Here is a 67,938-nt window from a genome sequence, read left to right on the forward strand (position 1 = left end):
ATAATTAACTGTGTCAACCTTAATAGGCCTAAAGCACTAAAGTAACTTTTTGGTCGCAGGTCTGCTTCCTACTTATCTCCATGGAAATGTTAAGGCTTTTGCATGGTCCACAGTATGGCATAAAATCTTTCTAGTTTGAATTTATTCAATTACAGGTGTTTATATTGCTCAAGTAGGCCTAGTATATTGCATAGTGTATAACATTCATTCTTACAACTCTCTACCTAAAATGTTACATAGTGCACATTAAATTTCACCTCTTCGTTAACAGAAATTGGAATTAAGGCTTTTAAGGGTCTATTTATGCCATTGTCCTAGTTTAGTTACTGTAGTTTACTGTAGTACTCTAGTCAGTCTTGGAGTGGCACTAAATCCACAGATTCCACCTCACCTCTGTAGAAGAGCGTGCGGTTTGTGGGCGGAGCCTGGCCTCAGGTGGGCGGCAGGAAGAGCCGTCCGCACGCCCGTACCGCAGGTAAACGGAGTGACGGAAGACTTCTGTCCAACAATATCACTGTCAAAAACAACTAGAAATGACATTCACAAGGGCAACCATAGTATAACACAAAGGGACATTCTTGCCACCATGCCCTATCTAGGTAAGTTCATTTTTTATTCTGTTTTCGTCTCGACAAGCTTCTAAAACAATGGCTAATGTTGACTTTCAAAGTTTTAGGCGTGGTCTAGACTGTTGTAAACGGATAGCAGAGGAGATAGTCATGTCATTGTAGTAGATGCTTTGTTATACTTTTTAGTAGGCGGTGTCTTGTGCCCGTCTACATGATCTGTAGGACTATTGTGTTATTTTTGTTAAAGGTGTGTAAAGATAGGAATTTTAAACGACAAAAGTTGATTATTTTCACCAATAACTTTTCAATGAGAAAAAGCGGGTGAGGGGAATCCGTCTGAACCTGCCCCTCAAGCTACTGAGCCAAAGTAGTAATGTTTGTACATTCCAATCAAAGCATTGTCCTTTTCATTTAGGTGGGGATCACGTGGCCCACGTATGACAGCAACTCAGTCTCCAGATATCAGCTCACTTGTAGAGAGTGCTATTTATAAGATTTCTTTACCACTATTTGCTTCTCTGCAGGGGCCTCAGGCAATGGTGGTAACTGCCTTATCTCCCAGTTGTTATGGCACTGAGACTGCTTGCCATTTAAATCAGTGCTTTTGTAGGCTTAGACACAGTTGTCAATCATTCTGTTTTTGTTTGTTTTAGGAGTATGCTGTGCCAACCTCAAGGACAACAAAGCCCTGATGAAAATGGGCTTGGGGCTTGTTCTTGTGGGTCACGTAAACTTCCTTCTTGGTGCATTGGTCCATGGTGCAGTGTTGAGGCACATCAATGTCCACGAACAGGCACGAACGATGGTGTACGCTATCGCCAATGTGATTGCAATAGTGGCTGGATTGTTTGTAAGTAGCCTCCATGTAATAAGTGGACTAATTATGCATATGTTTAAAGTGTACTTGTATGACTTATGATCCACAGGGAATCATTGATGGAATAATAACCATTGTATTGTCCAAAAACAAGAAAAACAAGATCCTGGTAATTGCCTTTTTCCCTCTCTTTGGCACAGTGCCTTATCATTTGCAGCTCATGCTTGAACGTGTTATGTTTCTGTGCCGTAGATATAAAATTAAAATACATATAGACATTAGGTTGTCCTTGTGTTTTTGTTTTCTCAGAGGTGGGTCCTCTTATTCTTCAGCTTTTTAGTTGGACTTTTGGCCATCGCCTCTGCTATTGGTTTGAGTATCTCCACAGTACAGGCAATTATTCATAAAGGGAAAAGCCTACTAACCCATTGCAATTTTTCTGATGAGATTGACTCCGCACGCATCACATTTGAGTGCCCCTTTGACCCCACCCGCATATATGTAAGTGCATATTTACTTTTGTTTAAACCCTCTAGCTTCTAATGTATGCTTTTCTTCTGATACATTTAGGCAACCACACTCATTCTATGGGTACCTCTGATAGTCATGTCAGTGGTGGAAACAGTTTTTGCCTTCCGCTGCTTTGCTGTTTGCACATCGTCCCTATACCTTTGTGCATGCAGGAAAAAACCACTGCAAGCTAGACGGGTAAGAATTTCTTCTTTTACATTTCTTTTTTATCACATTGTGTTTTAATGGAGTTTGTTTTCAACTTGTCTATATTAACTGCAGGTTCGAATCCAACACAAAGCAGAAAGTGTTCCAGCTCCTCCAGAGACTGAAGAGGAGCCTGCAGAAGAAGATGAGCTGCTGGATGGAGATACTGCAGTGGCTCAGAGTGACTGGCTCTGAGCTAATGCCGGGCTAAAATGAAATGAGGTAGAACTGCCATATCCAGGTCTAAAGACACAAACAGCCTGTTACATGTGATGCCTGCACTTGAGTACTCATCTTTGTGATTTTACTGTTACGCTGTGATATTTTACATGCATTGTGTTGAGTGTATGATTTCACTTTTTATGTATTATAAGATGTTGATAACAGCCCTCTTGAGACCCTCATTCCAATGGCCCAAATTATTTTTTTAATAATGGTTTTAATTGGTGTTGAAACACTTATCAGATCTAAAACACATGTAACACATTTTATAGGTAATGAGTAGAAATATACAATTTACACACTCTTGTCTTGCTTTCTATAAGACTCCTCAGCACAATCCAATTTAAGGATTGCCAATAGCATTTATTAACTGACAGTACAGACTTAGTAAAGACGCAAGTAAAAAAAAAAAAAAAACACCATAAAAGAACACTTTACCCTAAAATAATGCATATATTTTTATACAACAAGAGAACCATGTATACACTTGTCATTGTGTCCAGACATGTGAAATGGATTTATTAGGTCTCATGTACAAGCATGCTTCCAACTTTACTATATATTGACAAGGCACGTGACAAAAGGAGAAAAAAAAACATCTATGATTTAAATAACTTAAATCCTTAAGATACACAAAAGTACATAAACACTAACCATTTTTACAGAGTCGTTCCACAAGAAAAAGGATATAAAAAGTACAGAAAGTATACAAAAACACAATTTTATCAGCATCCAAAATGTTCTAAAGAAGTCCTACAAAAATTGTACTGGGATTGAATCCCTGTCAAGTAAACATAAAGATTCAGTCCAATATATTCTCCAGTGCAATTGCACAGAAAATAAAAGGAGACAAAAAAACATTTTTAAAAAGTCCAAAGACATTGCAATATTGCAACTGGACATTATTCCAGACTTCAAGGTGTTTTTGACTCCTCTTTGGGCCTGAGATATGAAAGAATTACAATTATAAATAGCTGGTTGTTCACAAAAGATTTCAAAAATATTTACTCACTTTGAAGTGTCCATTTTCTCGTCCTCTGGCTCCTTCTCTTCTTCTTTGACTTCTTAGGTACAAAAGATTTACAATAGAGATCAATCACCTGTGATAATAATGGGCCATTTTGATGTGTTGAAATCAATAGTGTTGATACCTTCTGTTTCTTCCTGCCCTTTTTTCTCCTTTTCTTCCCCCTCTTTCTCGCCTTCAGTTTTTGGTCGCTTGGGTTTCTTGTAGCTTGCAACATTTCTGCGTCCTCCTTCACCCTCATCTTCAGAGTCAGAGAATTCCTCTTCACATGCTATCCTCTTATCATGGGCACGGACTACAAAAGCATAGCACAGTAAATACAGGCCTACCTACTTGCATAATATATCAGACGAAAAGATCAGCCAAATAGTAAATAGAGGTGATAAAATCGTATTACTTGATATGCGTTTGTTGGGATCCTCTTCTTCCTCATCTCCACTGTCTTCCTGTACAGCATCTTCTGGAATGGCCTGCATCTGTACTCCAGGGGCGTGTGGGAGCATGCGTAAGTTCTCGAATAAACGCTGCCTAGAATTAAATATATTGTTTTAATGGATTGATGATCCAAAAAATATCCAAATATTACATGCATTTAGTACTAACTTTATCTTCTCCAAGTAATCATTTGTATTTTGGTTTGTCATGTTGGAGGGGCTAATGTGCAGCTTGAAGTCAGGCCCAAAGTATTCAAAGTAATCATTGTACGGGAGCTCTGCAAAAGATGCCAGCTTAATTAAACATACTTAGTTGTTTGTTGAATTCATGTAAGTACCCTGCTGTGTGAGGTCCTTGTAAAAATTTGAAATGACTTACCATTAGGGATAGAAGCATCAAGTGCCACTGCGGTCTCATACGTCCAACAGCGTGCCACATTTCGAATAGTGTAACCTCCTCCACCCAGCATTAGCAATGGGAGGTTAAAGCTTTTCATGTACTCCACACACTTGGCATGACCTGAGAACATAAAAGACGAAGTAAAACAAATTTAAATATACAAAATGAATACCAGACACAATAATTTTGTTGTATGTAGACATTAACCAACCTTTAATTGTAAGGTTGAAGCAGCCAAGTCTGTCTCCTGACAAAGAGTCTGCTCCACATTGCAGGACCACTGCACTGGGCTGGTACATCTCCATCACCTTGGCCATGATCTGCAAGACGAAACGTCTCAGTCAAAAATGTTTATAAATCAAACACTGTTATTTATTTACTTACTGGTTTGAAAATGGCTTCATAGGACTCATCATCAATGCCATCCCTCAGTGGGTAATTCACAGCATAATATTTTCCCTTACCAGCACCAATGTCCTACAGATAAAGCATGAGTTACATATTGTTCAAAGTGGTTGACATCAAGTGCAAATGTTGTGAGCTTACCCTGAGGTCACCTGTGCCAGGAAAATACTCTCCATATTTGTGAAAGGACACAGTCATGACACGGTCTGTTGTGTAGAAGGCTTCCTCCACGCCATCACCATGGTGAATATCAATATCAATGTACAGAACTCTCTGATGATATCTTAAGACATAAGAAGCATTTTCACATTAGAATACGCCTAAGAGTGTGTAATTTGCAGCACAGATGTACCCTAGCTTTTTTCTTACTTCAGTAACTCTAAGATGGCAAGGACAATGTCATTGACGTAGCAGAACCCAGAGGCTTCAGACTTCTTTGCATGATGTAGACCTCCAGCCCAGTTGATGGCGATGTCTGTTTGCTGCTTATTCAGTTTTACAGCACCAGCTATATTTAAATAAATACTGTATTATAGCCCTGAATTTATAAATTATTTAAAGATTATAAAGACAAGCTTACAAACAACTTACCAACGGAGCCTCCTCCTGAGAGCTGACAGAACTCAAACAATCCATCAAAGACTGGACAATCTTCACCCACATTAACTACAAAAAATACAAACAATCCTCAAAACAATTCTGCTGTTCAAATCATATGATTAAGAGTGTTCAGGTCAACTTACATCTCTGCATTTGCTTGCTGTACTCTGACATGTTGTCTGGACGAATAGAACGCAGAAATTTTATGTAGTCATCGCTGTGATACTTTGTCATCTCTTCTCCACTGGCTTTGTGCGGACGCTTTGAGAAGAAAAATGTTTACACGTTAAATCAAAAATATCATATCATGATTGTCAAACTCACCATAGACAAACAAAACAGTCAAAGCACAAACAGAGGGTCTGAACCAGAAACAATACAAGTACAAGCATTATACTTACATAGATTTCCATCTTCCTGTACAGGCCATAGTTGAGTAACAGGTTGTGGGTCATACGGATTCGGTGAGGTTTCATGGGATGTCCCTGTCCATAGTAGTAATTTCCTACGTCTCCTACAATTATACGGATATAAAAAAAGAATACGTTAATACAATAAAAACAAACTAATAAATAAATAAACAAGCGTTTACATCATGAAACACAACAGGCCAAGTAATCATTACTTGCTCAAATTAAAGTCTTTGTTACATGATTGTTAATGCCTCAGAAACAGGAAGTTCAACAAATTTTTCCAAAAAAAATCACAAAAGACGTCAGCGAGGGACGTTAATCAGGGCGATTAGCCAAAGTATCTCTAATTACTCATTACTACATCAGCAGAATAGTCTTAGCTCCCCAAGTCGCGATATTTTGGTCTTAACCCCACAACGGTGAATAAAACCTGCAGTTTGCTATTGATGATATGATACCGGGGAATGATAAATGAAACAAGCTAGCTAAGCTAGCTACCGTGCAGGTTAGCAAAATGCAAAATAAACTCAAGTTTCTTTCATGCACAACTTGCTATCGTCAGCCGCACTGTGATATTATTGCAAACAATTTAACACACGTAAGTACGTACCATCATAATAGTAGCAAACTTTTTTCTTTGTTCCTTGCGAAGTAAGCGCCATTTTAGTCCCTTTAGAAGGCTTTCAGCGCACCGCGGTGTGAGACAACAGCGACCAGCGGCGGAGAGGAACAGGCATGGACCCATAATGGACCAGGTCTGTGTGCTGCACGCCCTGCCCAGCAGAGGGCGCCAGAGTCTGCTCCGCACACACGCAACAACAGGTGAGCGTGTATTTATACACATGTTCTAAGTAATACAGTACAATACACTAAACTACTCACCACAGAGTCAGACTGTACACTAAACCAGTGACCACAGAGTCAAGTAAGCATACTGTGAAGTGTTAACTGAATAGATGGGTGGCCTAACAGTAGGTGTACTGATTGAAAGCCCCACTGATTAACCTCCGAAATATACTAAAGTAAAAGTTATTTATTTTTCATTTTGAATATTTTTATTGCACTGAAAACCATAACATGTGCTCTTCCATTAAATGTCCTTACTTTAGGCACCTGCGCTGACAGTGCATACATTTGTAATTGAGTTTGCAATGTTTCCTTTTGCACCCCCGTAGTCTCAGGCCTGGTGGGTTTGCATTTACACAAAACTGCTTATTTGGCATGGAGCAGGACCTCTACCGCTTGTCCTCATGGGAATGTTGTTCGTTTGGCTATAATATTCCACAGTATGGTATAAATCTAATCCATCTCTGCGGAGAATGTTCCAATGTATGGTTCTAGCTTTCTATTTCCATGGAAGCAGGAGACGTGCCACTTCCAGAAAGTTAGACAGTATTGCTTTAAAGCAAACCAATACAACATTGTCTCAAAGTGGAAAGCTTTTTAAAAGAGTTTCAAAAATAGTGAATCAGAATGCTGTGCTATGTCATTGTAAAAAAAAAAAAATGTATAAACTCTTTTATTTAAAAAAGGAAACCTAAAAAGATAATCACAAATTAAAGTTCTGTTAACCCTCGATTTTCTTTGGCATTATGTGCTTGTCATCATCAGTATTTGCAAAACATAGAAAAAAAAAAACAATTCCATTGTTCCATTTTGTACAAACCAAACTACATTACAGCAACATTTAGTTTTATAAAAATATACAAGTCTTTGTGTCTTGGAGGCTAGTCCTGATATTGCCTCTCTGTAGAAGTAAAAAAATCCTCCAAAACACTTCTCAGATATTCAAATGTGGGCCTATCATCTGGCATTTCTTTCCAGCACATGCACATGATCTCATAGAGGCTATCGGGGCATTCATCTGGCTTTGGCATCCTGTATCCTCGCTCCAAGTGCTGGATGACTTCTGGGTTGGACATGCCTATAAAACAACCAATACAAAAGAACTTCAACTCTGTGGCTAGATGAAAACAGTACATTTCAAAACTTTAAAAAAGCAAGTACATAGAGGCTAGATTTATTCACATTGGAATTATGTAAAATAATGTATGTTACTACCTGGGTAGGGAATGCGTCCATAGGTCACAATTTCTGTTAGCAGGATCCCAAATGACCACACATCTGATTTAATGGTAAAAGTGCCATAATTTATAGCTTCTGGAGCAGTCCACTTGATGGGAAACTTTGCACCTACATTAATAAGATAAGACAATATGTTATTCACACATGTTAGAAGAAGTCAGATATGAGTGTGTTTGGGATGTTTTTCTTACCCTCTCTAGCTGTGTACTCGTTGTCTTCTATAAGTCTTGCAAGTCCAAAGTCAGCCACTTTACAGATGAGTTCATGTGAAACTAGGATATTTGCAGCTCGTAGATCTCGATGGATATAATTTTTATGTTCAATGAAGGACATTCCATCTGCCACCTGTAGAGGACAGCACAGACTTGCTCTTAGTGGATATTGTGTTTGGAGATGTACTGATTTTGAAATAAATGCGTGGATAGATGAGTGCCCAAAGCTGGGTGTTAGCCACTTCCTCAGGTCAGATACCCTGACTCTACCCTTTACACATGTACTCCACCCAGGTTTACAGCTGTCTTCAACATGTACTAGTTTAGTTTGCTATCTTGAATACTTGCAAGTATTATTTCAGTCTTATTTTTTCCCTAAATGTCTCACATGGAATTTAAAGTTTAAATAGTCTTTTGTGTGTGCCTGCGTATCTAGCGTCTCAAGTTTATAGGTCAGTGGTTCACATTTCAAACTAAAGAATCTTGCACTGAGGTGTCACTGGCCTAAGGTCTTGTCAAAAGCTTGAGCTGTATAAAAAGTTTGTATTTCCATTTTTGTATGAAAAGTAACACCTCTTTGCTACATAAGTCTTTGAAAGGGAGCTTTGCATTATGCGATCTGGTGTCTGTTTGTTATTGAACTGAGAGCAGAACAACAATATCCTGACAGTAAAAAAAAATGTGTCTGCATTAATATGGTAGGAGAACATTATTTAATATTGTTATCTTTGAAAACAAAATATCTGTGCTTATACTTTAAAGAGGACATATTATACTTGACTTGTTTGTAGATTTTTACTTTTTTGTTTTCACCTTCCCCTTATTCTTCTCATAGTTCTGTGCTGCGTTTACAATTATACTTAAAATTCAGGCTCCACCCATTTCTAGTATTAAGCCGTTTTAGATCAGTATTGTGTTTTGCAGTGCTCAAAATTCAAAATAAGGATTTATGTATGTAACAGTTTCATAGTAAATACCCCCAAAAGCATAATATGTCTTTAAATTCTATCTGTGCCAGAAAGAACCTCAAAGGAGAAGACATTTTGTACATTTTGCCCTTAAGATTCGTAAATATCTGCTGCTCTTGGGCAAGATTAGAGACATGAAAAGATTTACATAACCAGACGTGGAGAATTGTTAGGCTTTTTAGATTGCGGGTGCCTTACAGTCTTTCTTCCTGTGGTTGTATTTTCCATTCACACACTCGTAATGCGTCTTGGTTAAGTGTATGCTAAAGCTTTGGTCTGCCTTGTTGCATAGTTTTGGTGTCTAAATTTTGCAGAATGTTCACAATCCTATGCTGAAAAACTGTATACACTCAAATTTTCAGAGAAACAAAAACAATTGTTCAAATAAAACTATATGCAAATGGATAGCCTTACCTGAGACGCCATATCAATCAAAGTGTGGATTTTTAAGCTATTTCCTTCTGGTGTTTTCAAGAAATCCACAAGACTACCTGCAACAAAATGTACGAGATATTTACTTAAACAAATCTTTAGAAATATATTTTTAGAAATTGCTGTGGCCATAATTTTGACCTTTATTCACAGATAAAAATAAACAGAATTGGACTCAAAGGCTCATATCAGGATCAGTCAAAGTGATGCATCATTTGTGATAGCAACAACCACTTCCTGTAACTTTTTTTGAGTTTGATATGTGGGGAACAATACCATAGCTAGCACACAAAATGAACCTAAGGAAATACCTCAAACAATGTCTTTGCCAGGAAGAGGAGGCATTTCTGTTCACTTTGTGTCAAGGTTAGAAGGTGATGTTGGACACACCTGTTATTTGACATCTCTATAATAAAATCTCTTATAATAAAACAAGAACACATTGTAAAAAATGGGAACTTTATTCTTTATATTTGTTGACAACAGAAGCCGTTATTGTATCCTGGCTACAAGAGGCAGCCTCACAAGACCACTGTCACTGGCCTCTCAGTGAGGACTAGACAAAGGCACTCTATTCACTTCAGTTGCTATTGTCACGGTCTTTGTTTTCATTTTGGTATTGCAATATTGGCACAAAGTCAGATTGGTATTTATGAGGCGTAATAATTTAATCTTCTTGTCTGGACTGAATGGTTGAGTCACAAGTATGGCAGGGATTGGGATACAGGTGATAACTGATCGACTAAAGGTCCTGATGACACTGGCAGCAGCAACCAAAACAGTTGTATGCACACAAAGAAATGATGACATTCAAGAGGCTGTGAATAGACTACCTTGTACGTAATGTGTCATATATATATATACTACTTTTAGTGCTCCATTTGTGTATTTTCGTAGGTGAATGTGCGTAATTAAGCTCCTGGAACTCGGCAAAATTTCATCAGTGTGTTAGTGAAAATGAACAATGAGCCTCTTCGTTTCACAACCCTCCCTCGCTCTGTTCAGAAGGCTTCCCCTCAGTAAACACGTGTGGATGGGGTCAGCGAAGCAAGAGTAAGTTCATGTTTGCTTTGAAACATTTTATAGCACAATGCACTGAATACAGAAGTGACACATGGAAGAACTATAAAGAGCCAATTAAAACTGGCCTGTTTTGCAAAATATTCACTTGATGTATTCATGCAGTTATGAAATGTTTGGACTTGTAACATAAACAGAGTCACAATGGTGACGATATTACATTGTACAATACAACTGTTTTTAGGCTTCATAATAAATATACAGTTACTTTAAGAAAGCAGAATCCCATTTTTAACATATAGTAGTTTCTGTAATACTATCGGTTCTGTTATAGATCCAGAAAATTAAACAATTTAGAGCAAACGTTTTGACTCGTGGGCTACAAAGGGTTCTAAAATTTAACAATAGAGCTGGACCAGGAGCACGGACCATTGAGTTTTTTGGTAATCCATCTCATAAGAGAAAAAAAATAACATGGGATATGTAGAAAACACATCCCATGTTACTGAAGTATCCCATAATTCAAAATCATTACAAAGCACTACAACAAAATATCTGTCTTTCAAGTCCCACAGTATTTACTATTTATTGAAATGACTTTTAAAACACTGAAAATTATGATTATTATTACTATTATTCAAGTTCAGCGGGCCAGATTAAAAAGATTAAAGGGCTGCATAGAGGTTAATTATTTGAGTATTACAGTATTATAGTTCCTCTTTTTTACCAGTTTTTCAATAATTTAGAATCTGGGTATTGACATTTTGATATAGTGTTTTTTTTAAACACTCTCTCCAAATTAGCAGATTACAGTTGTATCTATTATGTCAATATTTTCCACCCCTCAAGAAAAGCCAACCAAAATATATCTCACTGAACAGACTCTATATTATGACATCACATATTTGGTCTCCAAATTTAACGCTATAGCTTTACATAAGTACATTTTCTTCCTTTACTTCAGTTGATAAATTACATACTCCCTCTTCCACTGAGTCCTGGACATACTAATCACAGGTTGAAACAAATACAAAGGCAATATTATGCAGCTGTGATTATTATCAAAGCCTTAATCACCAGGTATTCACAGACATTAGATATACTTGTTTTACAGTACCAGTCAAAAGGAAGGACGCACCCTCTGTCTGATACCCAAATCGACAAGTTTGATCCTGAAACTATGCCACATTGCTGACTAAAGCCCTCTCATTGTGTGGGCTCACCCTTACACAGTCTGATGGTTTTAAGTGAGAGATTATGTAGGTCTGACGCACTTCAGACAGGCTAAGACATATTTGAGTTTACCTTGAATGATAACAAAGCAATGTCCTGATAATATGTTTTTTCTTCTTGGATGTACTTGGGGAACAAATTTTACTTTGACGGTTACTAGTTAATACAGTTGTAATGTTTACATACCATTTTCCATAAACTCCGTGACGATGCAAATTGGCTCCTGGCTAACCACAGCAAAGAGGCGGACCAGGCGTTTGTGCTGCAGATTCTTCATCATATTAGCTTCAGCCAGGAAGGCCTCCACCGACATTGTGCCCATCTTAAGGTTTTTGATAGCAACCTTTCTCTCATTATTGTAGACACCTGGAGATACAGCATCAAAAATCTATAGTAAAATAGTAAAATTGTTTGCACATTAAATATGTTTTGTCTCTCATTTTCTGCTGATTTGCCGATTTTTGATTTTGGGGAAATACATTATCCAGTCTGTAAGCAAATCTATGTTATATACACAGAAATAGGATCTTGAGTGCCCATGTTTGGATCTGGTGTGGTTTGTTTGGCATTTTCAGCTTGTGTTGGCATATGAAAATGGAAAACAGAAGTGGAAAGTACCCCACTAATTGAGTAATAAGAGGGTTATGTTATGGAAGAGTTCACTTTATTCTCTTGTTGTGAGCCCTACTGGACATTTGTGCAAGTGTTGACAATTCCTTCAGTCCGCAGGATTATTAGAAATGTAGACCCAGAGCTTTTTGTCAGTGTTGCATAACTCGGCTAATGCCTTCACATCATTCTCAAGTTAACCAGCTAAAACAAGCCCATAATTAAGTCAGCTTCAAGGAAAGGTTTTGCCTGTGTGCTTTACAGAAAAGTCTTTGGCTTTTTGACTTAAAGGAAGTACAACCACATTATGCAACATGTAAACATAGTTACATATGCACTATGGATGTTAAAAGATTAACAGAAAATAAAATGTATATTAATATATAATTAAATGTTGAGGGCTGATTAGCTCCAAAAATCAGTCTAAAACTCCATATGTGGTCTGTGATTGTTATATTAAAACAATCATCTCTCAAATGTTTAATGTGCACTATACAGCATTTCTGGTGTCTCTATGTCATTGCGTAGCCTGAAATGTTCCAGAGTATGGTATTAAACTTCTCTCCAACTCCATAGAGACAAGCAGGTGACAAAACCAGGTCAAGTTACAGACAGATCAAATTTGTGGAGAGGAGTTAGAGCACATGTTTTTCAAGGTATTTGTTTAGCTGTAAAAACATCTGTAACTGAATTTATGTAAGATAGATAAATGTAATTCCATACTGTGAAACATTTGAACTAAAGCAAAACATCTTCTTGGAAACAATTAGGTAAGGGACTCATTGCCAGAAAAGCTACATAGTGCACCTTTAATGTCCTTGGATGCTTTTTTTTAATATGAACTACCATCTTTTACAGCAATTGTAAAAATATAAACAAATTTAATCAGAATTAGATTATTTGTTCAACCACAGCTCAAATCTTTTTTTTTTTTTTTTGTTACGTTTTTTCTGTGGCTTCTACTGTTGTGACAATATTAAATTAATTACATCAGTGAAGTAAATTCAAGATTCCAGGTACCTGATTAGCTGGTTATGAGTGGTTATATGTTGCGTACTAGAGGTGCAGTTTCTGATACTCACCCATCCAAACTTCTCCAAACTGCCCCGCTCCAAGTTTACGTTGCAGTTTCAGAGACTCCCTCGGAATCTCCCACTCGTCCTGCCACCAGGGCTTCTGTGGTGCCCTCGACTGGCACGCCTTCACCAGCTTTGTGCACAGGCCCTCCGAAAAACCTGATCAAAAACCATGCCATGTTATTTCGAGTTTAACATCAAAACAGACTGTGTTTCAACTATAAACTCGGCAAATGCTTTATACACACGTGAGTGATGTTGCACGAGGTCTTTCAGAGAGCTGAAGGAAATCGTGGCTGAGATGTAATAGCCCCCGTTGTCCATTCTGCGTATCTTGTAGTGCTTGACTTCATCGCCTTTGTTTGGGTCAAAATCCCTGACAGATAACGAGTAGCTGCCTGCAATGAAAAATGTAAAGTAATTATAAAGAGAGCAGGACAAAACAAACACCAAGGCTTTTTAAGGAAGTTTGTAGAGTCATGTAATTATATACAAGGCAAATTTTAGATTGCCTACACAGCTGATGTTGTTCAAATGTATACGTGGGTGAGCTCATTTTATAATAACACATGTTTCACTGTGATGATAGAATAACAGCTCAAGGGATGGGCCGCATTGAAAGCAAGCATCCATTTTAACTCAATACCAAAAGGCTTAATGATGTGTGTTTTGGGCATGACTCATTCAGACTTACTCCTTACCTGGGGTGGTCTCACTGTCCCGAATCAGAAAGGATCCTTGAGTATTTCCAGGGGCTAGCAGGAGCCTCATGGCATCGTTTCTAGAAATATTCCTGAAGAACCACCTGCAACATTGAAACACAGAGAGTTTGAGTCTATGACCTTACCACATCCCTTAGTCTAGAATATATTTTTGGGGTTGTCATGGTGATGTGAGAAGAGTATGTGAGATATATTTCCTGTGTGACTGACGTACGGTTCTGACTCTACTGTGTTCATGGCCACAAAGTTGAATGGGATGAAGCCTTTCTTTCCACTGGTTAGAGATTCGGCATAATACCACTCCGGATCATCCCTAAGAGAAAAAAAAAATAAAAAAAATAAATTATATTGCTGAAAAAGTCTGTTGGTACCACAGATAAATAGTTTGTTCATTATGAATTCAGTATTTATTCATGCTTCCTTAAGGCTATTTGAAGTTTCGTTTTTACCAAGTCTTTCTTTAAGCATGGATTTGCATAATCATTACAACACAATAGAGACTCAGGGACAAAGTTGAAGAAAACAGTTGCTTACTTGTTGATAATTTTGAGTTTGTCCCCCTTCACAAATCCCAAGTCACCGTCATGGGCAGGTTCGTAGCTGTAAATGGCCACTGCCAGATTGTCGACTATGGGATTTATAATTATACAGAGGTACAAGACATTTTAGAATATTTGTTTTTATTTACCACAAACCACAATGGCTTCATGCTGGAACTAAATGTTGTGTAAATGAATGGATAAATGCATTATTTTGTACCTGGCAATGGAGAGGTGGGTGGCGACTGTGGTGAGGAATAGGGAATCCGGTCATCTGTATACTGATGAGAGAGCACAGGAGGGTACATTTTGAGATCATTTTTCTGAAAGACAAAATGCAGTGTATTGCATTAACTTTGAGATAACAAAAGACTTGTTATCATTGCTGTGTAGTCAGATTTTTGTAAGCACACTGAAACAGCACAAATGTATTCACTAATACTGAATTATATTAACTTACTGGGTTACATTCAGAGGGAGGGATGGGACAGTTGCAGTGCTCACAGATTTCATCAAAATTCTCAGTCCATTCAGCATCTGAGTAGTCTGAACTGCAGTTACAGCCCATCTTTTCTTGGGAAAAAAAAAGAAAAAAAAAAAAGCTTTTTGAGATAAAAACATATAGTCTAAAATTTTAATATTGGGATGATGCTATAATTGACTTGGAGATTTGTTTAATTTTAGTCTTAGTGTGTAGGCAATAACCAAGGCAATTTAATTTCTATTTTTAATAATATGTTAAATTTAAACTGAAACTTGTGCACATTAGAGGAAGACTGTTTCTTTTCTAAATTGTACACGTGTTGGTTTATTGGTTTACAGTGATCATCAGAACAAACTGCCTTTCTCAGCCTCACACTCCCTTTGGAGCACTCATGTATCAGGGTCAGTGGGCTAATCGCGGCAGCCGCTGGTTCCAAAGGCTGAGAGCCGTGAGAAAAATCTGAAGTGGACTGACCCGGCAGTAACAACCCTCCACAAATTTCAACCATATTGAACAAATCACAAGGGGATTACTGGGCCACCACGTTTTTGTCATAATTAGCACTCCCATGTCTACTGCTAGCACTCAAAGTCAAGCAAACAAAGTCAGCATTTTCCATTTTCTTTCTTCTTTTTAAGATTGACAGCCAGCACTTTTACAAACAATCTCTTTGTGGGAAAGTATTGTGGGAAAGTACTCTAAAGTCAGTAAAGGAATAATGTGAAGCTTTAAAATGCTAAAAAAACAAAAAAAAACAAAAAAACAGCTGCCACACCTGCCATACCCTGTTTAACACAGATTATATAGGCATAGATTTTTTTAAATATATTTTTACAAATCTTAATACAAATATTTCTTGAGGTTCATAGTATATAAATTCAAATCCATATTATAATATTAACTGTATTATTAAATAGAGTTATGGCAGTGAAATTAACACAATTAAATAAAATCTTCTCTTATAATGTCCTCCATTCCAACTGTATTCTGATCACTTACCTTTTAAATGTGATACTTCCCCTGCCAGAAAACAGCTATTTACTATTTGATTATATTGTCTGGTGAATGTTCATGCAGGGAGCCTGGGTGTGAAGATGTCATACTCCGCTCCTCTTATAACTCACTGTGTATCTTCTCTGACACGAGTTCTGACTGTAGGTGCAAACAGAGCCCCAGTGCTTCCTGTCGTTGAAAGGTTGAGGCTTGTGCTAGACAGGTGCTCAACATGCAGCTGTGTGTTCACATGGGAAACGTTATAGGCTTCACGTTGAGGCGGTCAGGACACTTCATTTCCCCATGTAGGAGTTTGCATGGTAAATTCCAATCCTCTCATGAGGTGTAGGAGACCATGGAAAGTAGGGGTGTGCTAAAATATCAAAATACTGATATATCATGATTTAGTAATACACTGTTGTTATTATGGGCTGCTGTATCAATATGTCACCCTGAGAATTTTTTGGTACATTTTACTAAATTATTTTGCAACAGTGGTACAATTTTGTACTCTGATTCATCAGCCGGTTTCTACGAAGTGAAACCGGCTGATGAATCCCTCGCAGTCTTAGAATTAGTTCACTTGACGGTAGGCGGGTGCTTTTTTATTTAACCAATTGCTGCTATTTGGTCGTGTCGTATGTAATGCGCCACTAATGGGGCCAACTGGTATATTGAGCTTTTCCCAAATTCTGTAGGGAGAAGGACAATAACGTCTTTCCCCTTGATAAAATTCACTAAACATTCGCTTTGTTCCGGCTTTAAATCCTCGATCTTGAGAATCGTTGCCAACACAGAATGTATGGCTCTTCGCTGATTGGCTGGTACCTGGACTTGCACTTCTGGAGTTTTTGCAGACCGTCTAGTGTATTCTGATTCCTGACGTAGTCACTGGAAAGAAATGGAATTGAGTGGAGGCACTAGGTGACGCCAGCCTGGCTAACATTTTTGATGTTTGTTCAGAGAAAGGAAATTTGTTCATGCAATACATTTGACATATTCACTCTTTTAATGGTTACATATTGAGTTTGCACAGATATTGGTTTGTTGTTGAAATGCATTTGGTTCTTAAAAATAGTGATATATTGTCGAATATCATATACAATATATCGATAATCTCATGTATCGCTATATAATGATAATATTGTATCGAATGTATTGAGTATTATATTGACTCGTGGGGGACCCTGCGATTCCCAGCCATAATGGAAAGGCCTGTGAGGCAGTGAAGACAATTAGACCATTTAGCAACAATAATGTGCCTGAATTTTGTGTAAAATATAAGAAATGTTTAGCAAGTTACGTCTATTTTGATCGACATGTGTTGTGGTTTCCCCTTTGCGGCCAGTGGTCATTTGTAAATAAATGCTATTCTTGGTTCAAACCTTCAAAATATGCTTCACAAACTAGTCACGGATGCAACACATGCTTGAGGTTAAATGTGTTTTTATTCAGACCATAATCACCTATCCACTAATTGTTGACACTTTTTCTACCGTTTAGCAGACTCCGCTGTGGACCACATTTGTGGTGAAGTCTTCTGCAACACAATATGCATGCAGGAAGTCAGTCCAAACATTACAGGAAGTGCACTACATATTTACCACTTTGTCACTGAACATGTGTCATAATGTAACTCATTTGTGCAGTGAATGCTGTTAAGTGTGTCTAAGCATTTTAGTTTGAGTGGTAATAAGCTTATGCATTCAAGTGTACTATTTTGAGAAGGAATTCCTCTCTTCCTGTTGACCTCGGTTATGGATACTTCCTTAAGTGGTTGGAAATCATATTCTGTTACGCAATCACAATAAGATCCTATCAGCTGTTTGAAGATGCAGGTGCACTCTGTCCCATTTGCATTTTCTTGTGCCCAAACCTATATGGCTTTGATGTATGAGGATTATGCCATTTAAATGTGTTACCCAAAACACTACATATGTTATACGTATATGTCATGAGAGTAGGTTCAGTAGAAATGGTTGAAGAGCAAATGTGGACACAGAATACAACTCTCTGTTTTCTTGGTAAAATCCTTCACCAGAGTCGACCCTGAAGCTGTGCAGTGTTCCCTCATACATTCTTGTTTCATATTCGTTTATGCTTTCCTTTTACTGCTGAGATCTCAAGTCACATGAGGTCATCCATGTCCCAGAGTATGCTGCTTTATGACTGTTGAATAGTGCTCTCATTTTTCACAGCAGCCACACACTGCCAAGGCACATTCGGGGGCTTGTTTGGCTAATTGTGTTCTGGAGGTGCTCATCCCTTTGGGGCCTCACTCATATGTTCAGTTGCCCCACTGTACAAACTAGAGAAAAAGGAAGACACTGCAGAGAAAGACTTAGCATTTAGGGTGGATAGTAATAACACAGATGGCATGGGAATATAATTGTGTACATAGCTTAGTTTTTAATTGTCACGAAAATACAAATAAAATACAAATAAAATAACATTCATGAAAAATCTGTATATGCAAAATCAGTTACAAAATGTTGTGTTAACTAATGTTTTGAGTTGGCTATTTACAGTGTCATCAAAAATGGCAGCAGTCCCTGTAATAATTTTTCCAATGGCATAATCTGAGCAATATGTTCATTTATTTTTCCTTTCTTTTTCTTTTTCTTTCTTTTTTTTTTTTTTTTTGCAGTTCGGCCAGGGTCCCATTGTGTTTTTCATCAATAATCTAAAGTGGGATTTAAGTGGAGGCATTAGACACAGCCTTCTGTGTCCTGTCACAGCGCTGTAGAGATATTTTTGGTGCATGAAGCAGAGGTGTAATAATGACCTTCCGGTGGCCTGTGACTGTGGATGTCAAGAGTAAAGTCATAAGACCACAGAGGAATGTGCCTGTATGTTTGCTTACTTACTGCACAATGTTGAGAAAAACAATCTCATTGCAATTTTCCTGTCAAGTATTGCGATGAGATTTGCAATACATGTTTAAAAACTAGGATTGTGTTTAGACTCAGTGTGCACATTGTCACTGACTTTATTTATGTCTAATATTTGACACCTAATATGGTCCCACGCATTTCAGAACATGTTTTTAGAGGTCTAAACAACAGGAAGAGCAAGGTTTACCTTTACAAAGACTGGATATTTTGTTATTTGCTGATTATTGTGCAGCCTTATTCCTTAATACCTCACGTTGAATTAGAATACATTAATCTCAGCCATTAAATATTGCACATTGCTCTTTGTGACATTCCAGTCTATATTTGTGTATCTTTACAGTGGAGGGTGTTAGAAGAATTTTTTTTATCTGGTTTGCACACCCAGATCTTACTGGTGCATGAAACAGGCTCTTAAAGTCAAGTCTTTGCGCTCAAGAGTACATCTGTCCATGTGCCAGAGGAGCAGCTCTGGAGGTGGTGGTCTGTCTTGTGATAGGGCCACACACAGTCAGAGGATTAACACAAAGAGAAACGCCTGGAGTTGATGTTCATCTTGGTGAGACCAATGTGCTTGAGGGGGGTGGACAGGGCAAATGCGGCCTTCATGGGGATGTCACAGAGCAGATCGGACTCCTCGCCGCACTCTTCCAGCTCAAAGGTAGCGTCCTCCAGCATCTCCTTGTGCCGGTTACACACCTGCTCCACTTTGAGACTGTGGATCTCACTGCGCAGACGGATGAGCTGTCGAGCCAGGCGGTTGTCCTGGAGCTGCATCTCTCTCTGAGCAGCAAAGCAGAGAGTAAACAGTTAATGTGTGCTCAGTAACCAGGTGTGTGTTCTTATAAATCACTACAGTGTCATTTATGAGGAAGTTGGAACATCTACATCCCAAAACCCTTTTATTGCCTTTGGCATGAACAATGTATGTATTTGGTTAGTAATAAATCTATATTTGATGTCTGAAAGAATATTGTATATTGACGTATTAACTTATTAATTGAACAGGCTGGTTAACTTTAGATACTTTAAAGTTGTATTTATTAGTAGCTTATAGAATAACTCACCAGCTCTTTCCTCAAAAACTCCAAAGCATCATCAATTGTATCAAATCCACAAATGTTACGTACAACTAATTCTGAGTTCTCATTTCTTAAAACTGCGGGCACGGATACAACTTGTTCCTCTGAGCAGTCAGCTGTATAGCTGTTCTTCCAAGGTCTGCTTTGAACGCGCTCCTGCCACTCCAGATAGGATGGTCTGCGGGTCTGTAACTTTAACTTCTGAGTGAGAGCCTTTAAACTGTCCAAATCCTCTGGATCTCCCTCGGAGGAGGACGATTCATCTTCATTTTCTTTACAATCCATTACAACGGTTTCAGCAATTGCATTCAGTCCTTTGCTTGTTTGACAGTTTGGCGAATAACGCGCAACAGGTCCTTCCCTCCTTTATAAGGAAGATAAGGAGCAGCAGCACTGGGCCATCCCACACGGGACTGGAGGAGGCTGGGCAATTTGTAACAATGTTATAATCCATCATTATATTTTAACCAACTTGTCAGCTGGATGATTAGATTGGATTTCTTATTTTATTAGTGAAAAAAAATAAATCCTATAATTTGACGGTCATGTTGCACACGGATGGGATTCATTTATCATTAGGCTTAGTATTGTTTTAATTGCCCTATGCTGATTTAAGGATTGTAGGAAAAAAGGATATGGCAAATAACCTATTCATGATAGTAGACAATCAAGTGCTGTGGAGCAGAACCTGCAGAACATTTGCACGCTCCTAAATGTAAATTATCCTCTGGCATTCATTTGAATTTGCTGCCATCTAGTGGAGAGGTGCAAACCGCCGCATCACAGTCATGAAACCAACTGCGTGAGCTTCTGAGAAATGCTCACAGGAAACGTGTACTTCCGTCTTTTGTTGCTTAAACACATTTAAGTGTCATTTAGTTGTGGATAGAAACATTTGCTCCATAAGACGTTTACATTGGAGGCAAAAATGAAAGTTGTCTATAATCAGGTTTACGGATCTTAACAAAGCAGAGCTTCTCTAGAGCTCTTTCATTTTCATTTTGACTGTGCTAAGTTGGCCTGTGTAAGGGTCCACCTGTTGTAGTATCCGAGTCGTCTATTTTTGTTTTAAACTGTAAACTGATGGAGTTCTCTGAGCATATAAAAACAGCCAATGTGGAGGATGTAGTGCTCCGGCAGCCGCTGCACCCACCGAGCAGAGGCGCACTGTGCATCACGGGACACCACCTCCTCTTCTCGGACAGAGAGGACCAAAGTTGCAGCCAGGTTTTACTACTGCTCCGGAACATCGATGCCATAGAGAAAAGGTGAAAAGCCCCCAAAAGCCTGTTGCTTATTAAAGTATCTCATTGCAGTATTTTGCACGTGTAACTCCACTTGTGCCTTTTCAAATGCATGGTATAAATGTTCCTCCTTTTTCTTTAACCAGTGTGGAAAACCTTTTGGGCTATTCCAGTCTGTTTTCTTTTGCTGACCACGGTGAAAGGTTTGAAATCATCTTGTGTTGTGTCGCAGCTTTTTGCAATGGTAATTTCTGTTGGCTACATGCAAATTCACTGCTCAGGAAATTGGTAAACTCTTTACACAACTTGAATCTAATGCTGTGTCAGTGTGGTTTTAACATGCTATTTGCTCAAGCTTTGCCAAAATTGTTTACTTCACTATAAATGGGGGGGTCAAACTGCTATTTCCTTTGCCTGGAAGGTTTCACAGTATGGAATTAAACTTATCTAACATGCCTGTCTTTTTATAGCTCAAGAATATGTGCATTATACTGTAAGCAGAGTCATCTCCACACCATAGACCTGATGAGTTAAATGCCATACTGTGAAACATTTCTGAAGTTATACAGTGCACTTTAAATGTATCATCTATAGCATACATTTTAAATTAGATTAACAGTGAATAAATATCTCAGACATAGCTCCAGCCCCCTGTTTGAATACATAAATTGAACGTAATAGTCCAATGAGATTCATTTGGTCTTCCAATATTCTATGTTATTAGGTTCTTTTTTTCAGACCTAGAGTGTTATTTCATACCTGACAGTTTCGACTGCTCACTAGCGTCTTCCTCAGAGTGTGAGTATGAAATAACACTCTAGGTCTGAAAAAAAGAACCTAATAACATACATAAATTGAAATATATAAGAATCCTGAAACAACACACTCTTTACACATATGACGTAACATTTACAACATGACAAAGTGGGTTTCTAGTAAAGTGAAAGTAATGGACTATTCTGGGATGGATATGGGAATAAGTTCAGTTTCTTTTCTCGGTGTGTTTAATTGTTTTTGAAGGTCAGGCTCTTCAGGCACAATCACAATCAAATGTAAGGATCTGCGTGTGATCCAGATCGATATCCCCGGCATGGAGCAGTGTCTCAACATAGCACACTCAATCGAGGTACAAATAATGATTTTTTACAAATTTGAATTCTGTAATACTAAAATCACTTTTTTTCTTTTATCTTGTTAGACTCTGTCCAATCTCGACAGTGTGCCGGAGATGTATCCATTCTTTTACAGACCTTCAGATCAGAGCTTGGATGGTCAGTGGGGACTTTCAACTCCCGAACAATTCTTCAGAGAAACAAAAGGGATTGTAAGAAGTCTAACATTTGTTCTATATTTAAAAGTTACATGTACTGCTTGAGGGGCAACTTCTCCCACTGATAATGCCATACCGGCCTCCTGGCAGGAAAACTGCAAGGAAGCGGAAGCTGAACAGGGGTGAAGGGTTGCGCTTTTTAATGTCCCTCTTTAGATACGTGTTTATTTTTCCATGACTTCAGTTTGGTCTGCTTACAGCTTGATTTGCACATACACTTCCTCAGGGAATATAAAGTCTCTAATCGACCTTGGGGTGACTATTGTTACATGTGTTTTAAAGAAACAACTTTCCCAGGCCTATTACTGTCCTGTCATCATTTAAAGAGGCTATAGGCTTTGGTTAGACGGGTGAACATGATACACATATCAAGCCTGCTCTGTAAATGTAACAGAAGTACGCAAAGATCCACTTTTATGTATGAGCTCCTGAATGTTGTGTAACTGGCTATTCAGCAATTGGAGATTAAACATATTTATAGAAGATGATTAAAATTATTCATTGACTTTCTTTATTTTCTGTTTTTTAGACCTCTGTATGGAGATTGAGTATTGTGAACAGGGATTATTCAGTCTGTCCTTCCTACCCTGCATCAGTTATTGTCCCCAAATCTATAGATGATGAAACATTGAAGAAAGTGGCTAAATTCAGACATGGGGGGCGTTTTCCTGTTCTGTGCTACTATCATCATAAAAATGGAATGGTACGTTTTTTTCACTTTAATGGTTTACTTAATTTATTTTAATTTTATTGTTGTTGTTTTTTTCACTGTAGGTTATAGTGCGCAGCAGTCAGCCTTTGATAGGAGCCAATAGGAAACGCTGTGGGGAAGATGAGCGCCTTCTACAGGCTGTGATTGGAAGTTCAGATAAGGGTTTCATCATTGACACTCGCTCCAGTCAGCAGTCCCAGCAGGCACGGATGACAGGGGGAGGATTTGAACCAAAGTCATGTTACAGCAGCTGGAGGAGACTGCATAGACATATGGAGAAGTCAGTGCACCTCCATGTTTGACTTATTGTTAGCAATTCACCTGTTATCATTTATCACATATATTTCTTTTCAGGGGTAAAGCACTGCAAGAAAGTCTTATTAAACTGGTGGAAGCCTGTGGAGATGAATCGCACAATATGGATCGCTGGCTTAGTAAACTTGAGAATTCCAAATGGCTTTCGCATGTGCAGACCGCTCTGTCAACAGCTGGTCTGGTAGCAGAGTGTGTTGAGAGGTAAAGAATACAAGTACAGAAAGTTTACACAAATACAAATATATATTTAAAATGTTTTTGTGGATGTATTTGCTGTTATTTATAGTGTAATAAAAACAACAATATGTCAAATTGTGTTTGTGTAGGTGTGTACTGTATAATGAGTCAGTAAAGCCAAATGTCTTAATTTAACAACAGAGATGGCCATTCGGTTCTTGTTCATGGCTCTGAAGGAACAGACTCGACTTTGCTCATCAGCACATTGGCCCAACTCATTATGGACCCAAGATGTCGCACTTTGGAGGGATTCCTGTGTCTGCTGGAGAGAGAGTGGGTGCAGGTGAGAAATATATTATCATTAATTAGTGAAATTAACATTGTGTTTGTTTTTATAATTTGTTATTTTTCATTTTTCATTTTAGGCAGGACATCCTTTCCAACACCGATGTGCCCACTCGGCCTATTCCCATGCCCGCCTCCAGCAGGAGTCCCCAGTCTTCTTGCTGTTGTTGGACTGTGTGTGGCAGCTGTGGAGACAGTTCCCCCTGGCACTGGGTTTCTCTGAGGCTCTGTTATTGAAACTAGCAACAGAGGCGTATGCCTCTAACTATGGTTCCTTCTTGTGTAACACAGAACAGGAGAGGTTAGTGATTGTAAAAGTGATTGTAAAAAGAAATGAAAATGTTTTAATTTTCTTTTTAAACAAAATTCCTAGGTATGCCCTGGGAGTAAAAGAGAAGACCTACTGTTTATTTCGTGCTGTCTTGAGGCCAATGGAAAGAGAGGTGTACAGTAACCCCCTGTATGACCCCACTGATTTGGCAATTTGGCCCTCAGTTCACCCACAGTCTCTTCAGCTCTGGAGAGGTATGTATGTTTGAAATATGTTAAATTAAATTATATTTATATTTGTATTGTGTTATGTATATTTTCCACAGGGTTTTTCCTAAGATGGACTCCACAGAATCGACATCTTGAAGAGGCTCAGGAGGAGATAAGGAACATGATAACTGAGTGGGGAAAGTTAGCACCCAGCAGGTGCTGAAGCCCCATATGCTTCAAAAATGCCAACTGCTGCAATCAGTATTTTACTGTCCGTCACATTTTATACACAGTTGAATTTTTACTTTTATTAAAATGTTTTACAATGAGCTAATTGTTGTCATTATTTTATAAAGTTATGTCAGTGTTTTTTGTTTTTTTTTGCTCTTTTACAATTTACTAGGTGGTTAAGTGACACACCTCCCAGTCCTGTTAAGCTCAGCTAAACACTCTCCACAATACAAATCCCTGTACGCAGCAAGTCTGTGTTTTCACATAGAGCTGTGAGCAGGAGACTGTGGTACTGCCTAATCTAACTATGAGCCATGAGCCATGGCACCTGGAATTATGTTACACATTGGACTCATGTTTTCATTTAGTAATGCATGAGCATACACAGTGAGGTTTTAGATACATCTAATTTTGACATCCAAAGGAAATCTATTATTCAGGAAAAAGGAATTGTAAGAAAGTAGGAAGTAACTTCTATTCTTGGATTGGATTCAAAGTGTTTGGCATAGAGATAATACAGGTATGTTTCAGTGTTCTAAGTCTTGTGGTAATATGTTTGACCAACATTTATTTTCTTGTTCTTTGGGTTTGTAAATTGAGATGCAGCGCTGTGTGCATGCCTGTGTGTCCAACATCCCGGGCCACTTACTTTGGGGGCGATGTGCGCTCAGCAGGAGCCAGAGTTTGTTGAATTTAAGCCGATTCTCCAGGCAAATGAGCAGTTGGAGACATCTGGAGAACAGCAGTGTGCCCTCTTCTCAGGAAAAGCCCCGAGTTCTGATTACAGGTAACAAATATCAACTTTCTGCATTAATGTTTAAATGCTGTTTGTTTATTAATGTACAAATTGTCTGTATTCTGATAAGTTATTGACAAGAGTACCAAATACCAAATACTACCCTGCTGTTTCAGACCTTCACAGGGTCATTACAATAGGCAGCGTTCAGACAGAACTGGATATAAAAGGCCTAAAGAAAGACAGTGTGGAGAATAATAGGCTGCTCTCACTTTTTTGAGAGGAACAATGCTTTGGAACACAGAAGTCCTTTCAATTTAAGCAAACAGTATACCAACCAACCAACACATACATACACACACCAGATTCATTCTAAGTGAAGTTTTTGAAGTGTCTTGCCTAAGGACACAACAGCAGTTTACAACAGAGAATTTGCTACCCTTCAGTGGTCTCCTATTCAAGCACTAACCAGACCAGACCTTTGTTAGTGTTCAGGATCTGATCTGAAAAATTATGAGTGACACATAGTGGATTGGTAATACATGCCTGTCTTATTTTAACATTGAGACTGGACCCTCGTAACCCATTCAGAAAGTCTAAAGAGAGGATTGCTAAAAAGCTGTATGTGAGAAGATGCTGGGGAGGGTACATGGGAATAAGGAAGCAGCAGCTGAACATCAATATAGTTTTTGTTTGTGTACAGCTTGTATGTTGTTGTTGTTGTTTTAATGAATGTAACTCCTCACTGTTTTTATGTTATGTTATATCTTTGTCTTGTTTTATTTTGTTGGATTTTTTTATGTGAAAACTTTATTAAATGCACACTATCTAGCTTTTCTGGAGAAGGATATGTAACATTTTAGCCACAATGTTACTGTGGCTACAGTATGGCTAATTAGATAGAAATACCTTGAAAAAAATGATCGGTAATGTTGCCAGGTGGCTTTGCCTGCTTGTGTACATGGAGATAGATGAGCTATGTTTAATCTCATAATATGGAACATTCCAATCAAATTTTGATATAGCTTTTTTTGTTTTTTCTTGTAGGTGGTCTGGGGCAGCTGGGTGTGGGGCTTGCGGAGATGCTAAGGTAACAGATGTAAACATTTAAACAATTGTAAACAACTGTTTGCTTTTCCTTTAAATATATCCAATAACTACTCATTTATATAAAGGAAACAGTATGGAACAGATAATGTGATTCTATCAGATATTAAGAAGCCACCACCTGATGTATTTCGCAGCGGTAAGGCAGTGTTTAACATTTTCTATTTAAACTTCCATTTCAGTTTTAAGCCCTTTTTGCATTTTTATAACAGGCCCATTTGTATATGCTGATGTTCTGGACTACAAGCATCTTAGAGAACTGATTATAAATAACCAAATCACTTGGCTGGTTCATTATAGCGCTCTGCTTAGTGCTGTAGGCGAGGCAAACGTGGCATTGGCTCGCAAAATAAACATTACAGGTCTGTATAGATACCATTTAATGTGAGATCTTTAGTATTCATTCATCTATATATCCTTATCTTACAGGCCTTCACAATGTGTTGGACTTGGCTCTTGAGAACTGCCTTCGCCTCTTTGTTCCCAGTACCATAGGAGCCTTTGGTCCCTCCTCACCCAGAGACCCAGTTCCTGACCTTTGTGTCCAAAGACCTCGAACAATCTATGGGGTCTCCAAAGTGCATGGAGAACTAATGGGAGAGGTAGGGCATTTTTGCAAATAGAATATTAGTTTTCTCGGTCTTAATTATTATTAATAAGCAATTTTATATCTATACTTAGTATCTGCATCATAAACATGGCTTGGACTTTCGGTGCCTGCGTTATCCAGGTGTGATATCTGTAAACACACCACCTGGTGGAGGAACAACTGGTAATTTAAGTCTAGGCCTATATATTTGGCCTATATAGTTTGTTAATTAATTAAGCAAGAGTTAAAAAATAGGTTTTCTGTTTCCAGATTATGCAGTTCAGATCTTTCATGACGCTCTCAGTACAGGTCACCATGAGTGTTACCTTCGTCCAGATACTCGCCTTCCAATGATGCATATCTCAGACTGTCATCGAGCTACAGTGGAGTTCATGCAAGCTCCTGAGTGCCAGCTTTCTTTACGTACATATAACATTGCAGCAATGAGCTTCACTCCAGAAGAAGTAGCACAGGAAATACGTAAGCATCTCCCTCAACTCAAAGTCACCTACAGCCCTGATTCTGTGCGCCAGACAATTGGTATGTAACTTAAATACTGCTTTGTTTTTGCAATAATTACTTATTTGTTCCAAAATTATAATTTTCCATATTACAGCTGACAGTTGGCCAGTGAGATTTGATGACTCAAATGCAAGGAGAGATTGGGGATGGGCACCAGCCTTTGGACTAGAGGAGCTTGTCTCAGATATGCTACATACAATTCGGAACAAAAGGACCAATGAAGGATTAATTGTAAACTCATTGTAAAAGAATTTAAGGAACATCTCACACATTGTAAAATATTTTAGAATTTGTCTGCAAAACAAAAAATACTGAAAAAATTGCTTTTATGCAATTTTACAGTTAACATGATTTTTCAGGGAACTGTATATTTTAATTTGTCATTTTTATTTCATTGTAATCACATATTTTATTTACATAAAGTTATTTTTCATTGTAAGATTTTTTCCCCCTCTTAAATAATATGATAATATCATAGACCAGTCTTTACAACATAATCTACAAAATAATTAGCAATTACTATTATAAGTAACATTTTACATTTAGATCCATTCACAAAGCCTATTCTTTCATATTTTGCTGCTAGTGTGATTTTATATCATTTGTATTCACTATTATTATAAACAGATCCAGGTACTGGGTTGTGTGTAGTGTTAATTTCCAACAAAACCATGGGTTACTAATAAACCTATGTATTTATTATTTATCTATTCATCTGATGCGGAGCCTGTTGTGTTGTGATTGTTATAGTAATGTAATTAGTCTGACAATAAATACCTAATTTTTCAATGTGAACATATACTGTCTTCTTCACCAGCTTGATTAAACTCATCTATCACCTTTGACTCCTTTATTGTCTAGTTGTAACGATGAAGCCCATCGGAGAAGAAAATAGGAGAAGCAAACAAAATTAGAGAATGGCATATGGTGGGTTAATTTTTTTTAGCCATAGCCTCCATCCTGCAGTAGGCTCCAAATTGGCTGCGATTCTATCATTAAATCCGCGCAGTACATGTTGCTCCCTGTAGAGGGCGCACTGTCCAGCCTCGTTCTCTCGGCCGGAGCCACACGTCTCTCAGCCCGTCTCATATCAACACTTCACCACTATGGACGCGGGGTTTTTCCGCGTAAGATTTTTACATTTTCAGCAGTGTTAGACTTTGTGCTGTTCTTGTTTCCGTACTGTGTTGATTTTAAACTTGCTTGAGATTTTAGTGCAGGCCTTTTGGACTCCATATCTAATGAGGATGTAGCATGCTGCTAACGCTGCGTGCTACATTTTGTATCTTCATTTGGAGTCTCACGTTTTGCACATTCTAGACTATAATAGTTTTGTCTGTGTTGCCGTCTTGTCAAATGTTGTTTGGTTTATTAAATAGGAATATATTTTAGTGAACAGGCGAGTCAGATTAGCACAGCATTGCTAACGTGTTAGCTCAACTAAAGATGGCGCCGGGGCGGTGCTTCGCTGCTGCCTCCATGAGCGAGTCACGATCGATCATTATTTCTTAGAAGATCTATCTTTAACTAAACTACAGTTGCACAAATCGCAACTTTCCGCTAGCAAAGGGAACATAACAGGAGTTTCAGACACATGATGTTTATATCCTCTGCAGCAACTTTGTTAATGTGAATGCTCGGTGTACATTTCTTGTTAGGCCTCAGTGTGTATTCAGATCCGCCATGGTGTTGCTCTGTTCAGTGCAAACAAATATATTATTTTATTTATTTGAAACAAGGGCAGTGCACAGAAAATATTAATTTCAGGGAGAAAGGATGCTCTATGCCAGATTTAGCTACTAGCTACAAAAGCTACAAAATAGAATAAAGAATCTATTTACATTAAACCAATTTTAACAACAACAGATATCAAAAATGCAAATAATAAACTTGGAGCAAAGTCACTTAACAATTCTACATAGATATTAAAGCAAAACATCACTGTTAAATTATATCATGTCTTTACTTTCTCTATGTTAATTTAAACTATTTGAAATAATAATAATTTTAAGTTATGAGACATATAAATGTGATTATGATTTTTGACATTTGTGGAATTTCCTTTCAGGGCACAAGTGCTGAGCAAGATAATCGTTTCAGCAACAAGCACAAGAAGCTCCTGAAGCAACTGAAATTTGCAGAATGTCTCGACAAGAAGGTACAGGGGTTATGTTCTCTCTTCTGTTCATGACAGACATGCAAGTTATTTAGTAAGTAACTATTATTTTCCTCAAAAGGTGGACATGACCAAAGTCAACCTAGAAGTCATCAAACCTTGGATTACCCATCAAGTGACTGAAATTCTGGGCTTTGAAGATGATGTCGTCATTGAGTTTATATTTAATCAACTTGAGGAGAAGGTAATGTCAAGTTTCATTTTTGTTTGTTTTGAAAAGTTCTGTTGTAGAAAGCATTGTTAGTCAATTAAAGTTGGCTATACAGATAATGCACATCCTACTCAGATTAAATTTGGAGACTAAATTAACAGTGGGTAAAACTAATTACTTACGTAGACCTGTTTAATGTCATACAAAGTGCCTTTATGCAGCAGTCTTCTAATGATGATGTGATTTATGATTTAAAAGGCCTGAACCAATATGGATGTTATTCCTTGCTTCAGAAGTATAGCACCAACACCTAATTAGCTCTCTCCTGAGCCCAAAGTCTCTGAGCCCAACTCTCCCTTCATGATGCAGTTTGTGGTTTTGAGGTGAGTTGTGTATAGGGATTACCAGTACCATGTCAGTCAAAGACAGGCCATGAATGATGTGTTCATATTCCCTACAGTTTCATTGCATCAAGCAAAGCCTTTTTAGATTAGCAAGTTTTGACAATTCCTAACTGCAGAAAAGTCAAGAGAGCATTAGAGAGCATCATAGAGCCAAGCTGAAACCATTATTTTGATGTAAATCTTTGACCCGAGGACTAGTTCTGACTATTTTAAATGGACTAAGCACAGGGATTTATTATCTCAATTGTGCGTTATTGTACATGCTTAATTTTTAAGATGACAGTGTTGTATTCAGCTTGGTTTTAAATAAACATTTAATCCAATAAAGAATAGGTTAGTTACTGAAAACTTGATTCTGTGGAGTAGAGTGTCCGTGTTTCATACCCTTAGGTTTTGTTACTTTTGCATTTTGTAACATGTTTTCCTTTGAAATGTGCCCACTGGCAGTTGCACATTTAAAATTTTAGATTTCCCCAACTACACTCACTGGCAAGTAAAGATTTTTAAGTATACTGTATTATATTATATCTACTTTTATTTGTGTGTTTCTTATACCAGTAACATCAGCGTTGAAACTGAGTTAATGTTACTTTTATATTGTAGTGCACATGAAATAGAAGGTTTTCTTTTTAGTTGTTGAATATAACATCTTGTGTAACTGTTTACTCATTATTGCTTGTTCGTCTCTTGCAATTTAGATAAATGATATAACAATAAGCTCATGGTGGTTGAGTCTCAAGCGATAGGGAGGCGGAAGCAAGCCAAGGGAGCTCCATGCCCGCTGATCCCACGGGACTCACTGAAGACACCGGATCTGTTCTTGCAGTGTTGGGTTTTAATGCACTCTGTATTGTGGCTATTTGTTTAACTGCTACAGTGTAGGCTGTGGGGAGACGGGTAAAATGGGTGGGCAATTGATTAGAATTAAGGGTTAATTTCGGGATTGTCATTAGTACCAAAACACTGGTAGAATACTTATTCAAATGTAATCAAACTTGTAACTGCATGCTATTTTGTTTCTAGATAAAATGTCTCCCTACAGGTAGCGTACATAGATTTCATAGAGCTTGTGATCAATGCAATATTTTTCACATCTTTTATTTTGTTTGGATTAAGGGTGGGGAAGAGACATGTCTGTAATTATGGCTGTAAATATTGCTACACATGCAGACATTATTTATTGAATATTTAGTCAGGGCTGGGTAGGCAGTCCACTATAATGGGCTCTACCCTTTCAGCATTTTATTCCAGTGACTTTAATGAGTGTACTGTCTTTTCTGTCCTCCATCTATATGTTACAGCACCCTGACGCCAAAATGATGCAGATCAACCTAACAGGGTTCCTGAATGGGAAGAATGCACGAGAGTTTATGAAGGACTTATGGCCCCTGCTGCTTAGTGCCCAGGAAAACATAGCTGGAATCCCTTCTGCTTTTCTAGAACAAAAGAAAGAAGAAATTAGACTGAGACAGGTAAAACAAAACAAAAGAACTGTATGTATTTTATCTTGAATTCGTAAAATATCTTCTTTTTTTAAATGTTATTTCTTCTGTAGCTGGAACAGGAGAAGCTTGCTTCTCTAAAGAAGGGAGATGAAGAGAGAAAAGAAAAAGACAGGGCGCAGTCAAGGAGCCCAAGGAGGTAAATGATTAAAACAGTTTATTATGAATGTTATTTCTTTTAAACGGATCCATTATTCCTATTGTTATTGCTCTTTGTTAGGAGAAAAACAAGATCCCCCTCACCTCGACGAAGATCTCCAGTGAAGCGGGACAGGAAGCGCAGCCCGTCGCGCTCTCCGAGACCCAGACACAGTCCTGCACCTGCTGTCTCTCCTCCCCCATCCATGTCCACTAAAGCACTGGACCCAGAGCCAGACACATCTGGAGGTCTGCCAGAGCCTGTTGTTCAAGAAGCATCTTCCACAAGGTTAGAAAAATAGAGTGAAATTAAAGTATGACAAACTTCTATCCAAAAAGTGCAAGTACAATAATGTTTTGTTACATCTGTCATAGTGACACAACTACAGAGGTTGTGAAAGCAGACTCTGTGACTGATGCTAGGGAACCATCTCCAGAGAAGACTCAAAAGAAAGAAGAACGACCAAAGTCTCGTGAAAGAGAGAAGGATGGAAGGAGGGACAGACCGCACCACCGCTCCCGCTCTCATTCTCGTTCCCGGAGACGCAGATCCCGTTCCAGGTATGTTCAATACACTTAATTTTTTATAAATAAGTCTCTCATGACCTTCCTGGTCCTTCCTTGGTCCCCAAAAATCTGTCTTGTGCCATTTTGATCAGTCATGGCTTCTAGATTGGAGCTGAAACGTATTGACTGCAAAAAAAATGTGTCCAGATGACTGCCTCTGAAACCTTCTCTCATTACAAAATGTTATCATTCCATTGCAGGTCTTTTTCTCCTCGTAGAAGGCAGAGCCCCAGAAGAAGACTTTCTCCCCGTCGAAGAAGCCCACCCAGACGTGGGCCCACCAGCTCTAGACACAGACATAGGCGGTCTCCTGTTCGAAGGTTGGTTTATCTTTTTTATTTTCTAAAAAATAAAGTTCTCTGTACAAGCAGTCACTTGTGGTTCATCCTACAGGAGGCGCTCTCGATCTGCTTCGTCATCTGGCAGCAGTTCATCTGGTTCTCAGAGAAAAGCAATGAGAAAAAGAGTATTAAGTTCGTCACCACGAAAACTGTTGCATCACACAGGCAAATCCATGAGCCCTGCTGCCAAAGACCAAAGATCTTCATCTCCAATGAGAAGACGAGCCCGTGGCTCTATGTCTCCCCCCAGGTCCTCTGGTAAGATGTGGTCACCTTGGTCATGGTTATGTTCATACGTACATCTCAGCATTTGTGTTAACCTGTTACATATTTGATTTCAGGTTTTAAGCCAGGTGCACGAAATGATTCTCCTTCAGATAATGCCAAGCCCAGACAATCTGAAGCTTCTGAATCAGGTCACCATCAGGTTTATTTTATTTTTTGTGTTTGGGGGAAAATAAGTAATAAATTAATTAATTAAATATAATTTAATGTTTCAATTTTTAGAAGATGATAAAAATGACAAGGGAGCAACCGCAGATTCAGTTCAACAGCGGCGCCAATATCGCAGACAGAATCGTCAGTCATCCTCAGGTAATTTAAGAGCCTTTGTTTAGAATTATATTCTGCCATAAACCTCCTCTTTGTGCATTTATGATGTTGCACTTTAGATACAGGGTCATCATCATCTGAAGATGAGAGTCCAAAGAGGCCGACAGCTAGACCTGGTGCTAGAAATGGAGATGTCAGAAAAAGACGAAGCCATACACCATCTCCACGAAGGCGGCATCGCGATCCCTCACCAAGGTCTGAAAACTCTATAACAGTGATTTTGCTGTTAATTTTGTTCTTCAATATTGAGAAAAATAGAATGTTTTTATTTTTCATAGAAAAAGGCGTTCTTTATCCCCCGCTGGACGTCGGCGCCGCACCCCTTCTCCACCCAGACGCAGAAGGTCTCAGTCTCCTAGACGAAGGTATATACAGTCCTAATTTTGTTTTTTTGCAGAGTCATTATTATAACATAAATGTTTTTGTAAATTTTACATTAATTTGTTTTCTAGGTCACCTTCTCCGCCTCCCAGAAGACGATCTCCTTCTCCTAGACGTTACTCTCCTCCTATTCAGCGTCGCTATAGCCCATCACCTTTGCCGCCTCAAAAAAGAAAATTGTCCAATTCTCCAAGACGCCTTTCTCCGGGGGCCAAGCGCAGACCTTCAAGGTCACCCAAGCGGAGGGGCTCTCCAGCTCAAAGACGTCGTACCCCTCCCTCCTCCACATCTCCACCTAGACACAGAAGGAGCCCAGCACACCTGTCTACTCGATCAAAAAGGGATAGCCGTCCGTCTCCATCTCCAGCTAATCGTGGCCGAAATCTTAGGGGTTCTGCCAGTCCTCGGGGCCGTTTTGAAACCTCTCCATCCAGCTATCGAAAACAGAGGTCTCCAAATAATAAGGCAATTCGAAGAGTCTCCCGAACCCCAGAACCACGTAGTGGTCAGAGGTATGAGAGCTTTCATTTAGCAAATCTAGTGCAATTTAAACCTTTTTTACAAGATGTTTTTTATCCCAACAGAGCTTCCATGAGCCCACAGCCTGTTAGAAGAGTTTCCTCAAGATCTCGCTCTGTTTCTCCTCCACCAAGTGCTCCAAAACGACCTGCACTCATGTCTGCTTCCCCATCTCCTTCACGCTCTGCAAGTGCTTCTCCGCCACCAGCTAAGAAGGCCAGCAGTGGTTCTGCCAGTCAGTCCCCAAGCAAGGTAAATGGGGTGTTTTGGTTAAAATTTATTTTGTCCTGGATAATATTTTATTTTTTTTGTTAATTACATTTACAGAATTCAGATGTAGAAGTTGCTGGAAAGAAGAAGAAAAAGAAGAAGGAGAAGAAACATAAAAAAGACAAGAAACACAAGAAACATAAGAAGCATAAGAAGGAGAAGGCAGCGGCAGCTGCTGCAGATGGACAAGAGAATCAAGGTGCAGAGGAGGATGTCGATTCACGAAAGGTTAATGTTATACTTGTAGGAACAAATTTCACATTGCATAGTATATTAACCTCTTATGATTTTTGTTTTTCAGGAATCAGAGAGTGAAGTAGAGGATAGCCTGGATGACTTGGAGAAACATTTGAGGGAGAAGGCGCTAAGGTCAATGAGAAAAGCCCAGTTGTCTCCATCCCAAATGTCCTGAAAATACAGTTGTGACCCACCTTGTGTGATTTGTCCTTAAACTCATGTTTAGAATGTACAGATTTTGAGGATTTTTTTTTTTTTTCCCTATTACGGTTTAGTTACAGGCTAAATAGTTTTCCTTATTAAGTTGATTACATTTGTTAATGATCCTAAGTTAAATGTTTTTAAGCAGTTATGCAGAATATTGGTTTGAGTTGGTGGTTTTCACAATTTGCTACAAAATCCGATTACATACATGGTTTCAAATGTGCATGAACTTTTTGCTATACCCAGCTCTCAATAGTACAGAATGCATTTTCATATGGTGTTCAGAGATGTTTGACATTGTTTAGCCTGCTGATATGGAAGTAGTCCCGTTCAATTACATGCAGAGATGGAATGTTATTTTTTCTTTTTTTGTTTTGTTTTTATTGTAATCATTTGAGATGTACACATGGCTCTGTGAGACTGCTCAAATTTTTGTTAAGTACTTGGCTCTTGTCATCCTTTCTGAATTAAAAGGTTTTATAGAAATTGTTTTCAGTGTCTGATAATGCTTATGTAATATAATCGCAGAGTTCATCGAAGTACATTGGGACAGTGCGGTTTACTAGGGAGAAACTTTTGTCCAATTGGTTACAACAAAATATTTAAGTTATTTTGTTAAGAAACGTTAGAATTACATGGTATAATGCTTAAAAACTGAAATTGAAAGTACTCCGACAACGTGCGCATCTTTTCGAAGGAGGTTTCTGGCCTTTCACATCCTCCTCCCACATTTTCGTGTTGCTTTGCTGCTGATGACATCACATCGCAGATATTCCCGTTGTTTCTTGGTCCCGTCCTCCTCATCACCGCTCATCCCGCAGCCCAGAGCCTCCTCCTCTGCTATGTCTTTGTAGATAAAGTCAAGGGAGAAGTTAACGCAGCCGTGGTGTTGTTTACGGGACTGTCGCCTGGTCATTGTGCGCGCTGTGCCACAGAGCGGAGCAGCCCAAGTGGGAGAAGAGCGCCGACTGGACTTCGTTGCGGAAAATAGGGTTGGCTGAAAAAAGGACTAAAACTAGCGGGCGTGGTAGCAAGAAGAAGTCATCGTAGTTGGGAGAACTGTACGCAACAGCAATAATGTCGCTTTCTGTGCCTCAAAACGGAGTAAAAGGGGACAGTGAACCCGTAATTGAGCTATTTGTGAAGGTAAGACGACATCGCTAATCGCATATTGAATAAGTTAGATTTTTAAGCAAAACTGTATACTTCTTCATTGGGTGACATTAAGTGTTGTGGGAATATTAATTTTACAAGATTTTTTATTTTATTTTTTTCGTATTTTGGTCTAGCAGAAATGACAAAGCTAGCTGTAGTGTCCAGTCCGCGTGGTTTGGCACTCCGAGGGAAATATCCAAAAAGGCTACACAAGATAAGACGGTCGTCGCTTAGAAAAGTAAAAAATTAGTTTTATAAGCCGTTCAAATGATCACGAAGTTGCCAATTAATTAATTTGTGCGATGTGGGGCTGGGTGGATGCAGCATTACCCCTTTGCCTCGCCTCCACCCTGAGGAGAAAGCATGGGGAGAGCATACCATACCATGCTTGGGCTGAGGGATGGGCGCTTGAAGGGGACAAAAGAAACCTCTTGTGTTTAATCTGGAAACTATTTTAAAACACTGTTATGTTGATATGTTATATTTATGGATGAGTTTGTATATTAGCAAGAGGTTGTTCAATATAAGAACACATTACGCGCCTTCTCTGTGTGTTTCTTTGCCTTAATATAGTCTAAACGTTTTAATTGCTGTAGGCCTCTCCAATTGTACTGTACTGCCACTACATTCATTACAACAGCATGGAAATGTCTGCAGTGGGAGGCTGCTGGTGATGGCTGAGGGTGGAGGGTTGTGAATGGCTGTTTTCCTTTTCTTTTGCCTGTTGCAAGGCGGGAAAGCACCAACTGGAAGAAAAAGGGGGAGTATGAGGCTGGAACACGGGGGACAGGGCAGAGGGAGGAGTCTGGGGGTCTTGAATTGAGAGAGCACTGAATGTATTGTATTGCACCAAGGCAGAAATGACCCAGCATAACACAGCTGAACAGTTTTCAGTGTACTTTTTTTTTCTGCTATTGGTTTATTTATTTGTTTTTTCTTTTTTGTCCTCCATGATTGTAAAGTTTTAATAGTAACCATTTTCACAAGTAATAGACAAGTAAAAGCTAAACCATTTCATTTCCTATGGTAGGGTTACATTATTTTGGCCCTTGAAAGTTTACTCCTGATCTGGCATTTTCTTTCCTTCCCACCCCTCCCTAACAGTGAGCTAGTTACAGAAGGTTTCTACTTGTGCTTGGAAAAATGACACAGCAGCCTATTGCCTCCTGCTCTGTCAGTCTCTTATGACACTTGTAGCAGTTTGTGACACATGCACATCCATTATTGATGGCCTTGTTGGTGCTAGTGTGCATTAAACACAGTGGAGCAGACAATGGAAGGCATGCAGGTTGCCATAGGCACACTGCTGTGAGCCAGGCCTCTGGGAACAGCTGATAACAAACTGTGTGTTCCCTTTACACAGCGCCATGTCAGATCTGTTAGGACACTGCTACATTCAAAGCAGACACTTCAACAAAATGACTAAAAGACCACTGCACAAATGTTGAAAGCTCATGTGAGGTGGTGTCCCATATCTTCTGCTGACCTAGCTCGTATTGTATTTATTGCACCTTTTGTGTTTATGTCAACATTGTCATATTGCTATAGGAACACTTTATTGCTGGGCTGGCTCTGTGGGTGTGTAACATTGGTCATCCTTCACATTTACTGCTGTCAGTTGCAAATGAAGCTGCCATAATAGTATTGTAAGTGGGGAAACCTTTGACCTCATCATATTGCAGCATATTAAGTAATGTTAAGCACTGTAACTATATTTAGTCAATACTAGTGTGCCTTGTTATGTGATTAATGCATTAGCAGTAATGTATATTTATCTCATTAATGCCTCAAGTAATGCTGCATATGACTTGTTTATGCACAATTTCCTGTGTACAGTTCCTCCATGAACCAAAGAGAATGTAGATGAGTTTCCAAAAAAGGGTGGACTTTATCAGTTCTTGTGCTTGCCAAGGTCGCAGTCTGCTTGTGAAGCCTTCTGCTGCCTCCAGACTTCATATGCTCGCCAGTAGCTTAACAGCGCCAGGAAACTCAATAGAACGACCTTTCTTTCATGTTTCATCATTAAGCATATGTTCTGGATTTGCCCATTCAAAAACTCTGATCTTAATACATTATTATGCTCATTATTGCTTACACTAAAATTCCCTGCTGCTTTTGGAGATTTTGTCATTGGAAAGGGCTTTCTGTGGACTGTACATTAAGTCCATTGTTATCAACTGTTACATGTGACAATCAGACTTGTGCCTTGTGATGCCCCAGTTTTATGAAAACAGTCATCTAATCTCAGTGATTGCCCTGCTGTATGTATAAGTCAACTCATTCTTGATTAAAATATTTTCCAGGCTGTTTTACATTTTGAAATAAACATTTTTTCCCCTGGGGTCTACTCTATTCTAGGTGGTCACAGTCAAGGTCTCTTTTTTATAGTAGAATCAATAGAGCAGTTCAGCTAGTAGTCAGCATCATGAGTTTGGGGACAAAGATTAATAGCACTTGTACTCTGCTTTGCTGTTGTTGCAGTTTGCTGTTTTTGCTCTAGTGAAAACAAGGCCATAACAAGATGAGTGCTAAAACAGTATCTAATTTCTTTTTATGCACTGTAACATTTACAGAAAAATGCTTGACCAACAAACATTAAGCAAGAAGGAATTTGCTTCTTTATTCTTTGTTCTAGAGCTAACACAAGGACCTTGCTTAAAACACTCTGGCAAGTATCTTTTGTTTCATAACCATTATATTCATCCCTTAATTACCAAACCAAAACGCAGTATGATTATGTGTGCTTAACTTTAAGTATCACATTCCTAGTCATTGCAAACATGCATTAAAAGGGCTTTCAGCACCAAAACATAATGAAAACTTACTTTGTTTGCTTTATTGTAAAATTTAAACATGTGCCCATGCCAGCCCTTAGACCATACAGCAATTCAGTCCCCAAGGGTTATTATGAAGTTGCTCCATCAAATGTGTGCCCAAAGAAGACTACACAAATGGTTCAGACACTTCAGGTTGTTTTCACAGCTTTGGGTTTTACTAGCTCTGCATTTGTTGTGGCCTTTCATTAACCTCAGGTTCATTCTAAAAGAGCTAAAGCACTTTAATTATGACAGAGACTAAACCTTATCCATGGACTACTTTCAAGACGCAGGATGGTCCAGTGCATCATTCTTTGGAGGATAACTCAACTAGCAAGGACCACATCAAAACAATGGAATACGATTAAAGATATTGACAGTGGATTGATCTGATGACTGAGAGGAGACTCTGGATGGGGGCTCTGTCTCAGGTGGTCAGCCCAGCCAATTCAGGAACCCCCCTTTGTAGATGATGTCTTCAGGTTGAAGGATGAATAAGAGGCAAGGAGTGGGAGGGAGGGGGTCGAGAGAGCGGAGACAAGCGGTGTTGTCGGGATAGGTCTGTATAAATACGGTTTCTGGGTAACTGAAGGTGTGGTTGAGCTGAGCTGTGGTTCGCTGGTGAGGAGGAAGGGGAGGTTGAGGTGTGGTCATATTAACTCCACTGAATTAGATTTTAATTTTAGTGGGACTTTCTTGATGAGATAAAGGTCAATAATCCCTTATCAAGTCACAGGCATGTAGAGTGTACATGAGTGTAAATGGTTCCTGATTCCTGTGATAAAACAAAGCAACAGAAACAGACCGGCTGATGTAATGAGTTGAAATAAGTGGGTGGTTGAGTTGGCATGAGTTTGTACTGTCTGGGATGAGAGTACTACTTCTACAGTGGAGACGATCTGACGCAGGGCAAAGGCTATGGAGCTCATAATGGTGTTTAGACCTTTAGTTTTCACAAGGACGTGTGTATCTTTGTTGCTTTGGTGACGCTCCAGCACAGAAGGTCTGTCTCTGAGACTTTCCACTAGTGATGTCAGCCTGACTCATAAGGTTTCAATCCTTGATTCCCATTCAACAACTCGATGTCGCTTCTAAAAAAAATAGCATTACAGATGTGGGACAGAAGACAGATTTTTGTATAAATTTTACAAATAATTTTCTAATAAATGGCAAAAGAAAAAAATCCACAAACTTGAAATGGAATGGATATATATATAATTGGTCCATTATCACGCTTCAGTACAAAATCTACAAATCTACCAAAACTAACTAATATTAAACACATAGACCAACACAAAGTTGCGATGTGACCTTGTAATATAACATGTCTACAGCATACATTTATTGATTGGCTGTGGTGTTTTCTAAAGTGAAATATCTAAGCAGGAAGATACTCAATACAGCCCCAGTCAATAAAACACTTTTAAATAGAATGCCATTTTCAACTTTATGGAACCATACTTGTTACTATATGTTAAAACTATTCATGAATGGTCAAATCTTGCCTTTTTTTGTATTGATTCTTGCTCAATGATTATCTAGTTTCAATACTTTTGACAACCCTAAGGTGAGATCATCTGTCCTAATTTTCTCGTGACCCCGGCTTGCGTTAGGTTGCCATGACCATGCCATTGCCATGGTGACAGTGTCTCAAACTGATGTTCATGCGGCATGCTGCTGGAGCAGGAGGAGGGAGATTTTACTGTTCCTTACACCATCCTCTCCTTATTCGGTCAAAGTGTAGCTCCCCACCCAATTTAGAAAATGAAGTGTGTCAGGGAGGGGAAACTTGGGCCATGGAGTTACTATAATTAGGCTGTGAGCAGAGACTGGGGGCGTGTAGCCTGAATAAAATCCATTGTTTTGAATAATAGAATACAGCACTGTAATACTGTTGCTTTTGTACACACCTTGTAGATTTGGTGAGAATGCTGATAAACATTTTACATCTCCATAAAATGTTAGTGTGCTGGACTTCAAAAGGAGGTATCTTAAGAGCTTGTCATAAAGGCATGAAAGTGTAGTGCTGTAGTCCTTGAGTTTTAACTTGTAACCGGTTTATACTGGCATGCACAGAAAATGCCCTGAATGTTAACCATAGCAAAGTTGTAATAAAATGTTCTATATGTATATGTAGGCTATAGGATGAGAAGGGTCATCAGAAAATGCTTGAAAACATTTGGTTTTGTGGTCTCCAAAACAGCATATGTGTGAAGATTATCAGAACAATCAAAACTCAAATGCTAATCTAAAACTCAAACTGTTGTAACCCTAAAGACATTATAGTATTGTCTAAAAAAACAAGTGAAACTATGTAGTGGCATCAGTATTGTGATTGATTACCTGGCATTTTCTTTAGTAATGACATAGAATCTACATGCATTTAAAAACACACAGAATAGCGTACTTAATTATAAAATGTTATTTGACACAAACTTCAGCGTTTAATCTTTGGCAATTCAAACTTTGTTCAGAAGACTTGTTTGTTTGGGCCCAGTCATGTGTCTGTCGATGTAAGTGAGGAAGTGCTATGGGAAGTGATAAAGCTATGACCTCATTGTGTTTCTCTGTAGTGTCTCTAGTCTGGGGTCTGATTGTACTGGCTCTCGTTGTCCAGGACTCACTCTGCTCGATAACATCCGACTGGAGGCTGACTCATACCATCCACTTGGGCAGCTGTGTGTGCTCTGCATCTGTTGACTCACTCACCATCCAAACAAAGCTCAAGTCTGTTAGCTGTAGTCATTGCCTGCTTTGGTCACACTCACTATTTCAACCGTTAGCATAGCTGGAAAATGTAACTTTAGGAAGGAGCACCTTCTTGAGTCACACATGACAAAAGTAGCCCCAAAGTGTGAGGGCTACTGCCCAATAAGTTTCTAAAAATATGTAGAAGTTTGGAGTTTTGTTTTTTATTGTTCTATATATCATATTTTTTAGGCAAAATGACTTTCATATTTTACTGATATTGTAACTTATCATCATTATGAAATAAATCACTGAGAAACAGGACATCCTATCTTTAGTGATATTATTGTATATAGCCAGAACTATAATTGTGACATAAACTAAACAAAGCAGTTGTTGGGAGTAACAGGACATTTCTGGAATAGTTTCTCCCTCCTCCCAAACGCCCAGCCCCCCTCCCCGCTCTGTGGAGGCAGAGGGGCCCAGGGTAAGGAGAGGGGAATAAAAGTGAGGAGGAGAAGAAACGTGCAGTGTGCCAAAAGGACATAGCCCTCACAGGATAGTGTCTCTACTCTTAAGATGCATCTATTACTGCTGTAGTCTTTGGTCAGACCTGATCTCTTCCTCATTTCCTGTAATGGCTCCCTCTCCACTCTGTGAAGCAGATCTCCATTACTTTGGCAGAGTTGTCTAGTGCTGTTAGAGTCTGGGCTAGGAGCCTGCCTGGTGTAACTGTTAGTTCAGATTTCAAATAAACAAAAGTGTTCTGTCAAATATTTTGGACCATTTTGTATAACACATTTTGTATTTGTCAGACCACCTGTGAATTGGTAATCTCCTAACACTATGTCCTCTGCTTTGTATAACATGTGTCCCATTGCCATGGGAACAGTTGCCGTGTTGCTGCCAGCCTTGATCCAGACGTGAATGGGTCTCAGTAGGTGTACCGCTGTGGGCAAAATAATGGCCAATGATGTGTCCCCACATACAGGTGCTAATGCTGTTTAGAAACATTTCAGCATAACACGCTGCCTCCGACTGGTCTGAGCTTTACTTTGAAATAGAATAATGTTCAGGGAAAATGAGTCCTTTATTGTTCACCCAGGACAGTGATCTAATCCCTGCTTTTCAGATCTAGAGAAACTGTGGAGCCTGAGCAGTGACAGGACAGTCACTGTACAATAACATCAAACAGAACCATCCCACTGTGTTATACAGAGGACAACAGGAGCACTTTGTTTACACCAGTCATAGAGAGGGGCTACTTAACTGTTTAAACATGTGCTTTAGGCATTTCTTCCATTTTTATGTTCGTCAGAAAGCGTGATTCTTCATAGTTATATAGACTAGTAGCAAGTTTTATGTTTGGCAGTAAAAGAGGTTTGGTGCATGCTTCCATTAACCCATTGTCTTTGTGTTTCAGGCTGGAAGTGATGGAGAGAGCATTGGAAACTGTCCTTTCTCACAGCGACTTTTTATGATCTTGTGGCTCAAAGGAGTCGTCTTTAATGTCACCACTGTTGACCTCAAAAGGTGAGCTCATCATTTTAGTTGTTTGTTACGTTATTACTTGCTGTTAGGCTCTTGTAATTCAGGGTGTCCTGCACAGGCCTTTGCATCTATAATAAGACTGCTGCGGAAAGGTGCTTTCCAAATGATCATAATATTTAGTTTTCCCATGACCAGTTTAGCCTGGTCAGCCATATAACTTTGTTCAATGTATTCAATAATAGAGAATGAAGATCTGGAGGTTTTAAATTTTATCACAGTCAGGTATGACTTATGTATACAGGGTATATAGTTCTCATTTTGTACAAGTTTAGTGACATTGTGCCACTGAAGTGAATAAAGAGTTAAAGGCAGTTGACTTGATTCCTTCCCTGTGGATCTATGGAAATGTCTGTGAAAGGCTGTTTTGCTGTTAAGTGAAATTGCCTGGATATTGAGAACCACAGTGAGCACAAATGCTGAGCCTGTAAAAGGCAGTGGAGGATGTCCACTTACTCAGAAGTGTTTACAGTCCTGTAGAAATAAATTAGAGCTGCAATGGAAATGTCTGCATAAAATATTTGTTTTGGAAATTGTGTTTTACAGTAGCATCATAAGTAAAGCAGGATTCTTCCATGTATTTAACCCAACTTTCTGTTTATAGGACTTGTTTATTTATATTTAATTTATCTCAGTTAGAGACTGTCATTTTCTTTTAGAAGACCTATTATTTAAGTTAGTTTCCCTTTGTGAGTTTGTGAGATTGTTCTGGTGGACTTTTATTTTCCCCATTAGATTCTGATGCTTTGGTTACGCTTTTGAAAAGGATTCATTGTTTGTTCACACTTCTCTTTCAACACATGCTCATTTCTGTTTGTGTCAACTGCTGCCCAGAGACATCTGGAGCGAAATGTGTTGTGTGAAGGCTGCAGAGAGGAAACACTGACAGCGTTTAAGAGCTTAATGCTTTGGTTGATAGTAAAGGGCCCATGAATATGTTCAGTATGTTTACACAAATAAATATAGCTAGTTTATTGATTTTTATTGATTTATAAATGGTTTGTCATTGCTGTCTCATATGCAACTTCTAAATTTAAAGTGTCTCCACTTTTTGTTCAGGAAACCTGCAGATCTTCAGAACCTTGCCCCCGGTACACATCCACCTTTCATCACCTTCAACGGAGAAGTCAAAACAGATGTCAATAAAATCGAAGAGTTCCTTGAGGAAGTGCTGTGCCCTCCCAAGTAAGTGATCTCTTAATAGTCTACCATGTCCAGTTTTATCACAGGTTGATTTGATATGTGATTTCCTCATTATTTTATAATTTAATCTCTTGTTTGTGTTTTAGATATATCAAATTAGGGGCAAGGCACCCTGAGTCAAACACAGCTGGTATGGACATATTTGCAAAATTCTCTGCCTTTATCAAGAACTCAAAGCCAGATGCAAATGAAGGTGAGTTTGTCTTTGTTGAACACTGGAGCATTCATTGATTCAGGCGTGTGTGTTGTGCAGGCAAAGTATTGTGGTTGCTAGGTGACATGGATAGCTGTCTTTGTTGTTCTTTTTGTTTGGCTGCTGTCTTCATATCACAAACACATTCATACATATGCTTCAGTGAGGTTTCTCTGTATGAAGTCAATACAAATAGTTTAGTTGTATAGTTCAATTTAAAGTGTCTTTAAAGTTGCACTTGAGATAGAGAAATGCAACTTTCCTGCCATTTAAACACTGAAGACATAGTAAATTAAATGAGAATATTTATTATTAGACTTTCTTGTAATGCAACAGTTATGGCTATTTTTTTTTACAATATCAGTAAACTGTAATGGGATCTATGTACTACCAATACTGACTGTAAAGTCATGAGTTTTTCATAGGGTAACTTTTGGAGAATTGCTGCCCTCTTGTGGTTGTTTTGTATTACCTCCGCTAATACCCTATAACTGCTTCTCACTTAAGCACTATTTGTAGAGGTTTTCTAAATATTTGAACATTTTTTCTTTGCAGCACTGGAACGCGGCCTGCTGAAGACGCTGCAGAAACTGGATGAGTATCTCCGCTGCCCTCTACCGGATGAGATTGACCACAACAGCATTGAGGATGTCAAGGTTTCTGATCGGAAGTTTTTGGATGGAGATGAAATGACATTGGCTGACTGTAACCTATTGCCTAAGTTGCATATAGTAAAGGTTAGTTTGGAAAAAAGGCTGATTATATTTGTGTTCTATTTATTTTTTTAAAAAAATCTAAAATATTTCTGTTCTTCAGGTGGTGGCAAAAAAGTACAGAGGCTTTGATATCCCCAAAGAGATGACAGCCATCTGGAAGTATCTGAACAATGCCTACACGCGCGAAGAGTTTACTAATACGTGCCCGAGTGACAAAGAGATTGAAATAGCCTACGCTGATGTAGCAAAAAGGCTGGTCAAATAAGCACTGTACGACCTCCTCCTTCCACACCTGCCGTTATACATGTCAAATCTATTCCACCCCAGCCGCAGGACTGAAAAAAAAACTATGGACTCTTCTCTGCTTAAATTCTGAGCAAAGGTCCTTGTGCATTCTCATTTTTTCTGTATTTCTGTTTGGCTTTTATGAAGACATCCTGAGTTGATTCAACATTTTGTACTAATTTGCAGTTTATTTGCTTATGAATGTTTAATAAGAATATGATAATCACAGATGGCCTGCATGTGTACAAATGATTATCAATACTAGGGGCCATTTTAGACATGCTCCTTGTTAAGTGACCTTGAAGATGACCTCTTTACTTCATAAAGGGGAATGAACACAAGTTATGAGACATTTGCCTGATTTTAATCCTCATGTATTCTTATAAATTACATTATTTTTGTCTTTTTGGTTAAGACACGGTATAAACAGTGTTGAAGCTTTCTTGCTTCTAGCTCAAGTATTGCACAGGGTTTTCATGTATAGGCTGAACCAAACCTGTTTAACATATCAAGTTAGATGCTTTATTTTATGAATGAATAAGTCATTGCCTGCAAGAATGGCATCCTTGTTCTAAGGTCACATATTGCTTAGGATTTGCAGAATACTTGTAGTTCCATAGATGAAAATAATAATAACAAATATTTCTAGAAAAACATGGTAAAAAGTTTGTCTTTTAGTTTTCAGAAATCTTGTTCCGTAGACACTACTACACTTAAGTTCATATTTTACTTATTATGTCATCTAGTTCGGTTAGAGCTAACAGTAGCAGTGGGTAAACCCGCATTGCGAACCAAAAAGGGGCACATTCTGGTTTCATGATGGGCAGGACTACTCTGGCTGGTGAAATCATATTAACTATACATTTTGCTGTTATTGTGTCCATAACATAAATGGGGGCACTGAAACAATGGATGGTGACTCTAAAGATATTTATGTCAAATTTCTCGTTGGTATGTAGATTCACATTTAGGTAGTGAATGTATGGTATATAACTGTAGCTCTGACAGTGCTTTAGTGTGATTAAAGCAAATTTAATTTGTTAAAACAAATTTGTTATGAAAAAGGAATTGTAAATATTTGTTGTAATGCTAAGATTCTGTTTGTAAAGTTTGGTTATTTTGTCAGACGTTGAAAAGAAGGGCTGATTTTGCCTGCTTGGTTTCTAAATTGGGGAAATCACACATGGTCCTTGCCTTATTTCTGTTATTTTTCACATTTAATTGAAGTAGAAGTATATTGAAACACATAGGCTGTCCAAGCTATGCCATGGCCTTTTAATTTTTACATTGACTGAGCAGAAATAAACTACTTGGCAATCAGAAATTCTTTATTTTTATTTCTCTAAATGAAGCCAATGCACACTGTGTTCTTAAGTACTGATTTCATGTGGGTGTGGGTGTCATATTGGCACATAATTTAGGTTTTATTGTTAAAACCTGCAGCAGATACTCACAAGAACAGTAAAATGTGCGAGGGAGTTAGATTTTTGGACAGAATCCAGATCATTAAAGTGTCACATTTCAGCTGTTCCAGACATTTGTCCTCATATTTTGAAGGCAAAGCTTGTAATTTAAGAAAATGATATCCAGTTAGTTACAAACTTCACGAAGGCTAGTCTAGGGTGACCAGATTTTCAAAATTTAAAACTGGGACACACTGATGTAAATAAAATTATGAAATGAGCGCATAACATTGTTCATTCTTGACTCATTTGTGGGTCAGTCCTAATCTGAGGGACTTTTGTTGATACCATTTTCAATTACAGTTTTCTGTGTTTTATCTTAACAAATCCCCTCTTTATGTTGGTGACAGTAAAGAGGAAATTTACTGTCACCCTCTTTACTGTTGGTGACTAACAAATTGGTCAAAAAATAGGGACAATTGGGACATTTCTTATATACAACTGGGACAAATCAGTGGTTTTGGAGAAATCTGTTGGGACAGGGGACACAGGGCTCAAAACTGGGACTGTCCCGGGTAAATGGGGAAGTCTGGTCAAGGCAATAGAAGGACTAGTCTTCCTTCTATTGCCCTCTTCTAGGATTGTATGGGGAGCAATTAGGCCAACATACACTGATGGAATTAATGATAAATTCCCAGGTTTAAGAATTGCACTTGTGAATACAAAATGCATATGATATTTCAGTATGAATATGATTGATGTCTATTGTTCAGGCGCGTGGTAGTCCATCTCTCTAGTCCAGGAGTGTCAAACTCAAATTCACAAAGGGCCAAAATTAAAAATTGGGATTAAATGGGCCAAACTAAATATTTATTGAAACATTTCAACAACATCTGCATGTTTTCGCTTCTTTCAAGATATGTAATGTTAAATCTCATTAAAATAAATGTTTAATAATAGTTTTGCTTAAACACTGAATCCAGAACAAGCATAATATAAAAAACTAGAAAAGCACTCAGAGAGCGCAGACCTCCGCCAAGGAGGTTATGTTTTTGCCGGCGTTTGTCTGTTTGTTTGTTTGTTTGTTTTTTTGTCTGTTAGCAACATAACTCAAAAAGTTATGGACCGATTTTGATGAAATTTTCAGGATTTGTTGGAAATGTGACAAGGAAGAACTGATTTCATTTTGGGGGTGGTCCGGAAGAAATCCTGGATCACTTTGAAATTTTAGTTAACATTGTGGTAAATGGGGCCAAAAAATTTTTTTTCTCAATATCTCGGTTAATTATTGACCAAACCCCATGAAATTTGACTCAGGGATGGACAATGGGATCCTCTTTCATATTCCAAAAGGCTTAGATTTATATAAAAAATGGGGGTAGTCCTTGGCGGAGATCTGCGCTCTCTGAGTGCTTTTCTAGTTTATATAAATTGCGATAACAAATCCTGAAAATTTCATCAAAATCGGTCCATAACTTTTTGAGTTATGTTGCTAACAGACAAATAAACAAACAAACAGACAAACGCCGGCAAAAACATAACCTCCTTGGCGGAGGTAATAACAACATTTTAAATAAATAATGTCTCTATAGTCTATCTGTAATCGGGGGGTCAGCTCTAATACATTATTTTGCGGGCCAAATTTGAGTTTGACTCAATGTCTGCTCTAGTCTAAACTTTTTTTTTTACTGATTTAAGTAAAGTCTTACTACTTAAAAATTTAAATATTTCGAGTATACATCTAGGCTTTTTAAAATGTTATTTATTTTATCGTTATTATTCTTTTTTATTCAATTATTATTATTATTAATTCCTAACCCATTTCTCTGATGGCGCCTGCTGCTCTGCTCTTAGGCTACTGGACAAGTGCTCCCAGGTGTGTTTACTTTTTCACTGTGTTTTCCTCAATCTTGTAAAAATGTGCCATTCTTCCTGAGTATAACAGTCTACATGTAGCCTTCTTTACTTTAACAAGCAACGATTGGCAATAAGGTCACTTCAGAAACGATGATATAATAATTACACGATGTAGCTAAACCTAAATGTTAACTAGCTTAGTGTTTGATTTTTTTTTTTAAACTGCTGTAGCCTATACTTGTGTAATATTTTCACATGAGAACATTAATAAGTAAAAAAAACAACAAAAAAAACAAAACAAAAAACAATACTAAGGTTTCTTGTAATATACTCCCAACAGGAAAGAGCCCACCTCCTCTCTGCCAGCGCCACATCGTCAAATACACGGTATGTTGGAGGTTTTATGTGCTGCAGTGTTTATTTAGCCCTCATTATTTGTGGTGAGGGTTAGAGTTTCCCTCTCCGGGCTTTAGTGGCTACTGTGGTGGCCTGTTGGGGAGATAGGAGACTCTGGTGAGGCCCTGGGCTGCCCACAAACACTGTCATGCCCATCTCCCCCCATTTCCATGCATTGACTTAACCATGAGGGTCCCCCACGGTCACATGTGGCAGAGATGTGGTTAACTTCGGGCAGCCCTGGGTCTGTGTGCTGCTGTTCACAACACTGATCACAAGAGGGCACTCAGCCATAAAGAGAGCGGAGCTGACAGCGATGCTTAAATGTTTCAATGCTTGGATTTGTGGTCTTATTATCCCAACAGAGTCAGCACATTTAACAGGAAGCAAATGAGGGGTGGAAGAGAAGGTAGACCTGTATGAGTGGTCATAAAGCTAGTGTTGTGAAAGAGGAAAAACAAGAGACACAGACACCAGCTGCAATGTCATTTGAAATCTTCAGTTGAAATGTATTTGACACTGCTTGCCATTCTCAAAATAATTATTAATAGTACAAACATACTGTTAGCAGTCTCAGCTCAACACAGGAATTACACCTTTTTTACATTCTTTATGTTGTAGTGTGTCAGAGCTCATTTCAATCTGATATGGTATGAGGATTTTGCTTGTGTAGGTGTGAGAGAAAACAGAGGAAACATCTTGGGTGGGTGTTCTCTTATAGTGCCTGTGCTGTGCATGTGTCTTTGAGCAGCCACTGCAGAAGCCTGCACAGTTAAACAAAAGTTCCCATCCACCGCTCATGCTGTGATGCCATGTGACTGCAGACTACACTCTGTGCCCTGAACCGGCTCTTGTTTTGTTGAAAACTGCATGGTCAGAGAAATGCTGTCGTAGATATTGGTAAATCATAATAATACATAGTATTCTTTTATTCATTATGTTTATTATGCTATATAATAGTAAAGTTTTAAAATGATGTGCAGGTTCGATGTCGACCTGCGGTTGATAAGAATAGCATTATTTTGCTCAGGAAAGAAGTTGGATGAGGAGAGAAGTATCGATTGCCCTCAGCTGCTCCCTTAAAGCCTGTGCGCAGTTTGTGTTGGTAAGCCCTCCAGTCTAATGGCTTTTATCCTCCTCCATTATGTTGCAGCCTGTTTTAAGTAACGACAGCCTGTGCAAATGCTTTAACCATTAATAACAGTGTAACCACTGCTGTGTCAACTCACCAGGAGCCAGAATAAAAAGAAAGACATTTAAGGCTGTTTTTCAGGTTCATAAACACAATTATCCTGCTCCAGATCTGTGATATTAGCCCTGGTCATAAAAAATAAAAAAACTTTCAGCATTCAGTTGTACATTTTAAAATGGAAGTATTGAAAACAAGTTCGTTTATTCACCCTTTCCCAATATTTATATAGTTATGAGTGGTACTGGCAACAAAACATATATCATATCTTGATCATTCGCATTCAATAGTTTACTTGATTTTTTTTTTTTTTACGATTGCGGCCTTCTCTTATTCAGCATGTGGTTGCACACTACTGCTTCTTCTTTTGGGATGAACACTGCTCTGGTCTGTTCCTGCAGTTCTTCAGAACTCTGTTTTTTAATTTAGTGGTTACCACATTTTTCCACAGAGGACTGTCGCTTGACGGGAAGTGCCCTGCCCCAGGCTGCCCCTGTGTTCTCCTTGCACCTCATCTGCTCAATCTTCCTACGTCCTTTCTATTTGAACCAGGACTCGGTTGGGGGCACAAGTAATTCTTGAATTGCAGTGATTGTTTTATTTTTTTGGGTTGCATTTTATTTTGTTTATATGCCAAATTACATCATTGTATTATTATCATAGAACTCCAGTATTACTCTTTATTATGATTAGCATGGTGTTAAAGAAGGCTTGCGTTGATCCTTCTTCATGAGACGAGAAAATTTTGTTTTTGGTAGGACTAAAGGACACACAAGCGACACAAGCATTTTTGCTTGTTCTTAAACACATCTGACTTTATTTGTATTTGTGTGTTGACAGGTTTCTAGGATCTGGTCATAAAGAACCTGCAGTGAAGCATGCAGTGAAGCATGCAGAATGCCTGTTGTGGACCTCTGTCCCTTTTGCCTGGCTCTGAGTGTCTTCTGCACCCCCTCACCAGCAGGCCGGAGGTAGGAAATCAAACCAATTACGGTTGTATTTAAAGAAAATTGGAGCAGGACCGGAAAAGTGGGGGCATTTCCAAAAACCACAAAAGAAAGCTTCAGGGCCAGTGGGCAGAGTACAGTACAGAGACAGGTTTAATGACATAACACTTTGAATTGCCATGTTTCAATGTTGAATGTTCAGGGTCTTTAACATGGAGTCCACTCCCTTGGTGACCTCCTTGCTAAATTAAGACATGAATCACATATATTGTCAAAATAGTGGTGTAACCATAGTATAAATTATTGTTAGTTATAGTTAGCATTTTATTGTAATTGTGTTCTTCTATTTATAGAATTCTGAGCACTGTATAGTATTATTTTTTTGTTATTTAGTTATTTATTATTAAAATTAATTTCACTTCAAAAAGTTAACTCTTCCTAAATATGCATTCATCCTACTAGGGCTGTGCAATTAATCCAATCTAAAAATGCAAATTCCATTGTTATTCTATTCAGTTACAAAATAGCTGTAATTGAAAATATACTTCATTGTGTTGATCATTATGTGTGCACTCATTCTGACACTCAAAATCTAGAGCAAAGCCAATTTTCTAATTTACATAATCTTCTTATAATAATAGATTTCATCAGGTCTAGACTTTCTTTTATAGGGTGATTTTGATAGTATAATTAACAACAATAATGAATTGCTTGAAATAATAGTTAAATTATTCCATTATAAGTCATACGAGGCTGATTAAAGTTGTTACTGAGTAACCCTACCTCGTACAAGCACAATGACACTTGCAGGTGCTGTCTACCAAAACCAACAAATGCCTTCTCATAAAATGTTTGCTTCACATGCACACAGCATAAAGAGAGAAAGAGGATCTCCCATTAAGGATGAAAACAAATCAGTGAGTGGGAGGTGTCCCCTGAGGAGCTCTGTAGCTGCTACAGTGGAACCATGGGAACTGGTTATATAGGCCTACGGGGCAGACATGGGGGTGTGTAAGCCCGCCACACACACTGCTCTCTGTAGACACACAGACCATTTAGTCACCTCACCTGTCGCACCATAACAAAGGCTCATACTACAGAAGTGTCTACTGCCTGATTTATCTTGCCCAGTCTTTGATTCTTGTGATGACACTGCTCAGCAATTAAAATGACAAAATAGAAACTTAAGTAAAACAGATTGAAGTTTTTGCCTTGTATATTGTGATAAAATTAAAGTTATTCAAAGTTATTTTACCAAAATGTATATTATGAAAGGATCTTTGTTTCATTTATTTGTACATATACATTTGTTACTATGGAATATTCCTCATAGTCATTTCTATTACAATTTTCTGTTGCTCTCGTCCAACAACCCAAATAAAACATTAAAATGTGAATATGGATTTTAAATAGCCTCATTTAGTTCAGAACATGGTTTATATTCATGTAACACATAACACACTCTTTTTATTAAGTGCACAGGAAGGATTTAATTGTTCCCATGTGAAACAAAACACACTGGAGTGATCTTTATTTTAGTGAGTAGGTGAAATAGTTATATTTGTAAAGTGTGTGTCTGTGAACACATTATTTAGTCAGTTCCCTTGCTAAAGCAGGAAGTAAATGGAAACCCCTACAGGGACCACCCCCAGCTAACCCCGCACAGACCCCGCTTGAGTGGTCTTGCATAAGCTGGCATAGGGCAGTACGGTGATTTGTGTGTGCTTTTAGTTCAAACGATTATGAAGGAAACATCAGTAATATCATGAGAATCTATCTACTGATGAGATGTACTCTCATCAGTCACCACTGGATTGTCATACCCTGAAAGAACAGGATTTCAAACGTTGATTGATGGAGATCATCAGTGCTAGGTGGTTTGTGTTCATTGGTAGTAATATTGACTTGCCACTGCGACCTGGTTGTCCTATTGAGGGTGCTCCACTGTGGGAACCAGGCTGTGCCTGGTGTATTGTAAGGAGTGGTCTCTAATGACCTCACAGAGATGAGAACCACCTTCAGTGGGACCCATCTGAACTGAGACCCTCCGTTTCCTCTTTCTGTTCCGTGCCAATGAGTGCACACTGCTCCGTCACTCGTGTGAGAACAGTTGCATCACAGCTCTCGCGGTTTCTTAGCCCCTGGCCCCTGTGTTTGTCAGTCAATTTGTGGGAACCCCGATGTTGGACAACAGCCTCTGTTCCCACCACTGGTCTGGTTAGAAAATAGACTTCTGTCCATGTACCAGGCACCCAAGCCAAACCATTCGGAGGCTGTTCCTTCTCACGGGTTCGAAGGGTCAGTGGCTGTAGAGGCCCTAATGATTTTGAGTGCAGGTGCCAAAGAAACAGGACAGGGTTTTATAACCATGAGAAATGAGAAAGCATTAATAATCCATTGTGTTAGAGGAATGAGTATTGTCTCTGCAAGTCCCCGAGTAGGTTGGAATAGTACAGGACCTGATTCTATGGATACTAAACAAATGGTATTGATGCTGTCTTCCACATGGTTTTATAACCTCAGGTGATACAGCTCATAGTTATCCTCAATGAATGTAAACAGCAACTGAACTGGAAGTGTGCTTGCTGTGCAGGAAACTACCCCAACACAACACTTCTCCCCACACTTCAAACACTCCTCCTATATATACAGTATATTTTTGTTTTTGCACATTGGATGCATCATATTACAATACACAGTCTTACTGCATACAGTTTCTGCGTCCTGCAGCTTACCAGTATTGTGAATGACAGCGGAGTGGGAACAAAAGAAAGATGAAAAAGCTGGCTAGTTCGGGTACAGCCATGACAAGGACGGAGCCAGATGGGAGCCTCTGTGCGGCACATGTGGATGAGAGCGCTGAGCCTCGCAGAGTGTGTGAAGACAGCTGGAACATTCCCCTGAGCCCAGTCTAATTGAAAGCTTATCATCTTTCCCTTTGTGCTTCCTGGGCACAGTGTGATCAACAAGGCCCAATGCAAAGCAGAGGAGCTTAGAAGCATCAGTTCAGGAGTTTAACGTTCACTACGGTGAGTGGCCTTTACGCGATTTAACAACAGAAGGCTGTGGGCGAGTGTGCGTGAGAGGAGGGCTTCTTGTGTAGTCGTGAAAATGCTTTGAGTGCCGAGTTAATTGAATACACTGTGTATCAAAGCTGCTAGTGTGTGTCCTAAGTCTTTGTTGTCCCGCCAGCACTGCCCCCATAGAAGGCCTAACATGGACAGACATGCACACTGTGGCGCTATTGAGATTTTCAGTAAGAGACTGAAAATGTGCAAGAACCACAGATTTTTACTAGGTATTTTTATGAAATATATAATACAACTGATAAAGAAAAAACATGCTCATGTACATTCTTTAAACAAACATCAGACCACCCCAGTCGCTCCTGAAGTGTTTAATCCTGTGGCTGGACTTCAAATAAGCCAAAGAGATGCCATCAAAGTTACATAAATTATCAACCACAGAGCTGGTAAAAATGTCAGTGACATTCCACACTGAATTATTTGTAACAAGTGACGACTTGAACATGTGAGCTGCCAGGTCTGTGGTGGTTCTAAGGCTCGGCTCTGGCACTCTCATAGAGGTAATAACCAAAAGGAATCATTACAGTCATAATTAGACTTGGTGCTAAGTTAAGATGGTAGCGACTAAGTGACTAAGACAATCAGAGACAGAACAAAGATTTATAATAGATTAGCTCATGTATTTGTCAGTTAAATGCGCACTATGAAACTTCTCTGTTGCAGGGGCTGCCACCTGCTTGTTGCCAGAGATGTTTTTCTTACCCTGGAGTGTTCCTCAGCATGGCATTAAACCTATTCAATTCATCTTAAAAATCATGCATTCTTGCTGTGAACGAAGACGCTTCTCTTCAAACCTGACCTTTAACTTGACTGTTTGCATGGCAACTGCTTTAGTTTACTGAGATAGATAAGTTTAATGCTATACAGTAGAACATTCCAGGCAAAGCTAACCATCAATCTCCATAGCATTTTTTTTATCCTGTGAAATAAATAAGTGATTTACTTTATATGAAACAGACAAAGCACTGGCATGATTTTTCTTTATTCAAATTATTGAAAATTACATAGTCTGCAAACATTACTTAAGCACTCAGGAGGCTTTAATGGCAAGGCATACATACATAAAAATCATAAATTAACAACCTTTTCTGTTGCACATGCTTTGAGTATGAAGACAATTAGAATGAGATGAAATATTTGTTTTGTTAGAAAAGTCGTTTTTGCCATTTTTTAAAACTTAATATGCACCATTCAACAGGTTTGTACATTTTGGCTTCTTGTATTGAAACATCAGTTGCAGTTTCTTTATACTCATTTAAACAGGCAGTTGTAAAGCTCTTTGGTTTCTTTGGAATAACCACACAATATTAGTATGGTTTCATTAGCTGCATGATTTTTACCCATAATAAATAAAGCATAGTTTGCAGTAAAAAAGCAACAGGAATGAAATTTTACAATAGGCAGAAGAATAATACAGGCAGTCTCCTTCAATTTGCATTTAATCTGCAGCTTAATTATAAATAGTAGAAAATAAATCTTTGGGCTCTCATAAGAATTTGGGATGCTATGAACAAAACCCAGTCCCTTAAATGGAGTGAAGAATTAATTGGCTACTAATCATCCAACTTATGTGAAAAAAGACTCTGGTGTTGGCAAAATAACAGCAAGCCCATGTACAATATAGGGCAATATATACTGTATGTGTAGGAGAATGAACCTCTGGCAGAGCAATGAGCCTGTGGCACTGGCGGCTAGTAAATTAGACTTGAGAAGACAGAATTAGGACCATAAAAGCTTCAAAGAACTCGCTGATGATTATGGAGAACAAAGGGACTTGGCAAGCTTTTTCTTTCACATAACTGCCCTTGGTGTTTGTAAGAAGACACCACTGTAATCCCACCTTCTCCGTCTATCCCTTCATCTACATGTCTTCCTGCAGGGATAGCTGTCTTCTAACTAAAGGCAAACAACCGTAGGACAAGGGAAATATCCACATAATCTAAATGTGTATGTTCATAGCATTGTTCTGATTTAAGGGCAGGAATGCTTACATTTGGCTTAATAATGATAGCCGTACTCAAATATACATACAAATAAAATAGTGCAAACAATGAGCATATGGCATAAACAGCACATCTATAAAAGTTTTTGAAAGATCAGACGTCATAATGTAATATAGCCCATTCAAAGAGAGTAGGTAATAGTGCATCAAAGCTGCAATGAAGGACAAATATTAATTATTTTTGCTTTTCATAATTTAGTTGAAATATATTACACAATTCCAAATTTGTGTTCAAGAAAGTGTGGTACAAACTTAATATAGAAAGAAAAATGACAGAAATCCCTAAATGTGTTGGTTATATGTATGTGAGCATTTCCACAAGGTCTGGCTCAAATAAATATTGAAAAGACATTTTCAAAATGTGAAAGTAATTACAAAAAAGGTAAACATAACCTTAGAACACACATTGGATCTGTACATTCGTTTAAAAACCTGCAAAAAATTTAATAGATTAGGAACAAAATATTTTACCAAGTAAACCAAATTTTAAATGGCTTCCAAGATGTCTCTGATGCAGCAGTTTCTTCTGTATTGTTTTGACTAACACAGATGTTTCATTTACTGAATAATAAATTAATTTTTCACAAAGGACTATGAGCAACAAAATCCTGACAAAACTGACACACATGGTATTTTGTTTCAAACAGAAATCGAAACGTAAAGGGACCTTTTGCTACAGCAGTACGGCCAGGCTGTGGAACGTTGTTGGAGTCAAACATCAGTCATGCCATGCTCGTCTCCTGTTTGGGAGGTAAGTCTTTTGATGTTTTAAATGATCATTTATATGGGTGCATCCAACATTTGTTCTTCCATTTATGGCTTTCTGAGGCTGTCCCTTACTTCACTTAGACTATATGGTCTTATGTTTTTTTGATAATGATAATGCATAGTGCATAGTTTACGTGGAAGTACCAAAGAAATCATTAGTTCAAAAAGTAAAATGCAGATAAAAAGTAAGTGCTGGTAAAATAAAAGGCAACCATGCAGCAATACTTTAGTCCTTCAGTGTTCAGTTTTGCTCAGCACCCTCATAGACATGAAACCCTGAAGCGTTCAGTCAGTATGGCCTCCAGACAGACTCGTCCAGGCGTCCCGAGGCACTCATGGCTGTGGGGGAGTTGCTGTGGCTGCCATCTGCTTCTACACCTTCACTCTGACTGGTCAGCCCTGGGTTCATCAGGCTGTTGGCCCCTCCAGCTCCTGCAGCCCCCGAGCAGGACAGCAGACGAGTGGGAGACCGTTCACCCCCAGTGTTTCCAGGTGCTACCATGGAGAACTGATAGGAGCCAGAGCCAGTACCGTAATACAGGTATGAGTTAGACTGGAAGTTTTGGGTCTGATTATTTGAGTATGGTGGTGGTAAGTAGGTGTGGTATCGAGAAGAGGCTGGCATGCTGAGGCCACCGATTCCCGTACTAGACGTGTTAGCGGAGTAGGGAAAAGCCCCTGGGTAATGCATGCGTGGATCTGAGAAGCGAGGGTCAGTCAGCGGTGACAATGATGGGAAGGTAGTCCTCTGTGGAAAGAGATCTGTAGTACCTGTGGGCAAAAACATGGACTTAGTAAATATTTACCAAACACTTAATTATAAGTACTGTATAATTAATATATAGTAGTAATAATAATGTTAGAGCTCTAAAATGGGGCAATGCGTGGTGCTGGCAAAAGGTTTTGAAACTATTATCCTAACTAATATCCATTCACTCCCAAATGTAGTTGAAGTACACTTGTGCCCATAGAGATTTGTCTCCTGCATTTTACCCATCCTTCAATGTTACTGGGCAACAACCTGTTAGAGGCATATTTCCAGCCCTCCCTTCCATGTCCTGTTCTTTCTGCTGTTGACAATATTAATACATAAAATCTACTGACAAAAGAGCACAACCACGAACAGAGGCATTGTTGTCTGAGGGTGCACTGTGTCACACCAACATCTTGTTGCTCACTGTTAATGATACTATGACAACAATGGCAGACAGTGATAGTCACAAGAGGACAGAGCACCATATATTGCATGCTTTTATTCATTTTTATTCAGCTAACAAACTGTGGCAAATGTTCCTGCTAGTCTGCTATAGTCAATTTAGATTTCACTCATTGCTTGTTGCATTGTAGACACTACATTGTAACACGTGTGATGAATCTTGATAGTCTGGTTATTTAAATTAGTTGTTCAACATTTACAAAGAAAGCTTATCTGAGTATTGGCTGTCATCTTCTTAAAATACTCCAACACCTGTGAACTCACTGTACAAGCCACAAAGGAAGTGCTTGTCATACCTGTTCTCACTGTGCACACACCTGCACCAGGACTGACAAGGCTCATGATTTTTTGTTTATCTGGATGTGGCTTTCTCAAGTCCAATATGCTCACATGACTATAAGTGTAAAATGTGGATTTGGATGCTAGAGAAAGGAGCTTGTATTTGTGAAATAGCAAGCACTTGCACGCCATAAGCCTGAGGGGGGAGCATGCCAAACTTGCGTGCCACAGTCTTGTTGAAATGTCTTTTCCCTATGTCTGGAGGACTGGGTCCATTTTCAGCTACCAAAGTCTGTTCTTTTGCAATTTCCATGACCCTGCTGCTTTTTCCTCTTGAGAACAGACTGCTGCAGCAGAATTCCCTCTTCTTTGGAGATGTGGGCGTTATGTGGTAGTGGGGGGCTGTTTCTTTTTCCAGAGTCGCCAGGCTCTAGGCTTCATATCTGATTTCACCTCAGGAAAATTCAATTCAGTCCCTGTATGATTTCAGAGCAGCTAAGTCAGATCTATATTTTCTATCTATCTACCCAAACATCTAGCATTTTCTCTGATTGCTGTCTGCATTTGCTAAATATAGATCTTTGGTTTAAGTTCAGAAGGGCAGGAGGCATTATGGGGCTACAGCTTGCCCACCCTGCTCATGATCATGATCCAGTTGGAGTTGTTGGAAACATGTTGGCTAAACTGGCCTGGCTTCTGTTTTCTGTCAGAGGAAACTGAACTAGACACTTATCACAACACTTTAATGGGCTTGTGCTATATCAAAGTCTTGGCTCTGTGCCAGCTGCCACCTAAAACTGTCAACAGTGCAGTAGCTCCCTCTGGAGGTTTGGGCTAAACAACTCCATAAAGTTAAAAAGCAAAGTTATGCAGGGTGCATTTTCTTCCTCCTAATCATCACATACTTCAGTGCAACCCCACCCCTTCACAAGCCCCACCATTGATGCTGTGGTAACAGTTATGCACTGTGCTTTTGGCACAGAGGGTCTTCCCTGTAGTAAAGACCTAAAACTACTATGGCTCTAACAACACATGATTTCTGTTAGCCGCATCCGAAATGCATAGAATAAATTGCCAAGACAAGAAATTGGTGATATCCAGAGAGCTGGAGGCTGGCATAACCTTTGGGATGTAAGTGTTATGTGTTACGTGCGAAGTTAAGTTGGGAATCATGATTTTATGAGAACATAGTGTACTTGTGTGTATCTCTGTGCATTTAATACAGTCTGTAACACAAAGGGTGGAGTCAACAAGTCCACTACTCCACAGTCAAGCGTGTAACCCATGTATGACTGGAGGTTTGCCTGATTTGTTTATGGGAGAAACTGATTTTGGTTGTTAACATAAGGCTGAGTTTGAGGCGGTCATGTCTGTGTGTGTAATAGAGTGCAGGTTATGTATGTGTATTGTGTTTGTTGGCTTGTGGTGAAGAGCAATGGTGAAATGCAAATCCTGCCTCTCACCTGTGAAATGTTTACTCAGGGTTGATGCAAACTGTGACGGACAGCGCCCAGTGAATGGTGTCTCAGGCAAATAAGTGGAAGGATTGAAAAGAGAGAGAAACCCTAAGCACAATCTTTATTGTATAAATCCATTTATAACTGACACATGTGTGATTAAAACGTGAGCACAAACAGTGCTAGCATTGCACAGTTTAGCAATGACTTGAAAAGGCACTGCAGCTGCATACAGCAGAGGTGCGGAGGGCAAATGAACACAAATGATGTGCAGGTGTTTATTTAGGAGCTAGGGCTTCAAGCCGGAGCATCATGTCACATGCAAATGATAATCACCTCTCCTGTGGCACTGTGGCCAACTGCTTCAAGGCCTCATCCATGTTGGTAGTTTATCATGAGCCTGCCTTTTGCATGCCCTCATTGTGACATGCAATATGGACTACAATGCTAAATGTTAAATGTAAAGCATGTTGAAAGTGTTTTATGTGCACTCTTTAAATGTGATTTTAATATGTATATTATACTATATAGCCTATAAAGCAAAATTAATTCCAAATCACTAAGAAATGAAGGAATGTGATATAGTGTAGTACAGTTAAAGAGAAGGAAGAAGGCAGGGTGGTGGCTGTCCAAGAATGTTCTGGATGCAGTGAAGTGCTTTGTGCCAAAGGAGAATTGACTCCAAGACTGGCCCAATAATTCGACACACCCTGCGTTAAGGATGCCTTTCCAGCATCTTTGTTCCTCATTACTTTGGCATTTATTGAAATAGTTAATATGTAGACACCTTTTTTGTAATGAAATTAAAGTACATTGGTAATATGAGGTAATATGTAGATACTTGTGTAAGAGGAGCAGCTAGACCATGTAGTCTAGATATGGTCTCCAGAAACTCTAAATTAAAACTAGAAATACTAGAAATAGCACATACATATTTAAAACAAAATATTTAAGCTTTAGACTGTTTAACTTTAACATCTTAGTTTTATATTCATTTATTGAACTTTTACTTTGAATATATACTTGCAGTGCTATAAAAATACATGACAAGGAATAAAATACACTGTGTCTCACCTGCCCAGGGTCTCAAGTCCTCTTCTACCTTACACGTCTTAAGAGCTGGAGTGTCCATTTGCTCTGGCCAAAGAGCAGCTGTAACACAGAACAGGATACTATCGTTCAGCAAAGTCTAATATATTTTATTATAGAATGTGTGCAATAATGCCTCAATTCTATATTTACGGTTTGTGCAGCCAAAACATAAAAACTCATTACAGATATGTCAAAATGGCATGGACATCTGGCAGACTGGGATTTTTTCTTTCTATAGTACTGGCTAACCTTTGCTGACTGAGCTGAGGAGAGATGAGGAGGGTTTTTCACACTTGTATGAGACCAGCCTTGGAAAAACATGCTCGGTGGCTACATGGCAGATATTTTGGATCTTTGGTACGAGACTTATAGGGTAAGCAGGCACCTGTGAAGCTTGGCTGTCCCAATGTGTCACGAAGCCAAACAGGGTCAAAGACACCACTGGCCCAACGCGTGGGAGCCTCTTCACACTGAACGGCCACAACACCACAGCATGTCTGTCTCTGACACAAGCTGTTTGCTCTCAGTCTGACACTTTTAACAGGGAACTTGTTGCATACTTTGCTTGTTAAGCTATGTATGAAAGAAAAATGAGCTCTATTACATATTGCTCTATTACTACTAAAGAAAATTTCACAATGCCAAATGTTGACACATAAATTACCTTACATAAGACATTGTTGCAAGTAGCTGGTATGATTTACTCAAGAAAATAAACACTTACAAACATTTTAATTGGCTAGCAGACAGCATTGATACGAGGAATAGATTACTTGGGTTAATAAGATGGCCAGCCTTCCAGGGCGGAGCAAAGGAAAGTGGGTGGAATGGATAAACGCACAGTGTCACTAATAAGCAGCTGTTTATGGAGCCAGTTGAGATTCTTACACAATTAAACAAATGTCCTGCTTTGAAGTGTATTTAGATGAAAGATGGTTGAGCCAAAATGGCGTCTGTCCTCGTGACTTTGGATCCGGCTGCGCCTCTGAGACATGTAATGCGCCTGCTGTAATGAAGCGTGTCATTGAGACATAGTGAATGCTGGCCCTTGTGCGGGCTTCCTGTTTCTCTTAGGCCCTAGGCGTCGCAATGAGGAGAGAATGTGAGAGAGAGAGAGAAGCAGAGCAACAGAAAGAGCAATGAGGAAAAGAGGAGAAAGAGAGTGTGTTGGAGAAGGAGGTACATGGCCTTGGCTCTGCTATGTGGGACATTTGATATGTCTTTTGAGCCCTCACTTATAACGGGAGCAAAAACAAACATATGGGCTGAAAAATCGTATGTTCTCGTGGAGAGTTTGTCCTCCCACCCTTTCCCCAGACTCAAAAGCGAGTGTTCATGGTGCACATGTAGTTTCTGTAATTGCTGAAATGTAAAACTCGTCTGAGTCTGATGTGAAATTATAACTTATACAAACAGTTAAGTCAAGTTAAAAAAAACAGCTTGCACTAACTTTTTTTTCTTGAGCTGACATCTAAAGATTTTTTTGAACTAAAACGGCAATGTTTTCAGTTTAAAATTTTCATCTCTTGATCACACACTTGTAACCTCAAATGAAACTTTTAACCACCAAAACAAATAAGTTTAATAGTACTAAATGACATATTTTGTAAATAGTGAAGTGCAGAGGTACAGCCTATATTGGCCTCCTTCTTGAGTTTGGCAGAAGCTTGCATGGAAGCAAACTAGCATGACCCACTACACCCAAAGCACACAGTGCAACTACCTGACGGTGGTCATTTCCTGAGCTGCTTATGCGCCTAATTGGCTGATCATGTCATCCTGGATGTGTGAATTTGTGTGAACTTCTCAGCTGCAGCAGTAGTAGTATGCCACCTCAAACCTGGGGGGCCGTGTGCTTGTTTATATGGAGTAAACAGTGTGGTCACTGTGGATGAGGCAGGAGGGGCTCAACTACTCAGGGCCGATCCTTCATCAAACAGACGTTTTCAGTACTATTCACAGGCCAAAATGAAACAAATTCAATCACGTACGTGACCAAAACAAAACAGAAATCTTAATAAAAAGCAATCCTAAAAATTGAAACTGATACAAATTGTACAGCTTAAGTGTGAAAGTAATGAAATAGATCATCTATATTTTAAATTATCAAATGCTGAGACAAATTCTGAGAGTATACTATTCTTCAGTGATGCAGAGAAACTACCACCCACAGTAGCACACAAGAGATTTGAGGAACCAGACTAACAGTTTAATACTTGATTGTATGAGTGTCAGATTTGCTTGGCTGCACTAGAATCACACATTCTGAGCTGTGTACACTCTCCCTCCACCCTCTCCCAGAATCATTTCACATGTCTAGCAGGCTTACCTGTGGCCACAGAGGAACAATAACAAGGACTGAATACAGCGTCTGCCAGAGTGCAGGGATCCTGTCACTGCATGCACTTTAATGAGCTCTTAATTACCCTGTCTGTCTGGGGCACAAGCAGAGACCTTGCAACACTAGCACAAAACAGTCTGCTGCAGTCTGTGTGTGTGCACATTTATAACCAGGCCAGTGTTGCAAGGCTGTCTGGAGATGCGTTCTGTTGACAACAAAAACCAGACAGTATTTCATATTTTTCCTAAGACCACAAAATGAAGCAAGGTCTTACGGGACATGACATAGTAATTTCTTATTTAGTTGTCATCAAAGGAAAATACCATATTGCATTCTATGCATACTGTATGTAACTTCAGTACATTCATATACAGTATTTAGTTACAATTACAATACAACTATTGCTGGGCAATCCTCAAACAAATAGGGGCCACCCTGGCCAGGATTAAAGTGTCTTCTAAATACAACACTGTCTAGAAGAGCTGCCAAAAGCAGACTTGTGTTCTGTTGATATGTAAACACCTTCTGTGTCTCTGTGTAGGATTTATTACAACAAGTCTATTTTTGTTTGAGCTTCCTCTCTAATGCTGTAATGTTGTTATGTGTCATTCCTAACCATCGTTCAGTCCAAGCTCAGGTACATAAAAAGATGTATACACTTGTCTGAGTTATTTAATTATTTCACTTGCCCTTTAGAAAGCTGTCATAATGATAATGGTTTGTGGTTTTTACAACCCTACCTTCTCTCTTCTCTTCTCTTTTATTTCTTTATAGACAGAAAGCCTCTTACTGGCTGTTGTAACATGAAGACTCAAGGCTTCAAAAGTACCCACCAATCTTAATGTGTTTTGTCTGTTAATTCTGTATACTCTGGATGTGTGCGTGTGTGTGCTTATTGCTCCATTGCAGACTTTGAAGCTTGTCAAGTCTATGACATTCTAATTCCTGTCCTAATCCTATGTGCGGCAGACGTGAGGAGTGCAAAAACACTGCGCTTCATCTTTGTCTGGAGTCTGGACCCAATCTGTGCACTGCTCCAGCCCTTTGTGTTCCCTCTGACACTGAAAGTCAAGACACACAAACAATTTCTGGCAAATGTATATGGTCATCCTTTTCTCTTTTGTTTTAAGACACTAGTGCAGACCAGTAGTATTTTAAAAATCAACAATCAGAAAGGACATGGAGGAGCAGAATAAAACCCAGTGTTCTGTGCAGTCAGCTGTTAGATATGGTCAAAATAATGACTCAGCTCAAACACAAGGCCAAACACTGGTGTGTAGCAGCTATAGAGTGCCACCCACATTCAGCCAGAGTCCCAAACAAGCCCTTCTGTACACAGCGACATGCTGATACAAAGGTGATGAGATTCATTAGCTCGCATGAGAACCAGGGAGTGGGCGGGAAAGGAGGGCACTGTGTGTTTAGTCTGCATGCTTCCAGACATGGCATCCTGTTAAAGAGGCTCTGACATATGACAGAGAGAGAACACTCACTCCAGCCCTCACCCACACAGCTGTCCACAGCTCCCATACACAGCCCTGAGTCTCACCCCCGCACATTTGATCGCTCTGACAGTGACGTGACTTCCAAGGTAACAGGTGGCTGCTACATTCCTGATGCCATAGTAGTGCAGCGTTCAAGACAGCTTTGGAACATAGGCCAACCTGGTTTGGCACTGCCTATTTGCACCTGGCCATACTGCCGACCTGCTGCACTTTTGTGGGCACCAGACAGACTCTTAACAAAGTAATTTGATTTGAAAAAACAAAACAAAACTGCATTTAGTATTGTTGTGGGTGAATTGTGCTCATTGGTAGTGATGTTTAGTGGAATTGACTCTCACCTTGTGGAGTGCTGAGATGACTTTGATGAATGGAGCGATTATTGTTCACAGAGCCTATCCTCATAGTCCGCTGGTAGCGCTCAATCTCGGACAGTCTGTCAGAGAATTGCATCTTCTGAGGGTCATCAATTTTCACTCGGTGTCCTGAAAAGACAGAAAATGCATTATAGGTAAATAAGATGACACCACAAGCAATGCAAAATGATGCTTTTATTTTCTAAAAATACAAAAATAGTATTAATAACAATCTTTTATTTTTAAACGTAAACTTATAGTAAATTAAGCAAGATAATTATTTCTTTCCTGGCTATGACAATTTACACACCCTCATAGACACCAACACACCCACGCAAAATGACATAAGTAAGAGGTTGACTTTCAGTCCCAGCCTCCAAACACAAAATATTATTAGAATGTTATGAGACCTTGAAATACATTAGCCAGACACTAACTGTTATTTGAGCTGCACCTGTTGCTGTGTTACAGCAATAACTTTGAATGAAGTACAAAATCTGTCGGCTTCATGTCTAAATGCATATAAATTATACTAGTGGCAAGTACGGCATAATTAACCAAAGACAACCGCATCATGGTCAAGCCTATGTAATTAGTGATTTCTATGCATTGTCCCATTCATGGAGGATACGTATGTAGTCATTATTACACATGCACACATACACATGCATGCACTCAAACACACCTTAAATGTCAGACAAGTCCGGATGAGGGCTATGCCTCTAATGGGAAGAAGAGATTTTAATGTAACTATCAATGCACCAAAACTGTGTGCAATCCAGCATGTATACATTCTGTGGTTTTCTCCCTGGCATCTCTGTAGAGTAGCCTAATGTGAAGTAATGGCTGTATTTGAATATTTTATCACTATATAAAGGGGGCAAGCCAGACGGACCAATATGGATTTTGCCCGTCCTTTCTCCTTACTGACCCATGGGCAATATATCTTCCCTCCGAGGCTGACCCATGGGTAAAGTTTCCTCTCGTTTACCGCTCTGTCCATTTGTTTGTGCCCACCACCTCCCTTACATCCTCTTTCTGAACTGTATAGAAACATCCAGCTACTAACCGCCCACCACATAGTGGTCGTGAGTGTCAAAAAAGTGCAAAATGATGCCCTATACTTAAAATATCTTACTTAACTCGAAAGGAGAGGTGCTCTATCATAACTTATCAGGCTGAGAAAAATTATACTTTCATGGAACTGATGATAATATAACTCTCTCTCAGGTATCACTCTGCAGCACAATGGAGTATTATAGTTAAATGTTTTTTGCCCTTCCTTTTAAACAAGATGGAATGAAGGCTAAAACTGTTCCTCAAATGGACTCTGTGCACCTTTGGTACAGGCTCCATTACCCACAGTGTATCTACTGTATGCCCCAGTCTAAAGCAGAGGCGGCTAGGGGAAGCAACCATCCAAATATAGCCCCTTCATGTACCCATGTGTAGTTATTAAGAGATTTACACCACCTCAAACATCTGAGGTCAAGGAAATGATACATCCCACTACACAGTAAAAAATGATAATTGGACAGTTTTCCTGTGGCCATTGGTGGTCTACAATTAACCTGAATGAAAGTGATCATTGAGCTGGCCACAAACACACACTTGAGTCTAGTTTTGATCCTAGGTCCAGCTCAAGTCTGGTTTTCTGTTCTGAGGTTTTGGGGCAAGTAGAGGCTTCATAAGAATGAGGCTCATTACCCAAAATCTGTTGTTGCTGTTCACACTAATATTTTACTTCTAAGCGGCTCTTTTGCTTTTATTTCTATTGTACACTGAAATGTAATTTTAAAATATGTTTTTAACCAAATCAAGGCTAGAGCCGTTCATTCCTTTTTGACATTTTGATTTAATAATGCTGTTGTCATTATACTAGTAAAAGGTCTTGCATGTGTTTTAAATGTCATATAGTCCAGATAACAATAAGCGTGATCAAAATACAATTATTTTAATAGCTGACTAGACATAATTATTCTGATTAATCGGCTTATCCTGTAATGTTAAACCTTGTGTTAATATTGTTTTTGGCCATTTGACCCCACACCCGCCACAGTGTTTCAGGTTTGACCACCAGCATTTGACTTGTACTGTAAGGATGGGGGGCCAGAAGGGTGCTGGCACTCAACACTAGCCCTCATTTCAGAGGGGTTTCTGTGGTCAGATGAATTTTTAATGGGTGAGGGTGCACTTAGGAGAG

General features: G+C 39.0%; 9 protein-coding genes across 19 annotated transcripts in view; 5 read left to right on the top strand and 4 right to left on the bottom strand.

The window, feature by feature from the left end:
- The first annotated feature begins 447 nt into the window (after positions 1-447).
- On the top strand, positions 448-2,627 carry tmem54a (transmembrane protein 54a). The gene is made up of 6 exons (XM_020919594.2): positions 448-599; positions 1,223-1,419; positions 1,496-1,555; positions 1,696-1,887; positions 1,957-2,094; positions 2,179-2,627. Exons 1-6 carry the CDS (start codon positions 587-589, stop codon positions 2,296-2,298), a joined length of 720 nt encoding a protein of 239 aa, XP_020775253.1. The 5' UTR covers positions 448-586; the 3' UTR covers positions 2,299-2,627.
- A 191-nt stretch (positions 2,628-2,818) lies between these two features.
- On the bottom strand, positions 2,819-6,371 carry LOC110155487 (probable histone deacetylase 1-B). Of its 3 annotated transcripts, none has more exons than XM_055156623.1 (14): positions 6,215-6,371; positions 5,593-5,705; positions 5,335-5,452; positions 5,183-5,257; positions 4,961-5,099; positions 4,733-4,874; positions 4,571-4,663; positions 4,398-4,506; positions 4,166-4,306; positions 3,956-4,064; positions 3,750-3,880; positions 3,477-3,647; positions 3,338-3,386; positions 2,819-3,267 (listed from the first exon to the last, which is right to left on the bottom strand). In XM_055156623.1, the coding sequence occupies exons 1-14, from the start codon at positions 6,264-6,266 to the stop codon at positions 3,240-3,242; spliced, it is 1,470 nt and encodes a 489-aa protein (XP_055012598.1). In that variant the 5' UTR covers positions 6,267-6,371; the 3' UTR covers positions 2,819-3,239. The 3 variants fall into 3 exon arrangements, with proteins under 3 accessions (XP_055012598.1, XP_020775252.1, XP_055012602.1); XM_020919593.2 differs by having other exon boundaries at positions 3,338-3,389; XM_055156627.1 differs by lacking the exon at positions 6,215-6,371 and adding an exon at positions 5,817-6,034 and having other exon boundaries at positions 3,338-3,389.
- Positions 6,372-7,105: 734 nt separating this feature from the next.
- On the bottom strand, positions 7,106-16,220 carry lck (LCK proto-oncogene, Src family tyrosine kinase). 4 transcript variants are annotated; one of them, XM_055156612.1, is made up of 13 exons: positions 15,984-16,220; positions 14,961-15,068; positions 14,721-14,781; positions 14,496-14,589; positions 14,176-14,274; positions 13,941-14,044; positions 13,488-13,637; positions 13,246-13,398; positions 11,741-11,920; positions 9,284-9,360; positions 7,881-8,034; positions 7,666-7,797; positions 7,106-7,528 (listed from the first exon to the last, which is right to left on the bottom strand). In XM_055156612.1, the coding sequence occupies exons 2-13, from the start codon at positions 15,066-15,068 to the stop codon at positions 7,332-7,334; spliced, it is 1,509 nt and encodes a 502-aa protein (XP_055012587.1). In that variant the 5' UTR covers positions 15,984-16,220; the 3' UTR covers positions 7,106-7,331. The 4 variants fall into 4 exon arrangements, with proteins under 4 accessions (XP_055012587.1, XP_020774978.1, XP_055012578.1 ...); XM_020919319.2 differs by having other exon boundaries at positions 14,961-15,073; positions 15,984-16,215; XM_055156603.1 differs by having other exon boundaries at positions 14,721-14,823; positions 15,984-16,212.
- Positions 16,221-18,522: 2,302 nt separating this feature from the next.
- fam167b (family with sequence similarity 167 member B) lies at positions 18,523-20,500 on the bottom strand. Its single transcript, XM_020919640.2, has 2 exons — positions 19,936-20,500; positions 18,523-19,651 (listed from the first exon to the last, which is right to left on the bottom strand). The coding sequence occupies exons 1-2, from the start codon at positions 20,233-20,235 to the stop codon at positions 19,388-19,390; spliced, it is 564 nt and encodes a 187-aa protein (XP_020775299.1). The 5' UTR covers positions 20,236-20,500; the 3' UTR covers positions 18,523-19,387.
- Positions 20,501-20,813: 313 nt separating this feature from the next.
- Positions 20,814-24,882, top strand: zgc:154055 (uncharacterized protein LOC556036 homolog). Of its 3 annotated transcripts, XM_020919637.2 has the most exons (11): positions 20,814-21,218; positions 21,341-21,397; positions 22,215-22,320; positions 22,393-22,518; positions 23,054-23,227; positions 23,299-23,516; positions 23,591-23,752; positions 23,930-24,071; positions 24,154-24,374; positions 24,447-24,598; positions 24,670-24,882. In XM_020919637.2, the coding sequence occupies exons 1-11, from the start codon at positions 21,034-21,036 to the stop codon at positions 24,774-24,776; spliced, it is 1,650 nt and encodes a 549-aa protein (XP_020775296.1). In that variant the 5' UTR covers positions 20,814-21,033; the 3' UTR covers positions 24,777-24,882. The 3 variants fall into 3 exon arrangements, with proteins under 3 accessions (XP_020775296.1, XP_020775297.1, XP_055012567.1); XM_020919638.2 differs by lacking the exon at positions 21,341-21,397; XM_055156592.1 differs by lacking the exon at positions 20,814-21,218 and having other exon boundaries at positions 21,368-21,438.
- A 151-nt stretch (positions 24,883-25,033) lies between these two features.
- On the top strand, positions 25,034-28,664 carry tdh2 (L-threonine dehydrogenase 2). The gene is made up of 8 exons (XM_020919486.2): positions 25,034-25,571; positions 26,568-26,610; positions 26,696-26,766; positions 26,840-26,989; positions 27,057-27,229; positions 27,309-27,399; positions 27,487-27,756; positions 27,833-28,664. The coding sequence occupies exons 1-8, from the start codon at positions 25,385-25,387 to the stop codon at positions 27,982-27,984; spliced, it is 1,137 nt and encodes a 378-aa protein (XP_020775145.1). The 5' UTR covers positions 25,034-25,384; the 3' UTR covers positions 27,985-28,664.
- Positions 28,665-28,745: 81 nt separating this feature from the next.
- Positions 28,746-35,729, top strand: srrm1 (serine/arginine repetitive matrix 1). 4 transcript variants are annotated; one of them, XM_020919381.2, is made up of 17 exons: positions 28,746-28,865; positions 29,807-29,896; positions 29,976-30,098; positions 31,771-31,941; positions 32,025-32,110; positions 32,192-32,398; positions 32,485-32,670; positions 32,877-32,996; positions 33,070-33,275; positions 33,359-33,433; positions 33,525-33,611; positions 33,689-33,824; positions 33,908-33,994; positions 34,082-34,522; positions 34,595-34,781; positions 34,857-35,027; positions 35,101-35,729. In XM_020919381.2, exons 1-17 carry the CDS (start codon positions 28,845-28,847, stop codon positions 35,209-35,211), a joined length of 2,505 nt encoding a protein of 834 aa, XP_020775040.1. In that variant the 5' UTR covers positions 28,746-28,844; the 3' UTR covers positions 35,212-35,729. The 4 variants fall into 4 exon arrangements, with proteins under 4 accessions (XP_020775040.1, XP_020775041.1, XP_055012543.1 ...); XM_020919382.2 differs by having other exon boundaries at positions 34,857-34,998; XM_055156568.1 differs by lacking the exons at positions 28,746-28,865; positions 29,807-29,896; positions 29,976-30,098 and adding an exon at positions 30,167-30,448 and having other exon boundaries at positions 31,168-31,941.
- A 256-nt stretch (positions 35,730-35,985) lies between these two features.
- clic4 (chloride intracellular channel 4) lies at positions 35,986-47,168 on the top strand. Its single transcript, XM_020919323.2, has 6 exons — positions 35,986-36,386; positions 43,323-43,432; positions 44,507-44,632; positions 44,737-44,843; positions 45,399-45,580; positions 45,660-47,168. Exons 1-6 carry the CDS (start codon positions 36,318-36,320, stop codon positions 45,822-45,824), a joined length of 759 nt encoding a protein of 252 aa, XP_020774982.1. The 5' UTR covers positions 35,986-36,317; the 3' UTR covers positions 45,825-47,168.
- An 8,520-nt stretch (positions 47,169-55,688) lies between these two features.
- The window catches only part of runx3 (RUNX family transcription factor 3), a 21,179-nt gene continuing 8,929 nt past the window's right edge, over positions 55,689-67,938 (bottom strand). Inside the window, exons 4-6 of the mRNA XM_020919286.2 lie at positions 65,721-65,864; positions 61,519-61,596; positions 55,689-58,263 (exon numbers count right to left, since the gene is read on the bottom strand). Coding sequence (XP_020774945.2) covers positions 57,782-58,263; positions 61,519-61,596; positions 65,721-65,864 — 704 coding nt within the window. The 3' untranslated portion in view covers positions 55,689-57,781. The remainder of the gene's footprint in view (positions 58,264-61,518; positions 61,597-65,720; positions 65,865-67,938) is intronic.

This window comes from Boleophthalmus pectinirostris, unplaced genomic scaffold (assembly GCF_026225935.1).
Source record: "Boleophthalmus pectinirostris isolate CB_2022bp ecotype Guang Dong unplaced genomic scaffold, ASM2622593v1 HiC_scaffold_10, whole genome shotgun sequence".
NCBI lineage: Eukaryota > Metazoa > Chordata > Actinopteri > Gobiiformes > Gobiidae > Boleophthalmus > Boleophthalmus pectinirostris.

What these genes read in the sequence shown, in the direction of transcription:
- LOC110155487 (XM_020919593.2), bottom strand. Translation starts at nt 6,266, where the DNA reads ATGGCGCTTACTTCGCAAGGAACAAAGAAAAAAGTTTGCTACTATTAT. An exon ending in CTGGCACAGGTGACCTCAGG is followed by an intron (nt 4,664 to 4,732) that starts GTAAGCTCACAA and finishes CTTTATCTGTAG; the next exon opens with GACATTGGTGCTGGTAAGGG. An exon ending in TCCCAACAAACGCATATCAA is followed by an intron (nt 3,648 to 3,749) that starts GTAATACGATTT and finishes ATGCTTTTGTAG; the next exon opens with TCCGTGCCCATGATAAGAGG.
- tmem54a (XM_020919594.2), top strand. An exon ending in ACAAGAAAAACAAGATCCTG is followed by an intron (nt 1,556 to 1,695) that starts GTAATTGCCTTT and finishes TTGTTTTCTCAG; the next exon opens with AGGTGGGTCCTCTTATTCTT. An exon ending in AACCACTGCAAGCTAGACGG is followed by an intron (nt 2,095 to 2,178) that starts GTAAGAATTTCT and finishes TATTAACTGCAG; the next exon opens with GTTCGAATCCAACACAAAGC.
- lck (XM_055156603.1), bottom strand. Translation starts at nt 15,068, where the DNA reads ATGGGCTGTAACTGCAGTTCAGACTACTCAGATGCTGAATGGACTGAG. An exon ending in CTCCCTCTGAATGTAACCCA is followed by an intron (nt 14,824 to 14,960) that starts GTAAGTTAATAT and finishes TTTGTCTTTCAG; the next exon opens with AAAAATGATCTCAAAATGTA. An exon ending in TGGACGCATTCCCTACCCAG is followed by an intron (nt 7,529 to 7,665) that starts GTAGTAACATAC and finishes GTTGTTTTATAG; the next exon opens with GCATGTCCAACCCAGAAGTC.
- srrm1 (XM_020919381.2), top strand. Translation starts at nt 28,845, where the DNA reads ATGGACGCGGGGTTTTTCCGC. An exon ending in TGGACGCGGGGTTTTTCCGC is followed by an intron (nt 28,866 to 29,806) that starts GTAAGATTTTTA and finishes ATTTCCTTTCAG; the next exon opens with GGCACAAGTGCTGAGCAAGA. An exon ending in CATCGCGATCCCTCACCAAG is followed by an intron (nt 33,825 to 33,907) that starts GTCTGAAAACTC and finishes TATTTTTCATAG; the next exon opens with AAAAAGGCGTTCTTTATCCC.
- clic4 (XM_020919323.2), top strand. Translation starts at nt 36,318, where the DNA reads ATGTCGCTTTCTGTGCCTCAAAACGGAGTAAAAGGGGACAGTGAACCC. An exon ending in TAATTGAGCTATTTGTGAAG is followed by an intron (nt 36,387 to 43,322) that starts GTAAGACGACAT and finishes TTTGTGTTTCAG; the next exon opens with GCTGGAAGTGATGGAGAGAG. An exon ending in GAAGTGCTGTGCCCTCCCAA is followed by an intron (nt 44,633 to 44,736) that starts GTAAGTGATCTC and finishes TTTGTGTTTTAG; the next exon opens with ATATATCAAATTAGGGGCAA.
- zgc:154055 (XM_020919637.2), top strand. Translation starts at nt 21,034, where the DNA reads ATGGAGTTCTCTGAGCATATAAAAACAGCCAATGTGGAGGATGTAGTG. An exon ending in ACATAGCACACTCAATCGAG is followed by an intron (nt 22,321 to 22,392) that starts GTACAAATAATG and finishes TTATCTTGTTAG; the next exon opens with ACTCTGTCCAATCTCGACAG. An exon ending in TGGAGAGAGAGTGGGTGCAG is followed by an intron (nt 24,072 to 24,153) that starts GTGAGAAATATA and finishes TTTTCATTTTAG; the next exon opens with GCAGGACATCCTTTCCAACA.
- fam167b (XM_020919640.2), bottom strand. Translation starts at nt 20,235, where the DNA reads ATGGATTGTAAAGAAAATGAAGATGAATCGTCCTCCTCCGAGGGAGAT. An exon ending in AGTTTTTGAGGAAAGAGCTG is followed by an intron (nt 19,652 to 19,935) that starts GTGAGTTATTCT and finishes TTTGCTGCTCAG; the next exon opens with AGAGAGATGCAGCTCCAGGA.
- tdh2 (XM_020919486.2), top strand. Translation starts at nt 25,385, where the DNA reads ATGCAGCGCTGTGTGCATGCCTGTGTGTCCAACATCCCGGGCCACTTA. An exon ending in ACCTGGTGGAGGAACAACTG is followed by an intron (nt 27,400 to 27,486) that starts GTAATTTAAGTC and finishes TTCTGTTTCCAG; the next exon opens with ATTATGCAGTTCAGATCTTT. An exon ending in TTCTGTGCGCCAGACAATTG is followed by an intron (nt 27,757 to 27,832) that starts GTATGTAACTTA and finishes TCCATATTACAG; the next exon opens with CTGACAGTTGGCCAGTGAGA.